This window comes from Lipophrys pholis, assembly GCF_963383615.2.
Source record: "Lipophrys pholis genome assembly, chromosome: 13".
Classification (NCBI taxonomy): Eukaryota; Metazoa; Chordata; class Actinopteri; order Blenniiformes; family Blenniidae; genus Lipophrys; species Lipophrys pholis.
Genome location: NC_137632.1, coordinates 12,582,339 through 12,638,878, shown reverse-complemented (window position 1 = coordinate 12,638,878; position 56,540 = coordinate 12,582,339). Strand labels below are relative to the sequence as shown.

At 41.8% G+C, this 56,540-nt stretch overlaps 3 protein-coding genes across 5 annotated transcripts; 2 read left to right on the top strand and 1 right to left on the bottom strand.

Moving 5' to 3' along the window:
* The first annotated feature begins 2,128 nt into the window (after positions 1-2,128).
* Positions 2,129-18,698, top strand: hat1 (histone acetyltransferase 1). Its single transcript, XM_080478686.1, has 11 exons — positions 2,129-2,215; positions 3,624-3,695; positions 3,820-3,895; positions 7,398-7,518; positions 11,950-12,126; positions 12,251-12,372; positions 12,933-13,037; positions 13,440-13,546; positions 13,980-14,131; positions 15,099-15,215; positions 17,524-18,698. Exons 1-11 carry the CDS (start codon positions 2,209-2,211, stop codon positions 17,692-17,694), a joined length of 1,227 nt encoding a protein of 408 aa, XP_080334812.1. The 5' UTR covers positions 2,129-2,208; the 3' UTR covers positions 17,695-18,698.
* A 23,556-nt stretch (positions 18,699-42,254) lies between these two features.
* On the top strand, positions 42,255-46,229 carry dlx1a (distal-less homeobox 1a). Of its 3 annotated transcripts, XM_080477858.1 has the most exons (5): positions 42,255-42,660; positions 43,219-43,304; positions 43,633-44,225; positions 44,508-44,707; positions 44,966-46,229. In XM_080477858.1, exons 3-5 carry the CDS (start codon positions 43,916-43,918, stop codon positions 45,215-45,217), a joined length of 762 nt encoding a protein of 253 aa, XP_080333984.1. In that variant the 5' UTR covers positions 42,255-42,660; positions 43,219-43,304; positions 43,633-43,915; the 3' UTR covers positions 45,218-46,229. The 3 variants fall into 3 exon arrangements, with proteins under 3 accessions (XP_080333984.1, XP_080333985.1, XP_080333983.1); XM_080477859.1 differs by lacking the exon at positions 43,219-43,304 and having other exon boundaries at positions 42,457-42,660; XM_080477857.1 differs by lacking the exon at positions 42,255-42,660 and having other exon boundaries at positions 42,760-44,225.
* A 4,606-nt stretch (positions 46,230-50,835) lies between these two features.
* dlx2a (distal-less homeobox 2a) lies at positions 50,836-53,219 on the bottom strand. Its single transcript, XM_080478965.1, has 3 exons — positions 52,587-53,219; positions 52,030-52,214; positions 50,836-51,883 (listed from the first exon to the last, which is right to left on the bottom strand). The coding sequence occupies exons 1-3, from the start codon at positions 52,903-52,905 to the stop codon at positions 51,557-51,559; spliced, it is 831 nt and encodes a 276-aa protein (XP_080335091.1). The 5' UTR covers positions 52,906-53,219; the 3' UTR covers positions 50,836-51,556.
* Between the last annotated feature and the right edge of the window lie 3,321 nt (positions 53,220-56,540).

The following is a 56,540-nucleotide window of genomic DNA, read 5'->3' as shown; positions in this document are numbered from 1 at the left end:
ACATTTTGTATCGATGATAATAAATCATAAATGCATTTAAATATTTCATGGCCATGTCACTTCAAACCAAATTAGACACAGTGTTGGACTTTGTATAACAAATCAGAAAAAGACTGCATGAAAATTGTAACAAACTACGTGTTATTACGTCCTTATCATGTTGTCTTAAAACAAAAGCAGTTTAAGGTTCAAAGATCCAGTGACATGTGTTGCCACCATGCAGATACAAATGTCTTGTCTAAGGAAAAGATATGGTATTTCTGAGGAAAAGGGATAATCTACTGCTGGTAGTGTAACCGAGGTAAAATTACAGTGGTTTAAGGATGACTGGACGGGTAATTCATTGGTCCACCCGGAGGACTGAATAGCTGAAACCAGATCGAAAAAGGAGGCTGAGGAGGATACTCACAACTGCACTTTCTCCCAGAGAGTAAATTTCAGTTTATTTTACTGAGCTATCACCTAACCACACCTTTTAGTCCCTCTCTAGTTTTGCTAATTAAAGTGGACTTTATTCCCAAATGTGTTATTTAAAATCCACACGATTCACATGTCCATCTAGTGTGATATTGCTCAACACATATTTTGATTTCATATAGATTTACGAGTGGGACAAACATGTAAAAATTTCATATTGGCATTCAAGTTTCAGTCAACAAATAACTTTCCTGACTGCAACATTTTTTTTTAAAAGATACTTTAACTAATAATAATTTAAACGAATGAGCATTACACTCTGCTGCACCAAACAAACAAGCAATCATCTCTCCATCCATCTTCTACGCATTTTATTCCTGTCCAGGGTTGCAGGGCAGTGGAACCTCTCCCAGATGATTATGAGTGAAGGCAGGTTACTCCCTGGACAGGTCGCCAGGCCATCACAGCACAAACACAAAGAAACAGACAATCACACACTCATGTCATTTTGGCATCAGATAACCGCACATGCAAGTTTTTGGACTGTGAGTTTAAACCGGAGTAAAATTACCCAGGTTTCCTCCCACTGTTGAAAACATGTGTTTTAGATTAATTGGTGACTCTTGGATGCCTGTAAGTGTGAGGGGGAGTGTGTGTGTTTTTGCCATGTGTTGGTTTGATGACTTGTCCAATGTGTGTGCCGTCTTCTCCATTGTTAGTTCGGATCAGCTCAAACACCCTCCGAAGTAGTTTGTCATCTGCAAACAGATTAATGCAAACTATTGATTGAATAATGCTATTCCACCAATGCATGTATACACTTTCCACGCACTTCAATAGGTATATCCGTGCAGTGTAAAATGATCCAGTGCTACAGGATAGAGATTCACACTTTAATCGTCCCACAATGGGGAAATTCAGTAGTTACAGCAGCAATAAACAGGAGAAACGGAAGCAGAAAATACAAAATGCTTTATGCAGAAAAGAAAATTCCGAGATTTAATTAAGGCAAGGCAATTTTATTTATATGACACAATTCAGACACCAGGCAGTTCAGTGCTTTACAAAGAAATAAAATAAGTGTATTAAAGCAAGGCAAATAAGTACCTTAATCTTAAACTATGAAGATTATGAAAATCATTAAAACAAAATGATTAGGCATGAAAAGGCATGGAAATCAGAATAAAGTAAAAACTTTAATTAGATAGAGGTACTAAAACAAGTATAATTATTGTTTAATGGAGAGCCTTAGCAAATAATACTGTTCTAAGGTCTCATTTAAACCAAGTGAATGTGTCAGCAGTCCTCAGGTGTTCAGGAAGTTTATTCCACAGGTAAGGAGCAAAGGGACTAAAAGCTGCTTCACCTCATTTGCTTCTGACTCTGGGAATTAGTAATGTTAAGTACTTCATTTGAGAAGTTGCTATCGTCATACAGATCGTTGTAATTTGCTGTTCTATTCAACTAGAAGATACGTATATTTCAATTCATGATATTTGTTCTAAAGTAAATGAAGTCATTTCTAAACATAAAGGTGTCCTTTAAATACACATTACGAAATGTTTTAAACTATTTTAAACCTTTGTCGTTACGGAAAGGTGGGAATTTGGCAGCAATATGTCAGTGATGTGTTTGTAGTCTGCACTCGCTCAAAGATGAAGAAGGCGGGAATTAAAAACTACAAAAAACAACGACTTCCTGTTTTAGCGGAAGTACGTAACACGGAAGTGCTCCTGATTCCGCGGGTCTTTTGGGACAACACGGCTCCTCGCGACAACACACTGTGCAGAAATGGCGGGTAAGAGAGTTAACGTTTAAACGCTTTAATTCTCTTGTTCTGGTTTAATGCGCATCTATCGACGCCTGTACCTCAGCGGTGCTTCGGGCACCGGAGAGCTGCAAACTGCCTCTCCGAGTCTCAACACTGCGACTTTAACGAGCTAACGTTATAGTGGGCCTGTTTGCTAGCTGGTTAGCAGCGTGCCATCAGGCTGTCACGAATAATAAACATGTGTCTTTATTCATTTAACGCTTGGAATAAAGTCCCCATGTGTGCTTGAGTTACATGCATTCCTGTCGACGTCTCCTTCAGGTAGTCCTCCACCTGTTTTTACTAGTCGTGTCTCCGTGTGCTGATAGCTGTCCCAGTGTTTCCTTCCTCCACTAAAAGCTTTTTGATCAGCCTGCGAGGCGCGTCTGTGTTAAAGGAACACACTGCTGAGAGCAGCTCACATGGTCCACGCTGGATTCCACTTGTTTTGGGTTTCTTCTGCACCTCGATCCCTTTGAGCGAGGTTGGCTCGAAAGTTGCTGAGGAAAAGAAGATGATAGTGTGTGCTCTCCCACAGTGGGTTGTATCAGACCTTCAGGACGGATCTGCAGAGCTGTAGAGTTTCATAAAACCTCGACTCTCTGCAACAGTCACTCCTTTGTCATGTTATTACACCTGTGTATCAATAATATAAAACCTATTTGACTCCACCCATTCAAAGATTAAAGATGAACCTCCCAAAGGAGTCACTCAAACTTGTTAAGCCCGAGAAAGCTTTTATATTTGTGAATTAATACGTCATGCCCTTACTTTTCTTTTGATTATGTCTGAATATGTTTACTGATGTTGTATAAACGTTTAAAATAACTGAGTATGAGTGGATGAATGACCCTTCCTGTTTGTGTCTGATCACTCCACATGATGACACCATGTAGCAGAAATGTGGACGTCTTATTTTTTCCTTTTCTTTCCAAAGCCAGTCCCTGGGCAATAACAAGCTTGCATGAATCTATAATGTTGTGTTAATACATTTCTGCACACAAGTTCTTGAGCTGTCAGGCCTGGTTTGATTCGTTCAAGCTTAACAGTGCACCCGGTCAATTGAGTTCATCAGTGGAGATGCAACTATTGTTTACATTATTGATTAATCAATAGTCAATTTTTGTCTGTACAGTTGCCGTGAACCCAAGGTGATTCAATTATATATCATCAAAAGCCAAAGGTTGCATGTTCTTATAGACAAAGAAAAGTGCATTTCACTCACATTTGAGAATCTAGATCCCTTTACTGGTGTTTAATTGATGCTTTGGAAAAAAATAATAATTGTATGTTTGGAAAAGTGTGCACTGTTCATTATAGCTAAAGTAGAACATATGCTGAACAACCTGAAAAGCTGTTTCTTTATGTTTTTTTTGTTTGTTTGTTTTTTTGTCAGGACCAAATGCAATGGAGAAAAAGCTTGCAGAGTACAAGTGTGACACCAATCTAGCAATAACTTTAAAGCTGGGTAAGTTTAAATTTGCCTTGTTGATATTAAGTCATATTAGTACACATAAAAATAATGTTTTATTTTTCCAATTATTTTTTTCTTTTTACTTAAATATTTAAACTTGGCCTTTCTTATCCTTAAGTTCGCTTCCCAGAGGATATTGAAGATGATGGCACCTCTTTTCACCCCGAGTACAGCCACCAAACGTTCGGAGATGAGTAAGTACAAACACAATGCAATACTCACCTCAAACTATAACACATTTTTTTGCTTCTGCAGAGTCCGAGGTTTGGGCACCTATGGTACATGTTTATCAGCAATTATTTTACAGCCATACAAATCTTAATTGGCTCATCGAAGGAACAACCCGGCTCATTATTGGGCTGTTATGCAACCACACTGGCGCAATTGGATAATATGCTTTGCCCCAGGGTTTCTTAATGATAGCTATTAATTCTATTTAAATCTGACTGACACGTGTCTTAAATTAGGATGTGATGTCAGTTGGCGGTTCAATTTAATACATGATACCAAGTTCACTGCTTGTTACCTGATGTAGGAATAGATTAGTGTGTAATGTATTCCTGCTTCCTTCACTAGGTCTCAATAGTGAGGCAGTACATGTTGGGAGAGTTTGATCGATGTTACTGTTTGCTTGTTGGTGCATGCTGTGTGTTTATCTTAGTGAAATCAATTCATATGACTTGGAATCCATCAAAGATGATCCAATACATCAAATGTCATATCTCATTCTTAGAAATGCAAAAAATATTGCTGATAAATGGAAAAACAGGTTCTGACTGATGTGCTTCAGGATTGTTCTTCACTCCAAGAACAAAAAAATGCATGGCATAATTCCAAACACACTGCCAGATCATTACGTATAGTAATGCACATTTTTCCTTTTGTCTGCTGTCAGAAGAAGAAACTGTGCCAAAACTTGAAGGAAAACAAAAAAAATTCAGTTGCACCGGTAATGAATCTGTCCAAGCTGCCAGGATGTGTAAGGCTTAGTTTCACCACAAGAGTCTGGAAGCCGAGGCTCCCCAGCCTCTTGGTGGATGCTACAGCGAGCCGCCACAACGCTACATGTGCAGTAGTTCTTTCTTATTCTTATGTTGGTGACAAATGTGACTACTGGTGATAAGAATGTATTAATGAAAACAAAAGAGAAAAACAGCAAAATTGAGTTTGGTGTGGAAATACGCTTGTTATTTTCAATGTAGAAATTCAGGGTTTTTTTTTTGGGAGGTGGCGGCGGTAACGGTTCTTTAAAAAAAAATGCAGACCCCTGGTACACCTCAAACCAATTGTCTGCGGATCACTGAGCTAACATGCTTACAATCAATCACACATAGTAAACTTATTCACAGTCACAGGAAGAACATGCAAACTACATACATTAAAAGACGATTGACTCTTGTACCTGCTTGCTGCAGGGTAACATGGTCATGACACTCGTGATGACCTCTGTTTATACTTCACAGAGATCCATATCAAACCAGTGTAGAGAGGGCAGGAAGGAATCCAGTTTGACTGCGTGAAGAGTTGAATTATTTTTGTGCAAGTTTATTATGCTCTGTGTGTTGAACAAATGTTGTTCAAACTGTCTCTCCTAATGACGGGTTTCGTTGCGTGTGTGGACAACGAGCTTTGTTGTTGTCAGTTTGAGTTAACTGTTAAAAAAAAGTGATGTGTCACTCTCTGTCCGTCCTCTCCGCTCTGAAGTCACAAGCCTCTGTCAAACAGCGTCTGCTACTCCACTGCAGTGAAACCTCTTTCTGTGTGTCTTGTGCTGGTCCCGCTTGTGTCTGAAGAGTCGGAGCAGACGCATCTGTAAATGTCAGCTGATATTTTATCAATGAGGAATGATGAGTCAGCTTCGGATATATTTGCGTCTTGTAATTGAGATGACTCACAAGTGTATTATCCCAGTAAAATAAGTGTCGGGAGTTAAATCCGTTTCTTAGGTTACGTGTTAGGCTGGGGTTGGATTGTGTAACGCAGGCAATATTAATGGACAGTTGGTTGGTGAGCGTTCTGCTCATTTATGCTGCGTGCAGGTAATGTTTGGTTGTTTAATTCAAAGGAAAATGTCAACGTCTTTTACTTGCTCTCAGAAGTGATCAAATGCTATTTTTTTATATCAAATGAAACTATTTTGTTCATGAGCTGTTGTGTAGTCCAGTGCAGAAATGTGTTATATTTACCAGCAAAGTTGGACAAAATAATTCACTCTCCACCTCTGGGATTTGAGGGCGACGAGGCGTCACACAAAATAAAGTACAGCGAGGTTGGCAACGCGAACCTCCTCAAGCTCTCTCCAAAAACAACCATTATTTTTGCATGAATCCTTTCAAACGCTCGTCTTGAGGTCTGACTGAAGGTAAACACGGAGCTGATCCCAGCTGACTCTGGCACACAGACACCGGGGACCGGCCGCCAGTCAATCACAAGACTGACACACACAGTCACCATTGACATTCACACCTCATGAGCAGTTTTTGTTCTGCGAATCAGCCAAACCTGTGGGAGGAAACCGGAGCACCACAGAGCTCGCTTGAACCCAGCGCTTCAGTCCTGTGACGTGACAGTCTCACGTAAAATAACTGTAAAGGCCCTTCGAGCAGAACAGTTGCCGCTCGACCCAAAACAAACATGGCAAATAGACGTCAGTTCTATAGCGCCGTTCAACTGTAATCACATTCACCAATTCACACACCAATGGAGGGAGCGCTTCACTGCTCTTGGAGTCGTCTCTATGTGCATTTCATTGTATTTTTTGGGTTGGCCAGGGCGTGTGCTCGGTCTGGAGTTAAGTTTGAATCATTTGGCCTTGATTCCAGTAGAGCTCAGGAGGAGATTGATGTTTATTTTTTCATCTCTCTCCAGTATTTCTCAAAATGTTCAAATGTCCCTTGAAGCCAGATTGGATGAGTGACCCTTTCTTTTTGATTTTACAGTTTTTGGCCCAGATAAATTCCTCATATAAATGAACTTGCTGGTTGTGCTGAGTCCTGCAGAAATCTGTCGTTCTGCCTTCAATCACTTTCTTTGTTTCCATAACCTGGTGCTTCAATAAGATGTTTTTTTGTTTTTTTTGTTTCCCTGATTTGTCAGACACACATACAGGAACATAACACACAGATGTGAACGCGTATTATTGTATCCACACAAAACCCTGATAAGATTTGCATTATTCCTCTGATAATGATTCACCAAAGAGGAACTGATCCTGAAGCAGTCTGCAGTGTTGCCGGTGACACCTGTTTCTGTGTGAGGATTTTACGGCAGCTTGTCATAGCGCTCTGAATTGCGTTTCTAAATTAGTCAAAACTCGGGATTGGTTATTTTTGCACTTGCTGCAATCAGCTCAAAGGGAACTCTGTAATTGGGGCATTAATTATTTCAGCAAGCATAATTGCTAGTAAACCTTAATCACACAGTTGCATAATGATGAATCTATTCTGTTAGAAACTGCTAGTGATATAATGATGGAAAGAAACAATGCAGCACAGTGAAATAAGTGACCTACAGTAAACATTTATTATCCGCTCCAGGTGTATATTTAACAAATTTCCATGGAATAGAAATAATCAAACCTTTGTTATTGCCCCTCTGATATGAATTTAACCTGGTGTGCACACTACTGAGTTAGTTTTCCTTCGGTAGTTCCTGTGCGGGTTAAAAATGTCTTTATTCTTTCCATTTTCTATATAGCGAAGTGGCATTTGGCTACCAAGGCCTTCAGATCCAGCTCTACTACACGGCGGGGAACCTCAGAACCCTCTTCAAAGTCCAATACTCCTCAAAAGTCACCGAGCTGTTTGACTGTGTGGAGGTAAGACCTTTACTAATGAATTGCTTCAACTCCGAGTCTCCAACCGCTTCCGTGTAGGTGCAGAATCACTGCAGACTATCCTCGAGGCATTTTTATGCTTCTTTTATCTTGCGAGTACAATTGATAACCAGGAAGTGAAAGGCTGTTATTCACCATCACAAACTCCATGTAGACAGATGATATTCCTGCAACATGCACAAACATCGAGGAGAGTTGTCAATATTCAGCTCCCTGCTGAAATGTGATGTTTTTCCCACACCCTGTATCAAGAGGTATTATGTAAAGCAGGACTGCTGCAGGTTTGCAGTTTGGAGAGAATTTCTGGTACTGTTGAGTCAGGAGATTTGAATCCACTCAGGCTTTCAGGTTTTTGAAGAGATAGTTATCTTGTAAAAAAAAAAAAACCAAAATGTGTGTGAGAGATGTCACAAATAGTTGATTTTTGTTTTCCACTTCAAATAGTCGCTGAAGACTGGTCGACTAAACAAAAGTTTAATAGTGAGTGACGGGCAATAGCAGGAGACCAATACAATACTCTCATCTGTTTCAGAAGACACTCGAGTGTCAAAAGCTTAACCCAGAATATGAAGAATCTCCAGCGATGCATGACAGCAATGTGATTATTTCTATGCAGCATAATTAACAAACTTGATTGCACTTTGCCTACCAGAGAGGGATTCCTCATTGTAAGATACCGTTTGAAATATTGAGGTGTTTCCAGGAAACCTCAACTTTAAGAAAAGGAAGAGCATGAAACTCTCAATCTCAAGGTAGTGGGTTCATGTCCCATGCCGGGCGCCACCTTCCCCTGGGCTCACCACCTGCAGGAAAGGTTATTAATCGGTGCAATGTGATCTGGGTGACGGTGCTCAGACTGCCACTCCCGCCACCCGGAAACGGATAAGCGGGAGAGAATGGATGGACGGAAGGTCTTATGTGGCCGATCGTTTTCACAAAGACCTAAGAAGTTGTGAGTTGGGGCCACAGTGGTGACTGGTTGACAGTGGGATTCAAACCAACAAGTGCCCAATTATAAATTTTGCTCCCTAATCTTCAGGCCACCGCTGCCTCGTTTGATGCCGCTCGATATGGAATGTGAATGTTTGTCATTGGAAGTGTTTTAACGTTCGTGTGACACTGGTTGTTAAAACTGGCCACAAGAGTCTGGAAATTTCTATTTGGTAATAAATAAATAAGAGTGCAGCCAATGCTTCTTGGCAAATATTGTAAAGCCTGATTGCTTGTCTTGGATGGTGACACATTTGCGAGGATCAAGCATCTCTGGGATTTCTGAATTTTTGTGTATTTTATTTTGAAAATTTGATAATATAGTTTGTTTGAAAAAAAAACCCAACATTATAAATGAACTCCCTTATTATTGTGAAGTTTATCAAGTCCAAGTGGAATGTTTACAGACAAACGGGAGATGTTTCACTGAGCAGTTGGCGCCATGACTGTGATCAACTCCTCTTTAAAGGGGTAAATAGGCACACGGGACCAGTCCTTTCTCTACTAACTCCTCTCAGGGGTGACTTTATTCCAGTAAGAGATCGCCTGTTTTGTTCAACTAAATCTGATCCCACCACGGTTCCCTGTGGCAGCACACTAATCCGACCCCTCCCTGTCGGAAGAGAAGGGTTTTAAATGCTTTTGTATGTGGGGTCTAACATGAGGCATTGATTTCTTTAGGGGTTTATGTGATTGAATCAGCAGGAGGAGTAATGTGACCTGGTTTGATTTATTGTGTGTGTCTGTCTCCTGGAGTGAATTATTTCTGGAGTTATTGACATTTAAGCTCTTTGAGGATGTCTTGGTGTATCTACAAGGATACGATAATATCATGTTATGACAATGTTTATGAAGTTATTGACGGTAAGTTTTCAGGTTATTCTGCAAGTGGCAGTGTTCCGTGTAGAAACTTTTGCTTTTCTGATTTTTAGACATTTATTTGCATATTGACAGCCAGTATTTGGCAGAAAGCAGACCGCGAAGTGAAATGCTGGTTTCTCCCCATGTCAGATTAACAAAAGGCCACGGCCACCTTTTGAATAGTTCTGAAGCTGTCGGTGCGGCAGACACGCTAAACGAATACCAGAATTAGCGAGGGCCCCCAAACTGACATTGAATGATTGAACCCTGGGACATCTGTCCTGTCAGGAACAGCAGGGGGCTTCGCCGTTCGACAATGTGGCCTTTAACTAGTGGCGTTCCAAGCGATGGCCTAACTTGTAAACTCGCCTGAACTGGATTTTTTTATTTCAACAAACCATCCAAGATGACAAAATCAGCAGTTTTAAAAGGTAGAAGGAGCCGTTAGGTGTTTTGGAAACATAGTTTAGAGCTGATATTCAAAGTGAACAGTGGTGATGTGCGGAGCGCTGACCCCTGAGTGTTCGGCTTGTTAAGGGTTTGAGTGCAGCTGGTGTGGAGGCAGAGAGCGAGGGGAGCAGCAGAGTTCAGCCGGCGTCTGAAGAGTGTTTGTCTCTGAGTGCGTGCGGCCGGCCGGGGAGCGCTGCAGCTGGCGAGAGAGGAGACGAGGGGAGGCCGAGATGGAGTTGATGCAGCTGCCACATTGATATAAGACTGATCGAAACTCACCTTTAATGTCCCCAAAGACGCCACGCTGCGGAAATCACGCGAGAAAACACAGAGAGCAGCAGACCTTTTGATGCGTATGGGCCGGAGGCTGGGGGAACGTCCCTGGAAGGTTCCTTCCTTTAATGTCGCTCATTGTCACAGTGTGAAGTTAGAAAGTTTAAACTGCGGTAGTGAACTGAAGAATCACTGCAGATTGTCAAGGTAGCACGGTTTTTAGTGTGAATTTGAGAGACAAATTAATGCCAATACAACAAATTAGATAGTTTGTGCTGCCTTTGTGCTTATTGTGAGAAATCAAAGACATTAACCAACCGCTCTAAAGGAACATTGTTACGTTATATTCACGCCAAACTGAGGCATCTATTCGAGAAGGCTGTGCAATTTAGTGTCTAGTATGTAGGAGAGTGCCCAGTACAAAGGGACTTGTTTGTCCATGGCCTTTTAAGTGTGGTCCTTGTTCCCTAGAAATGTGGTTGAACAATTACAATGGTTAAGAGGCATTCAGCTGCAGGTGCATTACTTCCAGTTAGATATTAGCTGATGTCTGAAAGGGAGGAATTAGCAGTATGTTGTATTAGCCTTTTGTAGTGCATTTTGCTCAGACCTTCTTCATTTCCCAGTTTTCAATGCTGAGCAGCAAGGGTCTCTGTGCAGAAATAATGCCCATCACACATGTAAATGGTGTGAAAGGGCTGCTTAGCAAAGTGTTCTCATGTCAATCCTTGTGGAAATGGATACAATGCAAACATTACAGCTGAACTAACCACACGTTGCACTGAGTAAAAAATCCAAGGGTAGGGCCCCTTTGTCTCCGAGGCTCTTTGAAAACGCAGGGGCAAATTCATTTGATTGGGTTCACTTGGCAGGATTAGAGGAGAGGCTTCTATTATGGATGCCCAAAGGTTTGTTAAGTTGAGATCAATTCATAAGACTTTATTTCCCAGTGAGAAGCAGAAATGCGTTTTATTGTGGCAACTTCATCACATATTCATGGTTTAACATAAGTAGTAAATGTACTGATTTAAGTGGCCTTTTCAGCCGGAGGGGGGCAGGGTGCTGCTGCTGTGGTCTCTGCTCAGCTGACAGTTTTAATTGTCTAATGGTTTTCTTTTCAGTGGCACAAAACATGTATGCCTCCAGTTTCATTTTGGTGGCGATGGAGAACCTTTTTGCAGCCTTGATTCAATGAAGACAAATAAAATCTCTCAAGGGATTTTATAAAGTTTGACAGTGTTTCTCTGGCAATAGTTATTGGAAATGTTTCAAACCTACAGGTACAAAATTTAGATATATAAGTCATCAATAAAACGTGGGGGAAAGCAGAGCATTTTCTAGATTTGGCCTAAACTGACTAGTTAGTTCGTTTATTTAAAAAAAAAAATCTTTTTTACCGCAGTTAAACACTTAAAATGCTTTAAAATGCAGCAATAGTAAAGAAAAAAGTGTTTGGGTTGAATGTGTTATTTCATAGTTTTATATTGTTAAAACATCAAAAGGGGTGAAGAAAGGTCAATTGAAATTCCACTGGAGTAGATTTCTTATATATTTTACAAGAGCGGTGCTCATCAATGAGCGCACAACACTGGAAATGAGACAGTTGGCCGAACTACCTTAGTTTCAGGCCACTTCATCTGACATTAAAGAGTTAAGCATGAGTGTATTTTATTCATTTTCAAGGTTTTTATAGTACAGATTAAGAAATCTTTTTTCACCCGCTGCAGTACTCCAGGCTACCCCTAGGGGTGCTACTACTATCATTTCAGACATTGTGCTGCATTGTCCACTTATATTCTTGATCTGTTTATTGAATAAACTGCTTCTTCTGTGATCCAGCCTGATGATGTTGAGTCGAAGATCCGGGAAATCATTCCCGCTGGATTCACCACCAACACAGACGACTTCATCTCCCTGCTGGAGAAGGAGGCCAAGTTTGAGCCCTTCGGCCCCCTCCTGCACTCGTACACGGTCCCAAATGAGGAGGCGGGGGTGCTCACGTACCAGATTCACAAGGTACGACCCAAGGCGCACGTTTTCTCTGGATCTCAGCTCGGTTCTGATGCGTGATGATGGTTGGTTCCACGTCGCGGTGACAGGTTCTGAATCCTACCTGTTTTTCCCCCCACACTTGTCCCAGGCGGATATCACCTGCTCGGGATTCCAAGAGTACCACGGGCGCCTGCAGACCTTCCTCATGTGGTTCATAGAGACTGCCAGTTTCATCGACACAGACGACGATCGTTGGGACTTCTTTCTTGTGTGAGTGCCCTCCTTAATTGACATCAACCCCTCCTCAGCCCTACCCCAAAGCCTTTTCTGTGTCATTGAAAAACAAAACCTCCTTTGAGGCGCTTGTGACCAATTACCAGGCCAGTTTGATTATATTTCCCCCCGTAGGAGAATTGTTGATCAGGCAAGAGCTTCCTTTGTGCCCGAAGCCCTTTTCAGATTTTTCAGGGGCAAGAGCTGAATTGAATACTGTTGTCTTTTGAAACACTGAACAATGTCTTAACAGTAAAAAGAGCCTCTGCCAGTGTTTTCTTTACCCTGGCACCTATTAATAGTGACAATGGGGAAAATGGACTGAAGTGATTTTGAGGAGCTCAGTCCCTCCTCCAGCCCCTTCTCTGCCTCTAAGTTGCAGTACTCCAATTAAGTGCATAATGTATTCAGGTTGTAGCAGGTGTACCAATCGGGCCCTGGCTGTTCTAACATGCTGATATTGGGGATCCGGGGGGGGGGGAACATAGGGGCTAAAATGGACACTGCACGGGAGTGTGCCTGTAATTGACCTGTTTGCCTTTGTGTTTCATCTACAGATTTGAAAAGTACAATAAAGATGGGGAGACTCTCTACGCAACTGTTGGCTACATGACAGTTTATAATTACTACGTGTACCCAGACAAAACCCGACCACGTGTAAGGTAATTGCTAGGGCAGCACGTGCCTTCCCATTCTTTTGTATGAAAAAGGAGGGGAAAATTATACATTTCTTTATCCTCTTCCCAAAGAGCCCAAATTACTGGCTTATATAGCCAGCCATTCAACCAGATTTTGTCTCAGTACCAAACCAGGGTGATTTGTGTCTGAAAACAACTTTATAGATAAGCCTTTGATGTGATGTGATTTGATTTGTTGCATTGATGGATCAGTCCAAAAAACTATTATTTCCTGCCTTCAATCAACGACTTTCTGTTTTCCTACTGAGAAAAATGACTCAACATCAGATTTTTATTTATTTATTTTCCCCCCGTCTAGTCTTTGGAGAAGCAGTTTGCCTCATTGGTTTGATGTTTACCTGTTTGTCTGACCTTTTAACTAAACAGCCAAATGCTGATCCTGCCTCCGTTCCAAGGAGAAGGGCATGGAGCTCAGCTTTTGGAGGCCGTGCACAGATTTTACTGCGGCTTGCCCAAAGTACAAGACATCACAGGTGAGCACCCAATACTTTTTTTTCCCAAATGCAATTTACTCTGTTGAAGAAGGTGGGATAAACATTTAATCTAAGAAGCAGACATCACCCGCGGACAGTTTAAATGAGTTTTCTCCGCAGTTGGCGGATCCAGGCGGTGGGTTAATTTGGAGGACTGGCATGAATACCAGAATGTGCTCTATTGAAACTAGTTGGATCGAAATAGATGCGTTTGCATGGAGACGGAGGGTGAATGCTAAAGAGGAATCCCAACCTTTTCCTTTCAGGGAGGAAAAAAAAAAATGTTAAGTGAGCAACGAATAAGCTTGTAACACTATCTGGACACCAGGAATTCAGGATTGAACGTTTAAAATGTGATTTTTTTAAATTATTTTTTTGTCTCTTCCTGCCTTGCATATTATGTTTACTACATATTGTTGTGCTTTGTTTCCAGCTGAAGACCCCTCTGACAATTATGTGAATTTGAGGGACTATGTGCTGGTGAAGCTCTGCCAAAGCCTCCCTTCCTTCGCTGCAGAGAAGCTCCACCTCGGCTTCTCGGCTGACATGATCAAAGAGGCACAAGACAAGCTGAAAATAAACAAGGTGCTGCATGAAGCTGCAAACTGTGGGAAAGTGATTAGTGACGTAGATTTGTTTTTCAGTGTTTTGATTGGTCTTTAAATGTGGGGGGACAAACGTGGAGAAAGGCAGATCTACATTACATAGAACTCTGTTCTAACTGATTATAATCAGTCATAAGAAGCAAACGTCCACATTTATGGACTGAGAAACGGTTACTCGTCTATGTTTTTTATTGTTAATGATTTACTGACCGTCTCCTGCGCTTCAGCAGTTTGAGTCGTACTTGGAATCCTGCTCAAGCTACAATGTCCTCTCTTCTTTTCACTCCACAAGAATCTGCTCCTATTCGACCTACAAGTAAAAAAACACTTTTCTGACATGAAAATATCACAACGAATTGTTAACAATCTGAAAAGCTTCATTGCTTCCTGACTCACCTTTCTGGGGAGAAACAACCACTCGCGTTCACACCTTCGGACCATTCTGGAGGGACCAGTTACCAGTGCAGGGTTTTGGACAGTGGGAGGAGACTGGAATATCATGAAGAAACATCAAAATACACAAGAAGATGTAAAGTTCAGAAAGGCCCCCGAGCCGAGAACAAAGTTGAAAAATCGCTGCTTATTTCAATGCTTAATAACTAATTTTGAAATACGTCATTTACATGATTAATCACCTCTTTTTGGTTGGTTACAGCTGTAACTGTACTCTATGGAAGTTGTCTAGTCAAGTTAAAGGCTGTGTCCTTCTGTCTCTTGGACTGTAATTCTGAAACTGAAAAAAAAGTACAACTTTACTTCAAATGAAATTTGGTGGGTTCATTATGTACAGAGGCTGTTTATCTCCACAGTAACTGTGCTTCTCTTCAAATTAAATGTTTCGGTATTTCTTTGGCTTTGGTTTTGGGCCAGAGTGTCGGGATGTTGATTATTGCTGGAAAGGAGGGCCAATGAAATAAAAGTCTTTGTTGTCTTTTCTTCTTCAATAGAAACATGCGAGGCGAGTGTATGAAATCCTGCGTCTGAGAGCAACAGACATGAGTGACGAAGAAAAGGCAAGGGAGTACCGCTTGGAGGTGAAGAAGAGGCTGTTTGGACCGTACCGGGTGAGCTTTTAATCGTCTTAAGCTTTGCAGTGGGTCGCGCCGCATGCCGGCTCAGAGCGGCTCATACAAAGTCTGCACAGTGACATTTTGGAGTGATTCCCCTCGTGTATTCATATAAATGTGAATGTCAGCTTGTCTCTGTTGCCATCAAACAAGAATCCAGTGTGAAGTCTTCCACCTTTTGTGAGCATAGCACTACAGCGGCTGTGTGTAGGAAGACAAATGGCCCATGTACGACACACACTTGATCGCCTTACAGCCCAGCATTGTCACTGTTTATTATGTTACCTTTTAAAACAGCAGAAAAATTGATCCTCAGTCTTGTGAAAATTGATAGATTATCCATGCCGCATTGTTAGAGCCACAAAAGGGCGCACCAGGCGGCTGTGGTTCTGCTGCTGCGGGAGCTTTTTCCTATTCAGGCACATGTCATTAGTTGAGATTTGCATTTCTTTGGGAGAAATAATTTTCATCAGTGTGTTTAAAGCACTTTGTCAAAAAGCTGCTACTATTCAGTGATTTTTGAAAAGCACTGCATTTTATCAGATTTTCTTTTTTCTTTCTTTCATTTTTTCTTTTTGATGTTTTCACATCTTTTTCTTTTCTCTCTTTCTTGCAAGTTTCTTTGAGTTTCTCACATTTGGTGTACCAGACTGATGTGACTCTGAATCTGTGCCTCCTGGTCGGCAGTGGGAAACACTGAGGGGATCTGTGCCTCAGAATAACTCCCTTACATCCTGTTTGGTTGTGACATTTTATGTTTGAGCTGCTCACGGAGACTTTGCATACCATCCATTAGGGAATTTGCTGTCAGCAGGGTAACCACATGCCTCGAAAAAAAATCAGGCAGAATCTGACATGGAAAAGACCTATGTGGTAAAGTGGGAAGGAGGAATTCCTCGGGAGAGTGGCAATGAAAGGTCTGGTGGCCAGATGCACAGTGAATTTTCCTTCCCCGAGGAGATTTAGCATGTAGTTAGCTGAATGGCGGCGGCTGCTGCTCCGTGAATGCTAAGGGGGATTATGCTTTTCTGCTCTTGCTGCTGAATCCCCCAGTGATCACAGCAGCATGCATGTGCACAGCAGGGTTTTTCTTTTCATACAACAGATTCCATCAGCGTTTGAATCTGTACGTTGTCCAGGAAGGTCCTAAAACTTTGAGCCGACATCGCCGCTGAAGACTACGCCATGGATATCCCTTAAACGTAGTTAAACTACTGATTCCATTCCTCCACTGATTAGAAATACTGAGCAGAGCATTAATCTAACCGTGGCCGACGTTTGTTCTTCGTCTTGGCAAAATGCGTGATTATATGTAGTAACTGTCAAATGACCATCTCAGCTTGTGCAGAGCGACAGAGCCTCCGGGCCAAATTCAGATGGTTCTTGTGGTGCGTCGGTGTTCTTCAGTGAATTTTACACTCGCTGGCGACTTCATAGGCACACGAAAATAAAGTGTCATCGGCGACATTGGTGTTGTCTTTCAATACAGATCTTCAACTTTGTGGTTCCAGTTGAAGGAAGGACAGTTCACAGTGAGAGGTGTTTCCACTATGTTGGTTGCTCCATTAGTTACTATCGTGTGCAGCTTTGGCCATTTTGTCAATTATCATCGTTAATCATCACTTTTTTTTTTTTAAGAATTGTGTTTGGGTTGTTTTGGTTAAATGTTCCGGCTTCTTCTCTTAACAAAAATTCTGTTTTAAAATAGAACAGGGTAACAAAAAAAATGATTCCTTTTATTTTGTTTCAAATCTGGCATCCCGAATGTTCTCCTGACTGAATTGTTTTTTGTTTATTACTATGAACTGCTCATCAGCGACAAGGGAATTTATTTCCCCATTTTCTTGTCGGGTAATAAAGCTGAGTTCTGCTGTTAAATCCTCCGAAAATTGAATCCGCTTTGCCGATGAAAGAGTTTTCTTTTTAACAATGTCATAGTCTATTCCACTAATTTGTATAAACTGTACATCAGCGTGTGAGTGAGGCCTTCCAGAGCGGCATTTCATTCAGCATCATCAACTGCGTAAGACCTGTTCTTACTAAAAGACGCCTGAACAGGCATTAATAGGAGTGTTAACATGAAGCAGACACTACAGCATGACTCATGATAAAACACGAGGGAAACAAAGTGCTTTACAATCACAATATGTACTACAGCGACACTAATTTACCTCACAGGGGAAAAAGTAACGAGGCTGCAGTCAGCAGATGAATCTATTAGGACTGATTACACAACGCGTGTACTACAAAGTCACACATCCCTCGCCACATGGCCTCCTCACTGTTCTATGTTTATACTGTGCAGAAGAATCAGAGGGAGCTGGCGAAGATGAGGAAATGCCTCCGGCCAGAAGAGCTGGTGTCCCACATGGGTCAGATGGACACTCGGACGCAGCACGAGGAGCTGGAGAAGAGCTACCAGGTGGTCCTGGAAGACTATCGGCGGATTATTGAGAGGCTGGCGGCGCAGGCCTGACGGGACTGTAGCGTGTGGCCGCCCGGGCGGCCGGCAAACAAGTGTTCTGTACAAAATCTTTATCCCTGCAGAGGTTTTGCTGCAGCCAAGAAGATGCTCCGTTGAAGTTTCAAAATCACCGTTTTATTTGACGAGTGTCACAGGTGTATAGTAGCTGGTAATAGCCTGCAGTCTGAAAAGCCCCGTGGGTTTCCCAGCTGATGTTGATACAGTAGAGGTGAATAGCGCAGCTGGATTTTGAGACTTTGTTTATTTCGTGTGTTTAATCACAATATGTGAGATGAAATGATACGTAATAATTCACAGGTGATCAGAGGTCTACTATCCTGCGGAGAAACCTCTCCATCATAGACGTTTTCTAAAGATCTTTTTGTCAAAACAGTCCCCAGTGTGTGTTTTCAAGCACTTCATACTGAAAATAATAATAAAAAAAAAAAACTGTTTTGTATGTTGCTCAAATTGTTCCAATTCTTACTGATGGGAAGAAAATAAAATTGAGCTTTTGAGTAACATTTGTTCTCCCTGCATTGTATTGTTGTACTATGTATCTGATTGTCACTTTTTTTAAATGGTCAAAGTTTCAGAAATGAACAGATCAGAATAAAGGAGCACAACAGATCCAAACTTAATATTGGACTTTTTTATAGCATTCTGGGAAAAGTGGAAGTCAAAAAAAAAATAAAATGCTATTTTCCCAAAGCTACTGTGAAGCTGGAATATTTCAAGCTTTTGATTCACAAAAGTTGATTGTTATTTAATTAGTTTCACTCGTCACAAAAAGACGTATTTCTTTGGCTCTTGGGTAAAACTGATGGAAATCTGAGAGAGTTCACGCCCCAGTGACGTTCTATCATCAGCAGGGCATTAATTAGAAACATGCAATGATTTCCTCATCTCAGTTTATTGACCGAACACTGGAGGGTACGCCACAGCACAAAATGTCGGATGTCTCAATAACTTGTCATCTGCCCTTGATCACCAATTACAGCTTCATAATGACGTCTCGTGCTGTTTGCGTGTCGATTTATTGTCTGCCGAGGCATCCCACTCTTCTTGAGGGGCTCTCAGGTCATCGAGGTTCTGGGATGCAGAGTTACGAGCACCCGGCGGATTCCAGATGTTTTCGATCTCACTGAGGTTCTGGAGAAAGTGCATGTCACTATTTTGAGTTACCCCAGTCTCGTTCTCTAATAATGCCGCCTCCACGAGCTGTGAAGATGAAATGAGGCCCCGTGTTGTTCGTACAGCGGCACAATGGATTAATGTTCTTCAGGTAGTGTGGGCTCGTCGCAACAAAATACAGGATGGCACTCCCCTCCACGTCTCCAAACATAGTTGGCGGCCATTAGTTCTACTCGACGTGAATAGACGTTCATGATAGAACAGTACTGAGGCTCACGCCATCCAGCGTGTTTGGATAGTTTGCAAATGAAAGTAGTAGTGCACAACTGGGAGGCGCCATGATATTCTTTATTGTGTTTGCTCCAGTTGTGTTGGTGATCTCAATGACTTCACCCATGTGGAAAACTCCAGTTGTAACGTTCCACATTGTCGCGGCGTTGCGAGTTGGAAATCAGCATGGACGTGTCCAGGGATGCTGGTCTTAAGACTTTATCCATCTTCCACACCGTTTCATCCAGTTGTGGGTCGCCGGGGCGCTGGAACCGATCCCAGTCGGCTGTGGGACGTCAGGGATTGGTGAGGTCACCGAGTCTTCACAGGACAAAACGCAGAAAACCACATTCGTTCACTTCCAACGATAATGTTGAGTCACAGTTTCCTCTTGTGTGTCGTTTCTGGACCTAGTTCCAGGAGAGAAAACCCACACATGGTACGAAGAGGTCACGTAAACTCGGCACAGAAAGCGCTGACCTCGGCTGGAACCCCACGACACGTTCATGTGAGGAAGGAGTGCGAACCACGACACCGCCATGGACCCTAATCTCTGGGTTTAAAGAAGATAATTCCTGTTTTCTTTTCACGACATTTTACATTCATACCTCCAGGCAGCGTTATGGCTGAGCTGTATGTTTGAATTAATAACATTCCCAGTGGTTTAAGAACTGAAAACTGTTACTTAGATGACAGCCAACTTTAATTAGAACAAATAGATTGGGTATATATGTTTATAAGATCACTATTAATGAGTATTTCATAGACTATGTAAAATCAGTGGATTACACTAACATTGGAACAGATTCCAAACATTACATACATTAATATTTTATGAAATAAAACTGCAATTGAACAAAGATGACCCTAAAAACTTTTGACTTCTATTTTTATACTTTAGGAGACTGTGCTGAGTCGGCTCATCTTTTGCCGGTTTTGTACTTAATGTTTTTTTTTCCAATATGTGAATGAAATAACCACAGAAGTTCAGGAATTTCTGCGAAGGCGTGAACTGACGAGGGAAATCTCTTGTGAATAGTTTGTTTAATCATTATCTAAAAAGTACTCGCCTCTCGATGCTCGCCAAAATTCCCCTTTGTTACACGGAGAGACAGGCACACACATTTACAAAAAAACCAAAAAAGAAATAAAACTTGTACAGCAGCAAGATCATTTTCAATTCTTCAATTCAATATTTGTTAGTTTGCAGTAAAAAGCGGCATTAAAATCTGCACGTGTGGATAAGCTATCTGTAGAGATCAATGGTGATCAGTATCGTCTCATGTTCACGTTTTAAAATCAATTTACCTAATCTGGTGTCCTCTGGATTCCAGTCTGAATCTGGTTCAGTTGATTTAGGAGTTCCAAAACTCTTTTTTTTGGGGGGGGTCAGGCCTTAAAAACAGATCTGCTCCCCACTGAATTTGATCAGAGTAAGACATCATAGAGACTATGTCGATATTAAAATAGAAATCCAAGTTTTTGCATGTAATACCTCCTTTGAGGCCGTAACTGAACTGATTAATTCATTTCCCATTATGTACTGGTGATATTTTTCCACATGTAAAGGGGTGTAATTTTGTCCAGGCATGCACCCTCTTGCAGCTAATGCAGGTTCTGATTGGTGCTGATGTTGAGTGTTGAGACTAATGAGTATTATGGTTTTCAATTGAAAACCTTTGTGCCACTGTATTGCCCCCGCTTGTGTCGATCACTGTGATGAACACCCATCATACTTTATAATACTTTAGCACATTGTCACTAAATGAAGGCTGCCAGGTCAATTTTCAATTTTTGCCCCTCTCCACTTGTAACAAGACAAAACCTTGGAACCCTTCACATCTCTAATTCAGACTGATTGAATCCACTCGTGGCCACAAGGGGCCTCATCTCACTGTAGTTTTCCCTGCTTTTTCTGCTGTGAGTGCACATTTTGCATTGCACTGCAGGAGCTGAGCGGACTGACCTGCTCCTGGGAAGTGGCATTATTGTTTAGTGAGCACGCCATTTTTTTTGGGGGGGGGGGGGGGGGGGGGGGTGATGTTTCATTAATTTCACGAGTACTAATCACCAGACATCCATGCAGCATGATGACACGTCGGCTCTGAACTCACATGTCTGGGCAGCTAAAAGTTGTGATATTAACATAAATGTTTGTCTTTTTTTTTTTTTTTTTTTTTATTTCCATAAAGTACACAAATAGATTTTTTTTTTAGGGGTTTGACTTTTTGTTTTGAATGACAAACGACTGTGGATGTGACTCGTCTGGAGTGTTTGCAGGCCCGTGTCTTTCGCAGAAGGCTGTCAGTGCCCCTTTGCCCCCTCAGACCACACAGTTGAGTTTACAAAGGCCTAATTATACCCCACACATCCACACATTGAGTCTATCCTGGGTCCAATTGCACCTGTCTGCATTGTTTTAGTTAAAAGAAAACTTGGACTCCTTGGAAAGTCTGTTTTTCTTGCTCGGGGTTTAGATTAGTTTTCACTCACTCAGCGGCGACTCCACCGGGAAGTATTATAGCACAAAACTGGTATTTCTTAGGCAATAATAGGATTACTATTGCAACAACACATCCTCAGTAGGGTAAAACTAACCTGTCCCACGACGGTCTAATCCCAGCTCAGGTTCCCTGTTAGTAGGTGAAAAATCCAACGCTTGGTGAATTCTGCTTCACAATGACTGCAGCACACTCGGTTCGCCATTTACTGAATCGTGATAACGCGACGATATTTATGCAACTTTTACATTTATCTGTAATTAGAAGACTGGATATACAGGAGAGCTTTAGAGGGTGGTCACTGCTACCTCACAATGAGCAGGGTGCTTTCAGTTCAATTGCATTTCCAGAGAAAACCCAACAAATCCACAGGAGCAAGCACTACTACTGGTCCAGTGAGGGGATAGAAGGAGAGAAAAGGAAAGGACAGAACAGACAAACAAGACAGAGATCCACAGGCTGCAGACCGATCGGAACAGGAGGCTTCACAACACTAACTTGGTCAAAGGAATCCTGCAAAGGCTTTTCCGAGAGGTAAACATACTAAATGAATATATATGATATATGCCCTTTCTGTATTTCTTTTTCGTTCTCTTTGTTTCGTCATGAATGCATCAATCAGGAAGACAATAAACAAATCACAACGGCGTTGCACAGGTTGATCACAAAGCTTAATTTTCTGTTAAAAAATTTATTTTTTGCTGCTAGCTTTATGGCTTTTAAAACCTTTCAAGATACCAGGTTTATTAAAGTAACGAGAAACAAAGTTACGGCGAGACTAAAACGTGCCTTATAGAACATTTCGCCATCTCGTCTATTTCCTCAGCAGTGCGCAGTCGAACTTGGATGCAGTGAATTGAAATCTGTAGAAGGCAGTGTGCTTTCGGCTAAAAACGGGGCTATTACGGTGGATCCAGCAGTGGGCCCTCAGTTGCCGCTCCTTTCTAAGAGGGAATACAGCCTGAGTGTATCAGAGGTGAGATGTGGGAGGTTGATTTATGTCTGAAGCTCTTAGGAGTTTCAAATCCAGTATTCTCTTGCGTTTCATAATTCACAAGATTTAAGAAAAATAAAGTACCTGCATTAGTGCTGGACCCCCCCCCCCCCCCCCTTCCTGCTATTCCAGATCATGTTGGAACATGTTTAATTGCATGGAACGTACATTAAAACAGACAGAAAGCTAAACCACCGTCTCCTCCGTGAAGTGACAACAACAGTATCAAACTTAACGTGAATATTTGGTTTCAGCTGTTGGCATTCGTGCTTCTGTTACCTTATGGCGCCTCCACCTCTCTGCAGCGAGGCAGACGGGGGGGGGGTTTGGACCGGAGCCCAGCTGTACTGAAGAACCTGCTGAACATGATACCTGTGTGGAGGAGCTCTAGCGTCTTAGCTCCCAGGTTCCCAGGAGGGAGCCAGGCGACCACCGCCACCACTTTCCTTATCGTGTATCCATTTCTTTTGTCCTCCTTGGTTACCCACATACCCCGGGGCTTCTGAGCCCCCTCGTCACCGTCAGTGAACCTGGACTGTCCCTTTTCTTTGCTGAATGAGTCCCCTTTAAGATAATGTTTGATGTGTTGACAGCCAGAACCAAAACAGCGTGGAGGAAACCGAGTTTGACATCTTTTAATTGTGCGTCAGAAAGCGCAGATTGCGGTTTTCTCCGACTGCTTTCAGATCACACTGCTGATATGGTAATTTGCTCAAGTGAAGGATGTGATGAAAGTGGTGCTGTCGATGGTTTAGTAGCAGAAGTCCCTGGAGTCCAGTCTGCTGGTTCCACTCTCCTTAAACATGACATAATTCAGCAGATTCAAATCAACTGTTCTGTTCGGCAGATGTAAAATCAGCAGTGGGAGAAGGTTTTATTTTGAGCAGAATATGGGAGATTGAAACATTCAGAACAAATGGCAGATATAAATCAAACGGATGAGTCCTGGGCGTTAACCTGACTGTGTTTTTTTTACCCCCTCGATACGTAATGGATTTCCATCAGTCTACAACCAGAGCTTGTGGTTTCGATCACATCTGACGGCTAAATGAATTGGGATCATGGTGTACCTCAAAATGAGCTTGTTTTAAGCAGCATTTCTATTCAGATGACGCATAAATAGATCAGTGTACATAAGACACAGGATTTTGTTATTGTGATTGACAGTAAATGAACAGCCACACGACAAGAGTTGTTATTTTAGAGACCAGTGAGCCGTATTTACAGAATAATCCTTTACAGCTCCATAAAGCCGATGCAGCTCATTCAAAGGCCTCATTTACGACATTGTTTTGGTCCTTTTTTTATCTCTCGAGTCCACAGTTTTAATTGACTTGCGCGAACGCAAATGACCCTTTGCCTTTCAACTCATCGTACTACGTGTAATGAACCTGACTGGAACCTGCTGTGGCATTTGGTTTTCATTCCCTCCATGGGCAGTGCTAAAACATGACATAACAACATGTACCGGGAAGTTAGACTGTTTGTTGAAAATCAGTGAAGGACTAATTCTTAGTGTGTTTTGAATAAAGATCACTTCTCTGTAATTACTAGATGGAAGAAGGAAAAACATTCATGTACCGATGCTAGGCACAGCATGAAGGGAATAATTATTAGTTATTTCTGGAGAACCCCCCCCCCCCCCCCCCCCGACATTAACAGTGGGCTTTATATTTTGATCTGCACATGAATGGTGTCCTTCATTAAACTGTTTGTTTTATTTTACTTTATTTTTTTATTTTTTTAAGACTGCCTTTTTTTGAACCGCAGGGCCGGGCTGTGTATTAATCTCTTAAATGAGCCGTGCTGCAGAGCTGGATGAACATGTGCTTTTGCTCGATGTAGTTTTCTCATTTAAACTGTCCCATTAGACTGTAATTGTTGCTATCTGAGGTTGGGACGGAGCCGTATGGGAGGGGAGCGAGAAGTCAGACTGAGATGGTATCGGGGCCGAGGAGACAGGAAGCCTCTGTGTAATCACGTCAGGTTGGAGATCGGGGCCGAGATGAAGTCGCCCGGACTGAACTCCCCTTGTCTTCTGGCTAACCCAGTGAGCGTGTATCTTTGTCGGATTTAACCTGGCTGTTTGTGGCCATTTCAACTTTGTATGGAAAAAAAAAAAACTGTGAACTGTTATGGATTTGATTAATGTACGCAACAAGTACCTGAGGGGATCAGTAGTTGGTTTATGTAAAACTGGTAATGGTGGCTTTGAAGAATAACACCAGTGGAAGCTAAACATGTGAGGGAAGGTTGTTCCTCTTGTTGATGTTATGGGAACAAAAGTCTGGTTCGATTATGTGACTTTTTTTCCTGTGTGATGGTCTCAGTTTCCTCGGCTTGCCAGCATCATTACCCGTGTTTAAATTATGATTTGGCTTGAGGCAAACAACCAGGGAACGTTATACTGTACGTTTTTCGCGGAGGGGACTAACCGATGTCGACAAAAGTGGTTATGAACTTTTAAGAAAAAGGGAGATTTTGTTCTTGAATCCAGTACAAACAAAATGTGAATCAGTAGTGAGGTTCCACCCAGGAGAATTAAACAAATCCATATGAACAATATTCTTTTTACTACACAAACGCATTAATGGATATGTTTCAGGGCGTGTACGCACCCTACAGCAGTGTGGGGAATGTAGAGTAAGATTTTACTGTACACAAGAATCAGTGGGTAATAACAAGATCACTCTTGTATTACACATACAGCTTGTCACTCACAATACGACACCAAAACACTCCCAGGACCTCAGTCTGAGACGCTGCAAAGCTCTCCCTGTGTTTGTTCCAGACGAACTTCGGCTTACTAAGTAAATAGGAATGCTGCACACAGAGAGAGACGCTGACATTTGCCAGATGCCCGGTGCTAATTAGGGCCAAGTATTCCCCCACGGATGGAGTGTGTGAGAAACCGTGAGTGTGCTGCTGGCCGACCTGTAGGACCTGCCCGGGGTGGAGCTGTGTGTTTGGACTCTGAGTCCCCGAACATAACAAACTCTGGATTGTTATTTGAAGCAGGAAATTGGGAGCTATGTTTGTACTCAAAGAGAAATGCATGAATCCTACTTTTTCCTTTGACCTAGTGACAAATTGTGACTAGGATCTTTTTTTGGGGTGGCGGGGGGGGGGGGGGGGTCTAGTCTAAATAAACCTTTTACGGGACAAAATAATTTACAAACATGTGTTTTTAAATCGATTAAAGGCTTGCAGAGATGCATGAACCCTGTCATATGATTTACTGTATGTGGATTTTCGCTGTTCAGAGCTGCCTGTGTGGGTGAGCGGCAGACAAAAAACAGGTGCTGAGAAGACAAAATGTGTTTCCCTCGTTGCTAATTTCTCCCAGTGAGCAGCTTACCACCAGCGCATCATACACCTCGCATCTAACATTCATCGTTTATCAGTCTGCCGCCCTCAACTATAATCCATCTACATCCAAATAACTTTTTCCTCCTCCTTCCCACTCACTACATTCCCTCCTCACCCCTCACATGATGATGATGACGTTGGTTCTTGTTGCTGCATGAGGAAGGAACTAAAAGCAGAGCGGAACGCCGCAGCCACCCACAGCCCAGCCTTTACCTCTCCTCACCCTGGTGGCTCTGCCCTGGCTCCCATCCAGGTCCTGGTGCTGTTGTGAGGAGGGTCACGGCTTGTGTCTGACCCCAGTCCTGCATGTTGGATGTTGTTATTATTAGAGCTCCGTGCCCCCCGGGCTAGTGGTCCCCAAAGCTGGAGGAACCGCCAGGCTCTGGAGAGGCTCTGGACCTGGAGAACAGCTGTGCAGGTTAGAGGCTGCTGGGGGCCTCCTGGGACAGGGGGTGTGTGTGTGGGGGGGGGGGGGGGGGGGGGCGTTCCTGCACCGACCTGCCAGGAGCTGAAATCGTTTATTATACAAACTTTGTGCAAAAGCTCAGCATTCACTGACTTAACGCACGTTACCAGGTACAGTGAATAATTTTGCATTTTAGCAGGGCTGGTAACAGGAAACTCACTTCGATGTTAAAACAAGCTTTGATATTGCAAGTTGCCCTCAGAGGTGGACCTCCCTCCTCCATGTGAGACAATATGAATTCAGCACCTTATGAGACTATTTGTTCTTACATGTTCTATTGCCCCACAACACTAATGTGTTTGTTGTTTGCAGTAAATGTAACTGTCATTAATGTAACTGTCAAACAAATCTGCCGCGATGTGAAAAATATTTTCGATATCAAGTTTGTTTTTTTTTCTCTTTTTTACCTTCATGACTTCTCTATTTGGGAGATGAGCTCTTCCAGGAAGCACTTAGTGTTGGATCTGAACACCCCCGGCATGGACACACGGACGGAGCACGCTGCTGCAAAACCTGCAGTTCACACTAAATAACACCGAAACACAATAGAGATCATCAGCAATAAACAACAACGAAAACATTTATAAAAAGGTTTTAATACGCATTTTCCACTTATTTACTCTTTGACTATTCTATTCCATGATTCTTTAATCTGCATCATGTTAATTATTACCACCATCAATGGCAATTTCCTTTAGATCTGGGCTGTATGTTAGTTGTTCCTGTTTGTTCCTGTTGATTTGTTATTGATCTGGTGGCCCGTGTGAGCAGTGTAATGACCTCAGTAGGTAATCAGTGCTCACAAATTGTTTTGTTTTAAAGATTTTTTAGCGGCCGGACCAGGTGAAAGTTTTTAGCCTTTAAAAGAAAAGTGTCAAGGAAGAAACGCAAAGCTGATAATTGGTCTGATTTTTAACCCTTTCAAACCCATTTGGGGAGCAGTGTCACCGCATTAGAAACACTGTCCAGTATACAATGGTCAAAATCAATAAGTTGATTCCAATAAGATCTTTTTGATAATAGTTTGTTTACCCATAAATGCTTAAAATGAAACGTAGATTGCTTTTTTAAAAAGTGAATAAACATGCCAACAACGGAACATGTTTACGATCGTTGCAATGCATTGTACGTATGTTAACATTTAACAGGTGCTCCTTGTGTATGCACTATAGTTACTGTACTGGTGAAAGATTTTTAATAGCGTAAACTATCAAATGCTTTGCGAATGGATTACAGCCATCAGAGACCAAAAGGTTTTTAAAAGACTACCTTCGCTCTCTCTGCCATCTTAATTCTGCCTATTCTTGGCAGGTCTGGAGGGGGGCCTTCGAACTGTGTAAATAGCTCTGGAAATTGCGTGTGGCCTTTGACTGTCTCTGTAATTGCGAGCCTCTTGCAGTATTTTGTTTGGCAGTCTGAGAGGTTAACCCCTGAGGGCTGGAGGCCTGGAGCTCTCCGTCTGACTGGCAGAGGGCTCCTCAAAGCCCCACTTGTTCACCTCCCAGTCTGGGCAGCGCTGAGCCACCGCTGAGCCTCTTCTGGGGTGAGAGTGAGAGTGGGAGGCTGCTTCATTCAGCCGTGGCTGAGACTCTGCACCTTGAAGCCCGGAGCGACACGGGTGAACATACATACCCCCCTCCCCGCGACCCGACCCAGGGCTGCCTGGTTGCACCTGGTTGCAGTGTGTAGCGCTGGTAGCTTTGTCACCTCTGATAGAGAGCGCCACTAAACTCTGGGTTTCAGCCATAATCAGATTATATGGATGCTAAGTGCTTGATCAGTTTGCCCAACAATCTTTTCTCCATATTTCCATGAAATTGTAAATGTGGGCAGTAGCTGCAGTTAATAGTGTGCAGATGGATACACTTAGTTCAGTTATGTTGCTCGATACAGTTGAGCTGTTATGGTTCATTTGATCTATTTTTTTACATTTTATCCCACTTAAACAGGATATGGTTTGTGGGGAAAATATGAGGAATTTATAACTGATATATAGTTTATTAAAACATACATTTAAGAACTGAATGTAATTTAAATGTAAAGGACAAAAACTACAACTACACATAAGGCTGGAGTACAAATGTAACAGGTCTAATAGTTGAGGGCTTTAGGGTGCATCTGACTCCTCAGTTAAAGCCTTCCATTGATCTCAATAGTAGTTTTGACTGGGAATATAAAGTCCTCCATGTTGCTACCTAATATGAGGTGAAGTGGGACTTAATCAACTCATTTGACAGCCCCACTTTACATACATTTGATAGATTGTCCTTCCAAATAAAAAAAAAAAGAAGAAATAGTGAGCCAAACAACAGTTCAATTGAAATATGGTGAAAAAATAATGCTGTGTTTTCTTTTTATCATTATTAGACGTGAATCATCAGCTCATTATGCGCCTGTATATTGCTGAGCATCTTCTCCTCAAGAAGAATCCAGGGCCAAGTTGAGCTGGACTGGTGTTAAAGGTGCAGTCGAACCCGTCTGCTGTAATTAAGGATGATGCCGTATGAAATCGTCTGTGAAGATGCTGCCTCTTTTCGGAGTCACGGCGGAGACTGTAGAGAAAAGACAACATGTGCCAGTGTGCCTCCTCGGATTCCCACATTGTTCTCTCCAGCTCTGCTCCCTCTGGGCCTGGAAAACGACTCGCTACACCCCAGACAAAAGTACACAGGCAGAAAAGAAATATAAAAGCACAAAGGCTCTTTATGTAATGCTGTCAAGTTGCATTGATTTTTTCTCTGTATATTTGACAGACAACATAAAATCGTTGCTTCATGTCATGTCAAGCTGGGCTTCGGAGATTGCATTGGCTCTACCAATATCTCACAGCTCCTTGGTTGAAATATTTCTTGGACGGCACTGTGAGAGACGTTGACTGAGTAATTTATTTCCGTGTGAAAGCCGAATGTGTTTGTTGCCTTTACACAGCGGCGCATATACAAAGTGTACCACACAAAGTCAAATCTGACGCCGTTTTGGATCCAAACTTTGTTGACTGAACCACCATCCAGCGTGCTGTACAGTATTTCTGGCCCGACTTCGTGTTATCAGTGGATGGATGGATTCAAGGACTGGTGCTGGTTTGTCTCTGCGTTTTCGTGGAGGATAAGCAGCTGTGTAATCAGACCTGACTCTGACCCCACCTGTCCGGACGTTCCTCCACGCCCTCCATCATGTCCAAGTGTCACGCACGCGCTGACGAACTGCTGGTCGCGTGCAACCTCTGAGCTGGCTTGACCCGGAGTCTGATTTAGTGAGGATAAGCCAGCACAGTGCCAGCACTGTGGGGACGTACAGGGAATACAGTGCCGCATTATTTCCTCCTCATATTCATCAAGGCTTTATTTAAACTCCCACTGATGTATTGCAGACCGGCGGTCACTTAGATTGGCAATAAAGACACCGATAAACAGAGACATCAATAAAGCACGCTTTCAGTCCCGTTTGGAGTCATTTTATTTAACAAGGAATGATTGTACATTGTATCCAACCGATTCACACAAATCAAAATATATTTGTAGTTGCATAGTAAGTTTGATTAGAATGTGATTAATCATTTATTTGATGGAGTGGCAAAATGTCCTGGGTGCACCCTGCCTTTGGCCATCATGAGCTGGAACCAGGACCTGTGAAGTTGTATCGATGATGAATAGACGGATGGATAATAATTTAATCAATAATCCAGTTACACTATATGTACTGTGTACTGACGTACAAAAAAAGGATGAGTAGTGACATTTTCACACTCTCTGGAAAGACACACAATTTAAAAAGACAAAAGTTCAGCATAACCAGTACAGTATCATCCATATATCTCTTTATCCAGTATAGAGGTATAGTACATCAGTCCATCAAAGTAAATCACAAGAAAACATTTAATACCCGTCAAACAACAAGCTGTCATATCTTTATTTTAATGATGCCTTTTTGTTTAGTTTTTATGTTGATGTGTCTCCTCTGTTTGTTTAAATTATGTGCAGATAATGTACGTTTCTTTAATGATTCATTTCTGAGTGCAGCCCCACCAGATTTGAATATTATCAACTTCAGTCACAGAATTCTTCTAATCAGCTTAAATTTTACATTATATATTTTCTATTACTTATCCAAATTTATGTCGTTTGTTGTTGTTTTTTCTAACTTATATTTTAGTTTGACGTCCCACATATGCTATTATAGAAGTAAAACTGTTTTTTTTCTTTGTCATTTTGCAAGCAGTTTACACATAAATACTGAAGTCTTCTGTAACGTTGACTCATTTTCACTAGTATAATTCTTTTAGGTAACTACTTTTGTCATTTGATACATTTTTTCGTGCACTATTATTGATTCTACTTGTAATATCAGTAGTTTTTTTACATTTCCGTATTACTACTTTAACCCTACAAAAGCATCTGAGATCTCCTTCCAGCCGCACTCTTGAAAGCCCACAGTGTCTGGTGACGATGCTTATCTGCTAACTGAATGTGACACAACAGACGAAGCAGCCAGTGTCGGACATGTGGATGCTCTGCGGTCCCTGTTGAGAACACTAAGCTCTGTATTTGCCCTCCTCTTGCTGAGTATAACAGCCTCTCCAGCCCAGGTTAGGAGTGGGGCTCCCTGCAGCTGCTGTCTCTGAGGCTGATTAGTGCAGTGATGAGCGAATGAGGGCCAGGGGAGAGACACACACACACACACACACACACACACACACACACACACACACACACACACACACACACACACTGAAAGGGTTAAGCAGCCGGTTAGGGAGGAGACCTGCTCTGTGTCCAGGATGTTGAGTGCTGCAGCGCGATGGTGTGCTGTTACACTGCATGAGGCCGCAGCTCCACTTGGGTTCTGATTGGGCCTGTAAGATCACAGCTACCCCACCCCAACCTTGCAACCCCCTCCCTCCTCCCCGAGGGTTTTCTCTCTCCACATCCTCCCTGTTGATTATCACCACTGCCAGAGCTGACTCTTGCACTCCAGCTGCTGTCCACACTCTGGCTCTAGGGCTAATTTATCCAGGCTGCACGGAGGGAAGAAAGTTTCTCACACACCACAGAGGAGGAGCACAGTGGCTGAAACACCAAAAAGCCCGAGCTTGTTGCCCTCTGTAGAAACCAATCACTGCTGTCGCTGCTTGCCTTCCTGTCAGGCTCTCGCCCATGGTAAGTTTCAACAATATCCAGAGCTTACAAATGTTCACAACAAGGTCACAGTCCTCTTTGCTTGGAAATAGTTCATCAGTGAAAGATAGACAGCGAAGGTCTCCCTGCGGACCGACATGTGTTGCTCTCTGCAGGTGTTTCCTCTGAGCAAAACCAGGGCAGAGAGCTGCCTTCACTGTCCAGAGGGTGACTTTCAACAGTCATCTTCAATGTGAAACTCAAGCCTTAAGCTCTTAATATAAAACACACATACAATCTCTCAGGAGCTACCGAATATATGAAAGCATTGTGTGTTTCCCTCACCATACGACCATGAATAACAGAGATGAATAATGTTTTAGGTCTGAAGATTGACGCCTTGATGATTTCTTTTTCGAAGAAGGAAAATGGGATGAAAAGTGAGTTGGATATTCTCCCTGAATCCTCAAATTGCTATTTCTGCATTAGGGTATTTCAAGGTATTGTTATTTGATAAAAGCAAAGGCTGAATAATTCACACAAACATCGTCATAAGACAGAGCTGTGAAAACATCTATTTGACTTTGTGAGGCAGTGAGGGAGAAAAACATAGTAATTGACCAGTCAAACAAGTGACTTTGGAGGGGGGACAAAAGAGGTGGATCTCAGAGAAGACAGGAATCAGAATAAAGCTGTGCCTTCAGGTGCTTTGACAAAAAATTTGAAGTTGAAATGCAGCTGGCAGAAATGTTAACTTCATTTCTTTCTTTCTTCTTTTTCCTTCTTTTTAAGTGCCTTGTCAAATCCATGATTAATTTCTCTAAGACAGAATCTGATTTTAAAGCCGTTTTCTCTCATCATGGAAAATAATAGTTTACATTTGTGTTTACTCCTGTGTGACAATCAACAATTCAAGCAATAGGTCCCACATGAACATTGGGATCTTTCTACTTTGACATATATCCATGGGCTACTTGGACACGTGCCCAGCAGATCTCCCAGTGAAGTCTTGTCTTACTTGTGAGTCTTTGCCAGAGCAGCATTATATGTGTGTTGATAGTGAGAGTCCTCTGCCAGCCTGCAGGGCTCCAGTGTGTCTCTGCCAGGCCGGCCTGGGTCGCACAATTGGACAGAGAGGGCAAGACGTGGCTCCACAACCCCCCTCTACCCCCTACCCCCAGGCCCACCATGCTAAATGAGAGCATTGTGACTGCAGACCTGCTCTCATCTTCGTGTACAGTATCCCCCACCCACCCCCACCCCCACCCCCTACCCCTCTTCTCGCAGTACATAATGATCGCAGACTATGTGATGACAGGCATTGTTTCCGACCGGGCCGACCACATAGACATTAAAGATGAGGATCTGATTCTGAAGTGCAGGCCTCCTTCTGTTGCTGAGAAGTTTGACTTGTGTGCATGTTTGTGCAATGGACGTTGTTGCTCTGTGTGTTTATATTTATTCCCACACATTTTACCTGCTAATCTCATGTGTGCCCCCCACCGTGTCATCGTGAACCCCCGAGGCATGTGGCAACAATTGATTAAATCAAATTTCTACCCAGAGGAAGAATTCAATTACAGCATTAGACCTGTAATCTGACGCGTTGCTGCATTCACATGTACACTATTTAAAGTGACATTACGATACATATCCGTAATATTAACCCCTATAATTTAACCAATTTGTGTCATTTTCGGCGTGTTAGGAAGATGGCGCAAATTTCACCACGGAGTGTGTTCTACTATCAAACGTGCACGAGTGCAGAGTTGAAACGTGCGTGTTTATTTTTCTGAGGCAGGTGCCTGTTCACACTCTTCACATGCACACATGCATGAAATCCACTGCAGCAACGAGAGAGAGAGAGAGAGAGAGAGAGAGAGAGAGAGAGAGAGAGAGAGAGAGAGAGAGAGAGAGAAGATTAAAATGGTTCAGAGAAGGAAATCACACTCTTTCTTTTTTTCTTCTCCCCACTATAGAAATATTCCTGCAATCATCTTTACCCTGAACAATGCGGCCACACTACACCTGACAGGTATTTAATGTCTTGTGGCCAGTTCATCTAGGAATCCCCCTCTCTTTCAATAATGAAGAGCAATTTAGAAATCAAACCCAGCAGCACTGTTCACTGGCAGAGGAGATATGAAGAGATCTCTGTTTCCCCCATTTAACAAACCAAACACACAATCTTTTGTGTGTCTGAAACATTTCCATGTAGATAGAAAGGATGTTTTCTTTAGGTGTTTATTAATCATCCTGTACAATGATGTATGACACAAGTTCCGAGTTTTTGTACCGACAAAGTATCCAAACGGATTGTGTTATCGTAACTTTTAAGTCATAGCTTCTTCACTGTTCTTTAATGTTGGGTTCATAATCCCTGAATGGTGGTTATGCTTCTGCTCCGAAATAAATTCAGGTTTATTAGCCAGTCTTCAATGACCCTGAAAAGTCAAACTAACTCCAGAGATAGTATCGTGGCTCTTAAAGCCAATTAAAAAGAAATTAGCTCAAATTGTGTCTGATTCTGTCTTGAACAAGGTTTCTTGGAAACTCCCACTTTTTAATAGTACCAAATGCTTATTTTAGGGTTTTTTTGGAAGTCTGGTTTTGCACTGCTCTGCAAAAAAAAAAAAAGTGGTAGATGCTATCAACAATGATGCCAGTGTGGCTTGTTTCGGTCTTATAATCGCGCATACACACTGAACTGGTGCAAGCATAAATAATTTGTGTGGGTCAAGCTTTGATCCTGCGATACGGCCAGTGGTGGCAGGAAAACCAGTAGATTGGAAATGAGGAATGCATCAAGGGGTGTGCTGTTTACTTGTAGCTCGGGCAGCTGGTTAGCCACCCCTCTGCCATTTTACGCCCTCCTCCCTCGCTTTTCAATTCCAGCCAGACCCCAGGCTCGGCGACTAACTGAGGGCTGGAATATTGTGCACTGGGGATCAATGCAGCCCTGAGTGAAATGTCAACTGTGGCCCGGCGATGTGTCAGGCTGTGAGGGAGTTGTAATGGCTATTGATCCACTGTGCGCTTAATGCAGAGCTGCCCCGCCACGATGCGAGCCAGCTGCAGCAGAAAGATATGTATGAGATGAGCTAAAACTGAGAAAATAGAAAAGAAAGAGCCCACAGTTTTGTCCCCCTCCTTCCATCCCTCCCTCCCTGGCTGCAGATTGATCTTCCTCTTCCTGCTGATTCTAACTGGGGTCTGTCATTATCTTACTCTGTCATTAGGGGCTCCATTGACAGCCTTGGCCTGTCTGTGTCACTCTATTGAGACAGCAACACTTTTCCCATGCAGTGTTCCCTACATTTATTAAAGTCTCTGACAGCCTTGTCTTAGCTTTCTCCATAGATGGCTGAGCTTTAGGCTGTGGTGCAGCAGTGTAATTGGAAGACGAGGCTCTCTGTCCCTGGCTAGTAATATCTGTGAGGTACAGCTGCAGGTCAGACTGGTTTATAGCAGACTGCTGGTTATGAAGTACAAAATCAGACCACCTCTGTCTGAGGGTCAGTGTCTATGCTACCAGGGGCAACAGTATAGACCCTACATTTATGCCTTCATCCATGACTCCTGGGTATGATTTGAGTTTTCTAGCCGCCACTCCTGCTGGAAAAAATGCCTCCGAAATGTAAGGGTAAGGGACCGTATGAAAATTAAAACCTGAGGGGGAGCGCACATGGGAAAAGGTGTCGAGTATCTTCGACTTGGTCTCTTCTGAAAGTTAGCTGTTATTTTACTCTATAATGTCATAATGTTAATACTCAGACTATGCTTGCACCAGTTTTCATACTTCTTGTGCCACATGAGAACATTTCTTTCTCTATGTTCAAGTGCATTCCTTTTGAAACCACCTAAAAACGAACTGTTTATCAAAGAAAGTTTTGAGTAAGTGGTTCGCTCTGAAACGTGCTATCAGTTACTGAATGTTACCCTGAACTCACTTCATATCAAAGCTGAAAGTTCAGTCTATTAAAGAAACTGCTTGTAATTCACAAAGAGAACATAGTCACAATATTCAAGATGCATCATTCTATTATCGTTTTTTGTTTTTTTACATTTTAAAAGTCATTATTTGTTTGATTTTCTAACAAACTGTACATTTAAATGTTTTCTTCTACAGTTAAAATGTTAATACATTAGTTCTTTTGTTATTTGCAATTTACTTTATTTTTGTTGAACTATTGATGGGGGGAAATTTTACATTATTCTTTTAAAATTGCACTGAAAGTAATTAATGTCAATGAATTTTAGTAGAAAAACAATAGATTTAGCTCAATTCTATCACTGCAATACCTAAATAGTCCCTGATAGAAGAACACTTCTTTTTTTTTTGTAACTGTTAAGCTTTTTGGGTTTACTTAGCATTTAAAAGGTTTATATCAACTCAAAGAAGGCATCATTTTGAGATATTTTGAGAGAAAAGTCTGATTAACGCTTCAAAAAAACTGCACTTTGTCACAGGGGGCTGTTACATTACTCCCTTTGACATCAGGAGGCCTTTTAAAAGCATGAAACATGAAATATAAACATGTGCATAAAGTGTGGTCCCTGTTGGACTTCCGAGGCTTTAACAGGCACATAATGACACACTAATTTAATGTTGTGTTTTAAATTGTGCACAGCAACACATCAGGCGATTAGAGCCTGTAGGAAAAATCACTGGAGAGAAAAGCTGAGATAGAAGCGACATCTCAAGCTGATCCTTTCCCAGTGTTATTCTTTTATACATGTTTGGAAATGAATTTCGACATGCTTGCTCAGATTTCTCAGAATAACCAAAAGAACTACAACAAATTATTATATGATGTTGTAAATAAACATTTCAGTTGGATTTGATAATATTGCAGACAACATAACTGAAGGTGGTGTACCTGTTAAAGTACACATTATATTGCAATTGGATCATAAACCTACGATAAATCACACATGTGGACCTGTACTGTAAATGACATGTTGAAGACAGAAACGATAAGACGACAAGTTGAAAAACTGTTATCAGTCCAGAATGAAGAAAGTTAAAAGACCACCTGTATTTGTTTAAAAATAAAGAAAGAAAAAAAATCAACCACCTTCCCTCAGCAGGAACAAACAATACACGTGTCTCCTCCTTTTATTTCTGTTCCTCTAATAATTTTCTGATGGTCCCTTGCGCCTGTCGAACTAAATAAAGCGTTTCATACAGACGCATTTGTTCTCAAATATCATAACAGCTGCTGCTCGGCACAAAGAGCAGCGAAGTGATTTGAAAAGCCAATTTGGTCGTGTGCTCCGGTGACCCAACAGTTTAAATATTACACCAGCTTTTCATGTAAAACAAAGTGAAAACATCAAATGAAAGAGCCCGACCGACGTAACCCAAATAGCATCTTACATGCATAGCCTACATTTCTGATCATATGATTATTGTTTTGTTGTATTCTCTGCTCCAGGACTATTACGGCAAGGCTTTTGACAACTTGAAAACATTTCTGTAGGCTGTCAGGAAGTTCACAGTGGGGTGCACCGAATTGAGATTGGTGGTTGTGTGTGTGTGTGTGTGTGTGTGTGTGTGTGTGTGTTACACAAAAGCAATGCTGAGTATAGGCTGGTGGTTTTGGCCCAAACTGCTCCTCCATGTTACAGGAGGCACAATCAAATAGGACCAGGGGGTCTCTGGCTGCCTTGGCCTCTGTAACACACGAGGCTGCTCAATGGGACGGAAGTTATTGGGGGGTTGGGGTGAAGCTGATGACATGGTGTGTGACAGAGACTCATCATTTGAGCGCGATACAAGTATTTGAGCTGCAAGGGTGTAATGCCGCTCGGCTTGTCTGCCAAGATTTATTCCAGATTACAGGTCCTCAGGGTCCAGCAGCCTCGCGTGGGAGGTTTGTCTAAACACAAAATGTACTTTTAATCCGTCCATAGACCTACATACACGTGCACAAGGTGTCACTTCATTCGCTAAAGTCGATAATTTCCCCCAAACACAAAAACAAGGCATTAAACTTTACAGCAACACTTCCCGAAAGTTTAATGCAGATCTACATATGTCGAGGGCTTCCTGGGATGAAATGAATTTCTGTCTCAACAGAAGTTGGATTTATAGCCTTCTTCCTTCCCGACAGAGAGATGCTTTTATTTTTTCCTCCAGGGAGGCAGAAATGTTTAATCCAACACCCACTGTGAACGGGAAAAAAGTAATGCATATCTCACTATCTCGTCTCTCTCCCAGCAAGATGAAATTGAAATTTTAATGCATTTCAGAGTTTGTTTTTTTTGTTTTTTTGCCCTGAACGGAGACGCTGATAGACACGGGGATGTCATATTTAGAGTAGGAAGAACACTCATGGTTTAATGCACTCCACAATACTGCCATCTCCCAAGTTCTTGGGAACAAAACATGCTCTTGAACATAAAGGAAAGCCAAAGAACAAAATTATTCCTCAAGCTTTCTATCAAGCTTCTGCATTCATGGCAAAGTCTAAAGGGCATGTCAGTCCTCCTGCCTCTGAGAGAGGTAATTATCCTTTTCCTGTCAGAGAACAACAAATGATAGCCAACTATGGGGGTGCATTTTCAGGAGCTGAAATTTGTCAATAGGAAGGAGAGGGAGGTTTAATTTTCTGGCAGCTGCATATCTACTTTTATCATGTTTTTTTTTTTCCCTCAGTGGTCATTTGTTGCCTTTTCTCTGTTCACATGAGCTTGCACAGTGTAGTGCTGTTTGTTTATGTCTGCCAGGTTCTGAGGGTGTATTTATGTGCCCTGCATTAACATACCTATTTATAGTCCTACACTTTCTTACAGTCATCTTCTTTTTTTTTTTTTTTTTTTCTGTTGTGACCATTTCACAGATTATATATTGTCCAAGTAATTTCCCTTTCAGCATCTGTGTTTTTTACCTTTCAGAGAAAGCAGTGAATGGAGGGAAAATTATCACAATTACTCATATAATTGAGCCGTCTTTGTAGCAAGTGCAGCTTCAGTAGCCCCTTTTTTCCATCAGCCAAAATGGTTTCATTATATGGGTTTTTCATATTCCCTGACACAGGGCTCTGCTGAGGGCCTGGCGCGTGGATGAGATGCAGGATGAACAGAGCGAATCATTAAGGTCACAGTAGGAATAATTATCCCAGCTATGGAAAGAGCATCTACAGCCTTTTTTCTCCCCCGGCACAAATGCAATGTCCATGGCTTTTAGTCACAAAGAACTTTGTTACAAATGGAGCTTCCACCTTCTACTTATACAAAGAAGAGAGGGGGAGAGCAAGACTTGTATCAACATGACAATTTTCCATCATTAAGACTAATGACAGGCACAGACTGTGGGGATCAAGGGGAGCACAAAAAAAGAGAGGCGCATTCAGGTGTTGGCTGAGTGCTGACCTCCTTCCTGTCTTTGTTGGAGACTTAACTCTTAACAAAAACTAAAAAGGGTTTCAGACTAAAGGCGCAGTGGCAGCTGAACGTCAAGCAGCCTGGCTCTCCATGGGCAAATGACTTAATTGGCAAATTTGCATGTTTCCCATTTGCGGGGAAATTAATTCAATAAGGCCTACATGTAAAGATGTTTAATCAATCGTTGTTTTAATGTTGGTGAAATAATACAGCGGCTTATGTTATACTGATTTTCAGTCCTGCAATCATGCTCTCTCTCTCTCTCTCTCTCTCTCTCTCTCTCTCTCTCTCTCTCTCTCTCTCTCTCTCTCTCTCTCTCTCTCTCTCTCCCTCATTTCACTGCACTAACTAAAGGTTTATTAATTTTTCACCCTTCTATAAAACTCCCATCCTCATTAGTTAACATGCTGAAGTGCAAGCAGAAGTTCACTTAACAGGTGTGATGCTGCAACATGTCGCAAGTATGTGAGACATCAGTGTGACACTGGTTTCTTTTACAGTTTAGCTGAATTAAGTAAAAGCCATATTTTTCCAAGTTTTTCTCTCCAGCCTTCACTCAGGTAATTGGTCATTTTGCAGCCAATTTTGGTCAGGTTGGATGCTTACTGCCATGGTCTGACCCCTGCTGCTGCTGTAATGGGGGACAGCATTTCTACCAGTTCACTGGGGGCTTTTCCACACTGTGACCCCTGCTTTCTGAGGAGAGGGGGGCTTCTCTGAACACTGAAATGGAAAAAGGGGAGCTGAAATGGGACTTGTTCAGCTCTGCCTATGAGCAAGCCTTTAGTCTATCAGCCAGAATTATTAGATTAATGGCGAGTTCCACTCACAGAAGATGTGTTCTACATTCAGATATGTCATGCTGAAAATGAAACATTTTGCTGGTTTCTTGGTGCATTTGAAACAGGAAAAACGTGTGACTTGAAATAATACTTTCAATTGAATTTAATGTCACATGCTTGATTTTTTTTATCATATTCAACCAGAAACATAGATCAACAAGCCCATCTTAGAGTCCCAGAAAGCTTTTTGGTCAGCATGTCATGAAGAGATGAAAAACAGGAGCTGGTGGAGTCATCAGTGCCTGAAAAGAAATAAGAACAATCATATTATTTGACATAAAATTTGAAAAAAAAAATAAAAAAAAAATAGAACAGGAGTTTCTGTGTTTTTTCAAATGCCTCACATTTCCAAATATAATTTGGTTGCTGAAACAAAGAAAGGGATGAGCTTTTTCATGTGATTATACACAGTCACATTTAAATAAATAACCATCAACAAAATATTTCAATTAAGGAGTGAAATGAAACAGACCAATTTATATGGCCAAATAACACCTGACTGAGTCCATAAAAGTGATATATAATCACATATAATTTTAATTTCTAGAAGCAAAAATGGTGACTTCTGATTATAAATTCAAACATTGCACTAAATCCAGATTATTCGTTCCATTTAAATCGTTTTGGGTTAAAATAACAAGAAGTAAATTTGCAGTTTTATTGCAAAAAAAAAAGAGGGTAGTCTAAAAACAATAAAATAAACCTTGACTACATTCGCTGTTCTTGTTTCCCCCCTGACCTCCATCATAATACAATAAATGCACCAGATGAAATTCTTTTTGGGGTTGTTTACACATAACTGAGTAAACAAAATCAATTCAGATTTTGATGCCACATTGAACATGAAAATAGACACTGAATCGAGTTAATTGTAGTGCATCTAGTTTGCGTTCATTGACGCTGCAAATTACAGGATGGCAGCGAGAAGCAAAGCCAGAGAAGAAGCAGAACAAAAAGCAATTTCACTTGTTTGATCCGCTGCCTTTAAAATGTGAAATCCAACCTTCATATGGGTTGACATTTCTGATAGGAGTCACTCACCGAATTACATTTTACCATTTCTTTTCTGAGCTTATGCAGTGATATTCTTCACAGTGATGTTTAAAAATTGATTATTTGTTGTTGGCGTGTTTAACAAAAACAAAAACACGTTTTTATTTTTGTTATTTTGGGAAAACTATTAGAAACACGATCGACGTTTTTACTGTGTTGCATGCATGCACGTGTCTCGATGTGAATGCAGCGTTTTGTTTGAAGATTTCGATGAGGAAATTATCAAAATCGAAAATGCTGGAGGAAAAAAAAAAAATAGAAATATTATAGAAGTATTCCGCCCCATAATACGCAGCACGCGTAGCGTATGAAATGCGTGACGACAAGCGCCGCTTTGTTTCCTTGGTAGGAAAAGGCAAATGCGAAAAAACTCGCATTTCCCTGCACATCCAGTGACAGCAATTAATCATCGCTCACATGCGGAGTCTGCGGGGTGCACGCACGCGCGCGCACACCGAACTGAGCATGCACACAGCGTGCGTCCGCAGTTTACCAATGCTCCGCGGTTGGGATAATATTTGGTGGCTGTTAAAAATGTGGGTTGGTGTGGCAGTTGAGGAGGGCTTTCTATCACCGGCCTGAAATGAAGTCTGTGACATCTTGGCCCGTTTACCCCCCCACCTCCACCCCCACCCCCTCCCTCCCTCCCTCCTCCCTCTCTTTCTGTCTCTCCACCTCTGCACTCACCCTCAGGTGAAGAGCAGCAGGTGTTAAAACACCCTCAGCCACAGAGCTACTCACTCCTAATGAGTCCTGCCTCCGCGCTCCATCCATGCATGGAGGACTTTATTTTTAGTGCGGCTAGTTAGAGCCCCGCGGCCGTGCTGCGGGAGAAGGCTCGCGGTGGCCCGCGCGCCGCCCTCCCGCCACCCTCCCGCCACCGAGCGCAAGAGTCAAATTATTAATGAAAGGGGTAATGCCATCACACGTCTGCAACAACTTAATGGCACCGAGGATGGCTTGAGATAATGCCCCAAATAAATATTCTCCAAGAAACACTTGATTCTTCTTCTTTCTTTTTTTCTTTTTTTTTTGCGCACACAAAGGAAGTATCAATGAAATAAATCTAATTTATGCAGAGTCTCAGCTCAAAATTGCATTTGCAAAGGAGGGGGAAAAAGTGTTATCATTATATTAGCTGGATACCCCTGCTATTATTTTACACTTTTTCTGCAAATTCTGCCTCTATTCTGTTAATGGTTTGCTCACAGCCGTCTGTAGATACTATAATCGTGGGAAAATAATGACAGTTATCAGTCGCACCCACCAAGTACCCATAAAAATCTGTCCTCTGTTCTGGAAGATGATAATTATTGGTTGTACTGCCATTATCATTGTCGTTGTTGATAGAGGAAATCTTGAAGCATTTTTCGAAAGTAATTCCAGAGAAATCACTTCAAATTGGCCTATTTTAGGAGGGACAAGGGACCAGCTTTCGTTATAGCCTAATATTTCACAGAAATCTTTAAATCCAGGCATCGGCAGCCGCCTGGCACATTGTGGCACAGGCTGCGTGATGTCAGCGCCGGCATTTTTTGATAACACAGTTTGCAACTTGCTAGTTCTGTTTTGAGTTCAATTATGTAATTACACTGATAATCACAGTGACGGAATTTAACTGCCTTTAATTTGTTATTCAGGTGGAGATGAAGGGACTGCGGATGGAGCAGCCAGCCTGTGTTTCTGCTCCGCACAGACACGAGCAGAGGAGCAGTCTGCAAATGATCCCGGGCAAAATGAAGAGCTGCCGGACACCTTCTCCTTCCTCTCTGGCCGTGTGCCTCCTGCGGAGCCTCGCTGACCCCGGACGCTGCGCATTTATCTGCGTCTTTTCCGTCACATGAAAGTAAGTGGAGATACGTTTGCTTTTTTTTTTTTTTTTGTAACAGCTGACATAAATTGAGATTTTTATTTCATTTCTTTTTTTATTATTTTTTTTGCAAATATGTACTTAGAGTTGAGGAAAGCTGCTGTTTAAATTTGCAGAGAGAGAGAGAGAGAGAGAAAATGAAATTAGCATTAGTCTATGAGTAATTACTGTTGGAAGCGGGAGGATGGTCGCACCCTATCCTCACCAAGGTCCATAATGATCAGAGGTGGCGGTGTTTACCAAATGTGTGACCATAAATTGGCTACAATATAAAGGATGTGATGCATTTACAAGCAATAAGGAAAGCGGGGTCTCTGCATGCTTGTGTTACTACAACACTGAAAGCATGAATTCGTGTGATCAATAAACAAAACCAATATCTTTCTCAATGTAATAGCAACTTTATAGAATACCTTGTGTTGATTTAATTACGCGTAATTACCACCTAGTTAACTGAAAACCCTGTCTCACTGCACTAGATTCACCTTTGCGTGTTTTTTTTCCTTTTCTTTCTGTGGCATAAAACAATATTAGGGCTATACTCACTCCACATCCGAGCAAAGTGTTTTACCTTTCCCAGAGCTGCCAGGTGTAACTGAGCCCTCAAGTCAATCTAAGAGGTAAATACATGACTAATTACAGAACTACTTATGAAAATTGAACGCTACTGTTATGTTAATATACGCCTTCCTCTTGATGGAGCATTAGTAGCTTTAATCAAAGAGGCTTTAATCAAAGTGGTCAGCAGACACAGAAGCTCTAACGAGAATGGAAATATTATTTAACTTAGTTAGAAACGCCATGTTTTTAACGGTACAATGATATCCCACTACTACAGCAAATGATCATAATATCATAATAATCGTAATCAAATTAATAATAATATAGTGTTTCTTGACATGTCAAAAGCAAATCTAAGGTTTTATGTTTTTTCCTCGACTTTATCAGCTCCTTCGGACCCAGCCCCACCGTCACCAATCGGCTTCCCTCTTGGAGAGAGTGGACCAATCAGCGACAGTCTTTGATGAATATTCATGAGTCCGAGATTCAAACCTTTGAGCGAGTTTGTCTCGGTCCACAGCATCATTCCCAGGACTTTTCACAGGCACAAACTACATTTTCTTATGAATGGAAAGAGAAAAAATCAGTTCGGCTTAAATTGGGACCCATCCTTCACTGAGATCATAGAAGGAAAACAACAAAAGCGAGACAAGGGGGACCGCCAGAAGAGATGACAATGACTACGATTCCAGAAAGTCTTAATAGCCCTGCCTCAGGAAAAACCGTCTTCATGGAGTTTGGACCCACGAGTCAACAAATGTCGCCTTCCTCCATGTCTCACGGACACTATCCCATGCACTGTTTACATTCTGCAGGTCACACACAACACGACAGCTACAGTCCAGCCTCGTCGTTTCCCAGATCCCTGGGTTATCCATACGTAAACTCCGTCGGCAGTCATTCCACCAGTCCATATCTCAGCACAGTACAGACTTACCAAAACAGCTCGGGACTGGCACAGACGCGGCTAGAAGAAGCAGGTAAGTGTGGCTCCTCCGTAACAACTTTCTGTGTCTTCCGCAACATAGAGGCTCGACTGTGTGGAAAAGACGAGCCAGATGTGGAATTAGGCTTGGTAATTATTTATTGCGTAACGCTATAAACAATGTATGCAATTAAGGGTAATTATACCTAAAGTACAGGCTGTAAAACTTGCGCTGGTGTAGTCATTGCTGTGCAGCACTGTTGGCCACAACTCCATGCCTCCTCATATTTTTCCTCTCTCCCTCTTCTCCTCTTTGCTCCCTTCTGTCTTTTCTCAGCGCCAGAAACAGAGAAAAACACGGTGGTCGAGGGCGGCGAGGTGCGCTTCAACGGCAAGGGGAAGAAGATCAGAAAGCCAAGGACTATATATTCGAGTTTACAACTTCAAGCTCTGAACAGGAGATTTCAGCAGACACAATATCTGGCGTTACCGGAGAGAGCTGAGCTGGCGGCGTCGCTGGGTCTCACGCAGACACAGGCAAGTCTCGTGCACATAGCTTCACTCTGCAGCTGCTGCACGACGCATCTGAAATTATTATTATTATTATTATTATTATTATTATTATTATTATTATTATTATTATTATTATTATTATTATATTATTATTATTATTATTATTATTATTATTATTATTATTATATGCTGTCAAATTAACATTTTAAACATTCTTCAACATTGCTCCAGAAGCGTGCGTATTTATTCGACTTTATTTCTTTCCCCCCCAATTTCCTCCAGGTAAAAATTTGGTTTCAGAATAAACGCTCCAAATTCAAGAAACTGATGAAGCAGGGAGGAGGCACCATCGACGCCAACGCTCTGGCCAGTGGCCGCGGACTTTCGAGCGGCTCCCCCTCGGTGGCCCCCGTGTGGAGCTCCCCCACCACCGTGAAGACCTCGGCGGGCTCCACCGGGTCCTACATCCCCAGCTACACCTCGTGGTATCCAACCACACACCAAGAGTCTATGCAACAGTCCCAGCTCATGTGAGCAGAGACCTCAGTATCAGAATGGTGACGGGCCCCTCGTGCATGCGGCCGCCTCTGCAGTGATGATGCACGACAACAAACAACAACAAAATCAACAAGGACGATGACGATCCGGAGTTTTGCTGCCGCCGGCGGACACAGAGGCCTCGTCCTCTTCCCGCAGGAATTCCCGCGAAGACGCAGACCGAGCAGGAGACTGAAGGGCATCACGCGGGAATCGTAGACAAAAAGGATCCTTTTATTTGGCTGCTGTTGATCACTTTCCTTTTTTCCTTTTTTTTGTCTGTTCCCTATATTTTAAAGTCATATTTGTGTGAGCAATTCTGTTGTTAAGCTGTAGGCTACATGTTTATTAGAAAACACGTGTTTGTTTATCAAGGATGTCGGGCCCCAAAAACCTTCAAATCACTCTGCATTCACAGTTTACGGCCACGGTGTTTCTTTAACCAAAACAAAAATATAATAATTATCCACCGGTACAATACCTACTGCCCCGAGTCGCTACTATGCTGTCTCTATGTGTTTGTTATTTAAATTAAGTTATTCAGGCTAGTTTTTGTTTTTTTTCTATTTTCTGTTGAGGTCAGTTCTTTTTGTAAGCGTGTTTGAAATAACAACACTGTTGTTAATGCTGCACTAAACGCAAGCAAAGCTTTTTCTATGCCGTGCCCCGATGTTATGTGAAAAAAAAAACAAAAAAAAAAACAACCAACAAACAAACGTGAAAAGGCCTGACGATTTGCTGCTTTAGAAAAAAAAAGCTATCCCGAGGTCTGAGCAGCTCATTTGTCATTGTATTTTGTACATAACTTTCAGATTTGTTTTCGTGTTGTATACTGGATACGCTGTGAAACAGGGTTTTAGGCTTTGTGTACTCGTCGAAATGTGTTTTAGTCAACATAGAAAATATTTAGTTTTGTATTGATCACTTTAATTTATTGATCTGTTTCTGAAGTTTATGTACATAATGTGCAAAGTTTCAAAAGCAGTAAAATATGATTTAAATTATGTCACGAACGGTGTCTGATTGTAACCCCCCCCCCCCGTCCCCCTCCTCTTCCTCGTCCTCCTCCTCCTCCTCCTCTCCACCCACCTCTCCCGTGAAAAGAAAGGCTGCAGCGTGGTGCAGGTTTAATGCGAGCTGACACAAAGCAGTATCATGTTGGCTATTGTGGCAGACACCGTGTGAGCGCGTTTGTGTGAACTTGCAAAAGGCAGCTTGGTTTAGATGTACGCTCGTGTTTAGCATTGATCCATGCAAAGGCTCTGCGAACCTCTGGAGGGAGAAAAGCATTTAGAAAACGCCGAACCCGACATCTTCATCAACCATATTTCACATGCAGGCAATGCATTTTTTTTTTTTTTTTTTTTTACCAAATTGAAACAAATGGGACAGCAACAATAATATTTCAGGGTTTTAAAGCTGCAGGATTTGTCCTTATATTGTGCTTTAAGCGCTGCGGTGCGGGAGGCCTGACAGCATCGCTTATTCCCTTTCATCTTTTCTTAAAGATAATCTCCTTTCCATTTATCTTCGGCGATCCCCATTTCCCGTCTTGAGAGAGATCAATTGTGTGTGTTAAGTGAATAATTGGTCAAGAGGCAGGTGCAGTTAAAAAAAAAAAAAAAAGTCTGGATGAGCAAACTGGACTGGGCGGATCAGTGAGAGTGAAAGCTTCAAAGGCCTTCTTGTTTGCTGAACACTGGTGAAAAATGTTCTGCTTCCCTGTAGGATTCGAAAAAGTTAAACTTCTATATCTTGGATTTGTAGGTTTAAATGCACCTGTTTAAAATGTAGTTGGATGGATCTCTCATTTAGAGAATTGGAGTCGCCCCATTCTCGTTTCATGTTAAATACACAAAATAAAAAGAGACACATTTACCCAGTGCATCAAAGAAGAATTAAAAACGGGGTGTTGCAGTTTAAAAATGATACTGACAGAGTGATGATCACGTTCAAATGTGATGAGGTGGACCAAAAGTCTAGGTCAGCAAATACTACACCTAATAATAAAAAAAAATATATATATAGAAGCTACTAATATATTAGTTAAAATACAGATTGATTCGTAAGAGTAATATACAAGGCGAGATGAATACGAAATAGGTTTTCTTAATGAATTCTTTTTGTGCATTTTAAATATATGTTCTGTTAATTCTGGGAGCAAAATGGTATAGCATGATCTGTGCTCGTTTTACTGCCCAGCTATAGCCCCATAAATATATAGATGCTATGTCATTGTGTATTGGTAACTTTTGATGCAACCTGTGCAGTCTGCACATAACCGGAAAAAATTACCCCCATTCATGTATAAAAAATATAATAATAATAATAATAATAATAATAATAATAATAATAATTATTATTATTATTATTATTATTATTATTATTATTATTATTATTATTATTATTATTATTACTACTACTACCACACAACACTAGGATCTCATTTCAAATTAATAATCCCTGGTGTGACTCAAGAAGCCCTGGCCTCGTTTATTGTCTCCATAATTCGCTTCTATTGTTCTATTCTTATTTTAATGCAAAACTTGAAACATAGCGAGTCCTTTATGAGGAACCTTAAATCCAGAAAGGGGCCTGACTATATTTCCTTACCATGAATGAAGCAGAGCTGCAGCAGTGAACATAGATCTGCCTACCTTGCACCAGAAAAGGCGCAGCTGCACATCCAAGAGGGTCAGTGTTATTTCGCTGTATTCTCTCCTTGATTATACGAGCTGAGCCCATCAAACCCAGCATAATTACAGTAATTTCGCCCTTATTTATTCTAATGCAGTTTCCTATCTCTGAGGTAATTATGAGCAATTTTTTTTCGCACCGAGGATCTTTCTACGCTGACAAAAGAGATAGTGCTCTGAAAGAAATTTTCTGCAGCAATAGAAAAAAAGCGAAATAGGTGAGCTGCCATTTCGTCACTGTTCCCTTAGACTTAGCCTATGTATAAGACTGACAAATTGCTTGCAGGTGTAGCCTACATCACCGAGTTGTCAATGCGGAGAGGCTTCAAAAAAAAAAAAATAAAAAAAAAAATTAGAAAAGCACAATGTAAGAGTGCAGCGACTAAAGAACAACTTCCCTGTCTCCCTTTCCTTACATTTCCTCTCGATGTGAACAGATTTCTAAGCTATAGGAGTGTCCCATAAAAGAAGCTACTTGCTTGCTCAAAAAATAAGCAGGATATTTTTTCTTTTTTTAAATTGACGTTACAGGAAGAGAGATATGACTTTTTTTTTTTTCTTCCTGTCAAGGAGCCAGTCTTTGAAATAGTTGTGTATCATCAAAGGATCTACAACATTCAATGATCTGACTAAGAATAAATTAATAGCTCCCATGTGAAAGAAGTAGATAAATCGTGCAGATCCTCTCATGAGAATCGAGCCTGTTTCCTGGGTTTAATGATCAGAAACGCATTCAGACGTCCCGCTAAAATGTAAGAAATAATTATTAAGCACACACCTTTTTAGCTTGAAATGTGAAGAGGCGACTTCCCTCTCAGGGTTTCTCAGAAATCAGCATGAAGGCAGAGCAGCAGCAGCAGCAGCAGCAGCAGCAGCAGCAGCATCCTTCAGCACAGAGAAAAGATGAACGCTTAAATCCCATAAAATGTGTCCCATGTGTTGGTCTAAGCTATAGCAGCAGAGTTCAGAATATGACTGAAAATGTCTGCTTTATTTCCCCTCTTTATAGCTGATGGGGGAAAAAATGTAGATTATTAGCATAAATGTTTACTCCTCATTACGCTGATGACATTGTGCACTCGAGATCTTGGTAATCTTTGGGGGAAATTATGAGTAATTTTTAAAAATTTAAAGCAGCAGTTACCATGCAATTCAGGCTAATTCTGCGTAGGCTCCACACGGATATAATTATCGTTGAGTCAAGATGTTAGGCTAAAAACTATGCATTGATATTCCCATTTATTATGTACATACAACTTTGACAATGTTGATGCTTGAAATTGCGGGAAATTGTCTTGTGTAAAAATTACACCCCATATTAGGACATCTAAAATTGCGAAGAATTATATAGTAATTGCAGCCTTTCAGATTTGAAAGCCAGAAGGCTCAAACCAGAGCAAATGTGGATGAAATTACAGATCAGGGTATAAATTAGGATGGGGGGGGGGGGGGGGGGGGGGGGGTGGCATTTACAAGTTGCCTTAGAGATACACAAACGTGTAAACCAGAGTGGCTTCAATTGAGGAACGAAATCAACAAAGAGCTCCAAGAAATTCAGTTTTATTTCAAAGAAGCAATAAACAAACAACAGAACTTATTTTGAAGAAATTTCTACTCGATATGAGGACTTGGTATTACAGTCTAATGTCCACTGACTGATCACTATCTGATCATCAGACCATTCAGAGCAATAGGCGCATGTACATGTAGATGCAGAGTGTGTGTGATGCTGAGTTCTCAGACAGCTCAGATCGTCTGCATGCCTGGGTTTTGATACTGTCAGCCCCGGGGGGAGGCTCCATCATGCAGATATAGCAACCGCTGACAAGCTCCAGTCCTAATTATGTACAAGGAAACGATCCCACTTTATGGCCTGTGGTCTTTTGAAGGGAAGCGCGTGGGATAGACAATGAATGAGAGCTCCACTAACTGATAGCACTATAGCCCCATTATTACCTTTTCCTGAAGCTGAAATAAATTCTCTTAAGAGAAAATAAAGCCTAATTAAATAGATGTCCCCGTAACTGCAATATACCCCCCCCGCCCCCATGTGACCCTCGGGCCCAGCGCGAGCCGCATGCATCATGTGGGTCAATCTGCTCGTCTTCAGAGATCACAGGCTTCACTTTAGTGAGAAATGTTTCCATGATGCTGTAGCTCCGGGCTGTCTTGGATCTAGTTCCTGTCTCCCCCTTTTCTCTTAAAACGTCTGGAAAGCGGCTCCCTGACTCCAGCGAGTCTGTGCTCTTTCATACCCTCAGCCGCACGTCTCCACCGGGCCGGGTGGTTGTTGTTGTTGTGGTGCCCCGCTCAGCGTGCGCTCCTCCGGGCCTCATGCCTGAGCAGAGCCCGGCTCATCAGCCGCTCAAACAACCAGCTAGAATACATCTCAGAAACCAAACACCTTCACGTAACGAATCACACCGTTAATACAGCACACACTTACTCCATAAATTTAACTCGAGCCACTTTAAACTCACCTAATAGTGTAACCAATTCCTGGTTAATAGGCAACCACGTGACCTTAGCAGAATGCTAAGCTAGTATTTTGTGCAATAATTAGTGTACCTGACATGTTTCTGCTTTTTTAAATAGCCAAACTGTAAGTGTTTTAGTTTTAATAAACAAAACTTTAGTTTGCCTGGACAATGATAAAGATAAGCAATCTACCTTTTTCCTCTGAAAAAATAATAATAATATGGGTTCAACCACAAAAAAGTCAACAGCAATATACATACAGGAATTGAATGTGTGTGTGTGTGTGTGTGTGTGTGTGTGTGTGTGTGTGTGTGTGTGTGTGTGTGTGTGTGTGTGTGTGTGTGTGTGTGTGTGTGTGTTTTAAATATCCTCTGCATGATATATAGTCTATGTCAAGCCTATTCTAAAGCCCTATTAAGAAAAGAAACAGCCACATGGGAATGCACAGAAAACATTTTATTTAAATAATGTCTGGCCATATATGAAACACTGCTAAAATAAATAAGACAGAAATACAATTAATTGTGATACACGTGAATCAGAGGGGAGGACAATCAGTAGCTTCAGGTGGTTTCAATGGATTTGCACCAATAGCCTAAAATTAGAAGTCAAAAAGCTGGTAAATATATTTACAGATGTGGATTCAGTCACGTACCCCTCAGGATATTTAAATCAACTACATAAGGAATGGATCAAGGTAAGTTTTTTTTTTTTTTTTGTTTCATCACACAACAAAATGAGGTCATATTGAAAAAGGCACGATACAGTTAACTTGTGCTACATTTGTGACAGGCTGTCCTGCGAATAATGGTTTTTATTTTAATTTTTTGCAGGAATGGTATAAAAGTGACGGCCGCGTAAAAGTAACCTTTACGCCCAGGCTGTGATTGCTTTGGGTAATAGTGGTTCATTCATCCCTCACATAAACAAAATAAATAAATACAAAAATAACTGTAGAAATCTGTGTCTACCATTCGCCATTGCAAAAACCAGCATGGTCCATGAACCTGTTTGGCTCCGATAATTTCTTCTAAATGCTTGCGCGTAAAGTCTGCGTGACGCACACACGAGGTCTCTGAAATTGTAGGTATTGGCATTTGTCTTCACCAGTATTGTCCGATTTAAACCCGACGTTTCTTCGTTTGCTTTTTTTTTTTTGAATTCAGAATATTGTCCCAGCGCTTATAGCGGCGTTGTGGTGGTGTTGGACCAGAGGAGGCTGCAAATGCGTCGTAGAGTTCGTGGTTGAGTACCAGGAGTAGTTTGCCAAAAACGAGGAAGGCGCAGTCGTGTTGGGAGGGCTGTTGCTCTGAGGTAAACCCGAGCTGACACTGTTCATTCTTTGAGTCTGTGGAAAGTCCCAGGCAGTAGTTGGCGGGGACGTGCACGGGGGAGATTCACTGGAAGCGACATGTTGTTCTGGAGGGAGTTCTCCACTTTTCCACAACTTCTTGAACTTGGAGCGGCGGTTTTGGAACCAGATTTTAACCTGAAAAAGACACCGATACAAGCATAAAAAATGATTAACAGATATTTCCCGGCTCACGCCCCCGCTTGTCACCTTTAATTTATCCCAATACAAAACATACATTTGATTTCTGACAGCGTATAAACCCAAGTCTTAGATGTACCCACCTGTGTTTGCGTAAGGCCCAATGAGGCTGCCAGCTCGGCCCGTTCTGGTAGAGCCAAATACTGCGTTTTCTGAAACCTCCGTTGAAGTGCAGCCAGTTGGAAACTGGAATAAATGGTTCGAGGTTTCCTGACCTTCTTTGGTTTTCCATTAACCATCCGGATTTCTGGCTCGCTCTCTTCTTTCTCTGAGGAAACATTCACATGCAATTCACGTTAGCTTATGCGAGAAGGTTTATGCCATTTTTCCCAGTATAGCAGATTGTTAGGGACATTTGCATAAAAGTCTGTGTTTGACAGACTTGTGCCCAACTATTTCATATCATCATATTTTAAAATTAAAATTTCCTTGGACTGTGTCTTTTAACGTTATATGAAAACGATCATAAATAAGTTGAATATTTAGTATTAATATGATGCTTATTTATAGAGAAGACTGACGAGTAATTTCTGACCAGACAATTTTTTTTTATCTTATCGGCAAAACATTACTTGTGCAACAAGACTGGTCATAAATGTATTGAATTACGAGCAAGATGTCTTAAGGTCGGCGTTCCCACCTGTATCCACTGGATTCGGGGAGGGGTTGGAGCCGTAGGAGCTGTAAGCGCCATAAGACGAGTTGAAACCGAGGTCGTATGACTTTGCGTTGTATGGCACAGAGCTCGCTGCGCTGGCGTGGTACTGGTAGGTGCCGAGCTGTCCAAACGGAGACCCGGCGCAGTGGCCCGGCTGCTGGCTGTTGTAATAGCTGCTGTCCGTCGCCGTAGACACAGGCAGAGTCGGGGACTCCTGCGATTTGTGCAAGCTGTGGTAATTGCTTGAGGTAATCTGGTTCGAATGCATATCAGTATTCAAGTTCTCAAAAACCCCGGTCATCTTCCAGCTGGAGCGGAGCAGCCTCGGTGCCTATGCGCAAAAAAACCCCGGCAAGATTGCGAAAGTGCAAGCTGAAATCACGACTCAGATCTCGGACAGATGGCAACTTTCTGTGAATAAAGACGCATCCCCGTGTAAACTGTGGCGGAAATCAGCGGAAGGTGTGTCCCCCTCACAGTGGCCTGTGATTATCTGGTACTGTCGGCGGTGGGAGCGCATTTATGAGAGAGTGAGAGGGAGAGCTACTGTGTCTGAGGCAACCAATGGGTAAGGGCTGCACGACTGACTACTCCCCACCGCGTCCTCCCTCCATTATTTGTTCAGGTCTGTCTGTCCCGGTTTTCTTCCCACAGTTTTCCATCAAAGCATCACAATCAGAGAAAGGTGACCGAACCCAGAGGCCCAAAGAGGTTTGATCGCCATGCAGGCGCATGGTGAACATTTTAGATTGAGCTAACACAATATTTCACATTGATTGTAACATGCACGATGGGTTGAAAAATAAAGGAAGTGAAGGAATTAAACTGGTGCAATAAATTAGTTTTCTGTGACTTTGCAGTTGAGCCCCTCCGTGGACGTTCCTGCGTGCATAGAATATTTATGATAGAGTCTTTTTTGATTTCAAATGATCTTCTAAACTTGGTGAAATGTGGCAGAAGCAATGCTGGGAAGACTTGGACAACGTGGACTGTTCAGAGAGTGACACAAAATCAAATATCCTTCCTGAGTTGAAGATTTGAGTCAATAGGAGATGACCACAGCGCCTCCAGGTGTCATAACGTTACACTGCAGATATTTATCGACTGCGTTTCAATTTTCTTTGCTTTTGGTGGACAAAAGAGAAAAACATGAACTCTTACAGAGCCTGACTCCATTCAGATTTTAGTAAAAAAATAAAAATAAATAACAACACAGAAGCCAGAATGTTGGACATTTCACCTTGTGGAGGGTTTAAATAATATTTGTGTGAAGACAAAGTTAGTAACGTGTCTGTGATTATCGCCACACGATGGCAGCAGAGTTTCTTTTATAACCAAGACGGGTTCGGTGTTTGCGGTCCATGATGAAGTTGACCCTGATACCCCGAGCTTTATAAGGTATACACCCATGCACACATACAGTACATGTGCACATGAAATTATCCAGAGGAGGGAAAAACAATGTTTCAAGTCAGGGTTTTAATGTTGTTACAGATGGGATTGATCTCAGGTCAACTGGACAGGTCACAAGTCCATCACAGGGCAAAACACAAAAACTCACATTCATAGGCATAGTCCACAATGGGCCTCAAATGTTTTTGAGCAGTTGCAGGAAAATATGAGTCCCTTTAGGAAGGTTCAGCACACAGAAAGGCCACCAGGCCCAGCTGAAGGGATTTCAGAATGTTGAAATTTCCATGTATGGATGTCATAAGCTGTCAAATGGAAATGCTGCAAGGGGTCTGAAATAAAACAATCTTAACCAAATTGTAGGATCAGCGATAACCAGAGCTTTATCTCAGAGGACAGGACACATGTCAAAAACATTGAAAACTGAAAAAAAAATACTGTTTTCTTTCGTCCATGTTGGCAAGTCACTCCAAGTGTTGTAATCTCTTTAATGGGTTAGTTGTACATTTCTTTTTTTTTATAAATGTGTCTTTTCCTATAAAGCTTCTCTGCGGCCATTAAAGGCAATATATCACTTTTCTGTTGGGTGAAGAAGTACGACCCATGAAAAATAAACTTATCCGAGGACAACATGAAATCTTGATTGATATCTTACTGAAGAATCTTTGAGCAGCTATTATCGTGGCTCATTCAATATCAACTCAATTCCTCTATTTCATGTTGTTAAACACTAGTTCCTTCTTCTTCTTTTAATGTGTGTATGTGTGTGTGTGTGTGTGTGGGAGGGGGGGGGGGGGGGGTACGATGTGTTTCCTGTCACTGCTCTGCAGCAGGACCCTGAGTTGGAGTCCATAGATGAATCTATCAGTCCATTGTTTCACTGAAATGCACCCAGTCCTCTCCCATAATACTGATGTAGCTGCATGTCACTGCTCATTAGTAGAACAATGTTTCTGCATTCAGCCATCAGAGCCAGAACGAGCAGAACTGATCCAGCCAGTGACGTAGAAGCAGCAAAATCTACCTCCAATTAGTGAACCATGAAGGCCACCGGTAGAAGAATCGTGTCTCTCTGGTGGAAATCCGGGTTCAATTTGCTGCACGTGATACATTTCAAGTAGTGAAGTGGAAAAAACAACTTTTTGAACGAGGGATACGTTTTCTCAAGATCAGGGTGTCAAACTCCATTTAGTCCAGGGGTCACATAGCCCAATTTGACCTCTAATGGTCTGGCCCAGTAATCGGAGGAAAAAAAACCCTTTGAATATTGACGTCTGCTAATGATTTCTGTTTGTTTTGTTTTATTTGGCAAATATTCTGCATAAAGACCCTCTGTATGTCAGTGACTGAGCAACTGGTTTTTGTCTTGCCTTTTCCTCTGTCTCCCATCGAAATCATTTTTATTAAACCTATACATACATCGTCCTTGCGGCACAATTTCTTGGTACATCCAACCGAACTATATCTTTTCTCATTACTGTCAGTATGTTGAATGTAGGTTTTCCCCTCTGTTGCAGAGCAGCTGGTGGACTGGATCCTCCCTCTGTTTACTGACATGGAAGTGATGGCAAATGACCGCACACAGATGTAAGCCGGTTTCATCATGCATTTCAAATTAGTCATTCAAACAGGAGCTTATCCTGACCTGCCATATTCACACCAGTCGGGATGTTTTACGAACATCCACTCTGTACAGTCACTTCCCTGTTTATTGTTGTTTATTACTCCTGTAATAAAGTAACTAGACACAATGTGCCTCACAGACGAGCTGTTCTTTGTAGTTCGAGCTTACATTTTTCATGCTCAGGCCACCCGAAAGCTCTCCAACCAAAATATATTATCCTTGAAAAGGATCCTATCATCCCTTATGAAACATTCATTTCTCAATTCTTTACCTGTTGTGGGTAATTCTTTGACTGTTTGATATTAATCAAAATACAACCCAAGGTCACAGTACATTATGAACATGATAAAAGAAAGTAAAAAACATAGTGAGTAAAAAATAGTGGTCGTTCTGTTAAATATTTCTTATTTTCAACCTTCGCGCTGACAAATGCAAATACATGTCCAGCCGTGATGGAAAATACGAAGCAGAATTGTTCAGATCAGGAGTGTGAAACTCATTTTAGTGTAAATTAAGTTTTAGTGCTAAAGAATACAATTATACGTCCTGCTGAAGCTGCCGCAGCATCTCTCTCTCAGAAAACAGCATGTCTGCAGCCTGTAGTGAGCACGTTTTCTCAAATTTAACATCACACCTGGATTTGATTCTACTGCTTGTTCATGAGCAAAGAGGAAGTTTTCACTGGCGCGTTTGTGATCTTGCTGCTATTTGTTGTTCGGATTTGTGTCTCAGTGTTGTGTTAAGCCATTGTGCTGGCCATTTCTGGCTCAAGGCCCTAAGTTTGACACCTCTGGTTTAAAGTGCACGAAAGGTGCCTTATTTTCTTCTTTTTCCTTGATCCAAATAAATAAATCCACAATTTGAGTGTAAAATGAAAAACTACTGTCAACAATATGCCAGCT

What these genes read in the sequence shown, in the direction of transcription:
- dlx1a (XM_080477858.1), top strand. Translation starts at nt 43,916, where the DNA reads ATGACAATGACTACGATTCCAGAAAGTCTTAATAGCCCTGCCTCAGGA. An exon ending in GACGCGGCTAGAAGAAGCAG is followed by an intron (nt 44,226 to 44,507) that starts GTAAGTGTGGCT and finishes GTCTTTTCTCAG; the next exon opens with CGCCAGAAACAGAGAAAAAC. An exon ending in TGGGTCTCACGCAGACACAG is followed by an intron (nt 44,708 to 44,965) that starts GCAAGTCTCGTG and finishes AATTTCCTCCAG; the next exon opens with GTAAAAATTTGGTTTCAGAA.
- hat1 (XM_080478686.1), top strand. An exon ending in AGCTGTTTGACTGTGTGGAG is followed by an intron (nt 7,519 to 11,949) that starts GTAAGACCTTTA and finishes TCTGTGATCCAG; the next exon opens with CCTGATGATGTTGAGTCGAA. An exon ending in ACAAGCTGAAAATAAACAAG is followed by an intron (nt 14,132 to 15,098) that starts GTGCTGCATGAA and finishes CTTCTTCAATAG; the next exon opens with AAACATGCGAGGCGAGTGTA.
- dlx2a (XM_080478965.1), bottom strand. Translation starts at nt 52,905, where the DNA reads ATGACCGGGGTTTTTGAGAACTTGAATACTGATATGCATTCGAACCAG. An exon ending in CCCGAATCCAGTGGATACAG is followed by an intron (nt 52,215 to 52,586) that starts GTGGGAACGCCG and finishes ATGTTTCCTCAG; the next exon opens with AGAAAGAAGAGAGCGAGCCA. An exon ending in TGGGCCTTACGCAAACACAG is followed by an intron (nt 51,884 to 52,029) that starts GTGGGTACATCT and finishes TGTCTTTTTCAG; the next exon opens with GTTAAAATCTGGTTCCAAAA.